A 71,886-nucleotide genomic window follows, 5' to 3' on the forward strand; every position below is an offset into this window, starting at 1 on the left:
GCACCCCTCAATTGTGCATAGGTGCACATGTTGCAGACATACATGCCCTTAGGGCATGTATGTCTGCAACATGGCACTGTTTTAAAAGCAAAAAAAATGCTTTTTAAAGGGTTTTCATTATTTACCACCAACTTGTAGTTGGTGGTAAATAACAAATTCTTAAACCCCTGTAGCACTGATTACAGTGCTACCTACATGTCAAGATACCGAATCGGTAAAATTACAGATTCGGTAAAATTACCGAATCTGTATCTTGACATGCCCCTATATCCCAAACTCCAAATACCGGTCGGTAACGGCCAAAATCGGCTGTTACTGACCGGTATTTGCCTTCCTATATCTGGCCCTATGTCTGTTGTGTCTGGCTTGAGAAAAAGTTGTTACCGAGCCTCAGACAGAATTTAAAAAAAGTTAGTTTGCTAACTTCTTGTTACAGCTCCATGGCCACAGAAGCTGAAGAAGCCCACCTTGGTTAGTCAGTAGCCACAATCACTTGATTACCACTGATTGCAGACGAGAAGCTGAGGAGACCGAGTCCTGATGCTCAAATGTTGCACCTGAGTCTGCCAGACCCAGGAAAATTGGTGGACTGCAGTTTGATCGCCCAAGGAGGACACTAGCCTACACCAAAATGAACCACTGGTTTCGTTGTGACCAGAGACCAGTAGTGTAGTGGCAACTGGACTTTTGCTAGACCCATCAGTACTTCGAGGGACATCGACCCCTGTAGCCTCAGGAAGTTCCCTGTTGACCACACGGCATCCTCAGCATTGTACGTCATCTTCAGCATCATGTATACCTTGCATCAGGAGCACTGGACTGATATCTATGACGATTTGCACGTAGAGACTGGAACTGGACTTGAGACTGCTTTGGTGACAAGTAGTCGTGTTCCCTAAAATTTTTGCCTGCCCCTAGACCTTTTTTCTGACATGGTGTTGCCAACTTAGATGCTTTGGGCACTTTGCCACTGCTGATCAGTGTCAAAGTGCAAGTACTCCCTGTATAAAGTGTAGTGGTAATTGGTTGTCCATGATTTCTATATTTGCCTTACTAGTAAAGTCCCTATTAAAGAGCACTATGTGTGCCAGGGCTAGTAATGCAAATGCTACTAGTGGGCCTGCAGCACTAATTGTGCCACCCACACAAGTAGCCCTAAAGAGAGAACTCAGGCCTGCCACTGCAGTGCCTGCGCGCAGTTTGATAAACTGCCATGTTGTCCTAACAAGTGCACCCACTTGCCATGCATTACCCTTCCCTTTTTATGCACATCAGACACCCCTATGGTAGGCCCAAGGTACCCCCTGGGCAGGGTGCAGTGTATGTGAAAAATAGGACATGTACTGAGGTGTGTACCATGTCCTGACAGTGAAATACTCTCCATTTCGTTTTTCACTGTTGAAAGGCCATCTTGCCCATAGGACAGGATGGGGGAGGCTGTGTATTATTATTAACTCTTTATTGATTGGTTTAGTAAACCATTTACAATTTAAAACATAGCTAAATCGAACAATAAAATGACAGTAATAAATGTAAAAAACTGTGGATTTAAAATTATAAAAAATTCAGTTGAGCATTATGGGATGGTAATGTTCTGCTGGAAGACATCGCTCTGGCTTTCTGATGTTCTGGACCCCGATTTGATTACTGAGTCTGTTCATTCAACCGCCATGCTAAGATGAGGAGGGTTGCGCTGTGGATATGACTTTCAGTTGTTTTGACGCTTTGTAGATACATTTTGTTAGCCAAATGTTTAGCTTGGTGTTGTCAGGATTAAGGGAGGCTGTGTAATATTTTCCAGCCTATCTTCCCATCGGCTTAAGATGGAGAGGTGAAGTTTAGTGTTCCTGAACTAACAATGTAATAACACATCTTTTTGTGCAGATGGTTTTTGCATTATGTGTTTTTTGTGTTCTAAAAATGTTGTGTGTCTCTGCCTGGTTGTGGATTGACTGTCTGGATTTGAAAGTGATAGGATCTGGGGAATGTCTTGGTCCAGGGGAGGAGGTGAGACAGCAACAGGCTGACCTGCATCTGGAGTGTAGGGGGGGAGGAGTAGCCCCTGGAGGTGAAGAGGCCTGGGCTGCTGCCATAAAACAACGGCTCCATCCCCTGCTGAGTGAATAAGGACCCAGAGCCCCACTATCAAAGGAATATGGTGTCACTGGCAGGGAGACACCTAGAACTGGTTTGGACAGGGGTCTGTGCCCCTCTGAACACAGAGACTTCAAGGACATTTAGAGGTTTAACTATGAGAGCTGAAATGCCTGAACGTTAGAATGGATTGATCAAAACTGAAAAGGATTGAAACAACTTCGTGGTCAGGAGGAACCTCTGCCAAGGAAGAAACAGCTGAAGAGACTGAAGGAAAAGACGGACCCTTGATGTGTATTATGGGGCTGGCCTGCAGTTTGCTGATTTAACCAAGGAGAGGCTAAGGGACTTTGCTGTGTGCTGTGTCCCCCTGCTTGAAAGTACTTTGCTGTGTGCTGTGTCCTGAAGTAACTTATCCCCAAGGGCCAGAGGAGAGCTGGCTCCCTGTTGTGAAACTCAAGAACATTAAAGTTTCCAGGGGTATCTGAGCGACGCTGTGTGCATGTGCTTTTTGCAGCCTGAGACCCTGGTAAGAATTGCCCTGTGATTGTAGGCACCTGGAATCCAAGTGAGTCTCAGCGACGCTGTGTGCGTGTGCTTCGTGCAGCCTGAGACCTTCATGAGGATTGCCCTGTGATCGTGTGCACCCGGAACTCAAGTGAGTCTCAGCGACGCTGGGTGCGTGGTCTTTGTGCAGCCTGAGACCTTTGTGAGGATTGCCCTGCGATCTTGCACACCGTGAATCCAAGTGAGTCTCAGCGACGCTGTGTGCATGTGCTTCATGCAGCCTGAGACCTTTGTGAGTATTGTCCTCTGAACGTGTACACCTGGAACCCAAGTGAGTCTCAGCGACCCTGTGTGCGTGTGCTTCGTGCAGCCTGAGACCTTCGTGAGGATTGCTCTGTGAGCGTGTGCACCCGGAACTCAAGTGAGTCTGAGCGACGCTCGGTGGGTGTTCTTCATGCAGCCTGAGACCTTAGTGAGGATTACCCTGCGATCATGCACATCCGGAGCTCAAGTGAGTCTCAGCGACACTGTGTGCGTGTGCCCTGTTGCAGCCTAAGATCTTCGTCATCGCCATCGGCCCAGACAGACATCCCCAGAAAAGCTGTGCCGCCGGCCCGAGCCCGCCGTTGCCAAAGCGTGTTCTCGAACCAACCCCGTCGGGGGGGCCGAGTTCCATTGCCCGGAATCAACGAAGTTGCATCGGAGTCCCAAGTCGCGAGGAGAGGAGAGGAGAGGATAGCGAGGTCGCACCCCCTAGGTAACGTGTGTCGTCGCCTGGGACGAGGTGCGGGCTCGGAGAGAAACGCTCTCTGCCTTTCCCATTCTTCCAGCGCGAGCCTCCGCTCAAGCGCGTACCGCGGCACGTACTTGCCGAGGAGTGGCAGTACCGGGGCCGGAGTGCGGAGCTACACTTTGGTTTACACCATACCGTGTACACCGTGTTGGGGGCATATGTTGGCAGTAGCTCACCATGAGTCAGTACGAGTGGCATAGTGACCATCCAAAGCACAGTGATTGGTGCAGGATTTCATTACGCATTGCATTATTTTTGCATAACAAACTGCCTGATTGTTGTATTACGCATTGCATTATTATTTTTGCATAATGAACTGCCTGATTGTTGTATTACGCATTGCATTATTTTTGCATAACAAACTGCCTGATTGTTGTATTACGCATTGCATTATTATTTTTGCATAATGAACTGCCTGATTGTTGCATTTCGTATTGCATCATTGTTGCATAATGAACTGCCTGCTTGTTGCACTCTTTTTGCATTCTTTTTGCATTACGAACTGCCTGATTGTTGCATTACGCATTGCATTATTTTGACATTACGAACTGCCTGATTGTTGCATAATGGACTGCATTATTTTGACATTACAAAGTGCCTGATTCTTGAATTACGAACAGCATAGTATTGCATTAGGACTGCATTGGATCATCTGGAATTGCTCAATAATACTGCAAGAACCTAGAAGGGCTTGCTGGCCTAATAACCGGGAAGGTGACATATTACAAATAGGCATATGTTGGATTTTTATTGAGTGGTCTCATCGTATATCTTTTTATATAAACATATAATTGTTTTTTATGAAACTCGTGTGGAGTCCATTTGTGGTGTCATCATTGGGTTAATGAGCGCGTGATTGCAAATACTATATACACTTGCCTTGTAGATAAGCCTGGTTGATTGTGCCAAGCTGCCGAGCGGGTGAGCAGGGGCTATCTAAGAAGGTGTCCTGTCTTTCCCTGACTTAGAAGCAAGGGTCCCTATTTGGCCTAAGGTACCTACCTCAGCCAACTAGAGACCCCCAAGTCTAACAGTATTCATTTGTAACATGACTTCTCTGTCTTTGTTTACTTTTATTATTAGTCATGGATGATTAATGCAACTCTAGAACACATTTAAAAGTGATTTGTATTCATATTTGCTTTTTGAAGTATGTAAAAATAAAGGATAAAAGTGCAGGCTTTTGATGATTTCTCTTATTCTTGGTCCGGTTGGGAAATTAAAATACTGGTGGTGAAGGTAGGAGACTGGTCAGGTAATAACCCCATTGACAAGGTAACTGTCATACAAATCCTAACAGACCCCTCTAACCTGCTTCCTGTCATACTTACTCATCTCAAGTAGGCTGGAGTACCGGTTTGAACAATATTTTAAGGTATATTACAAGAAAATAGAAAATCATTTAAATCCGGTGTGGGAAAATGGGTTGTTCATTGACTTGGGTGTAAGCCCTGGTCAAGCAGCAACCACAATGTAAATGTAAATGTAAAGGAATTTATATAGCGCAAATCACCGAGCAGTTTCTAAGCGCTTGCTTAGGGAACCCGTCCTGGTATTCCCCTGTAAGATAACCCCGGCAGGGTATCCGCAAGGTGAAAGCCAGGCATCCCGCTGCGAGGGGCAGTTGTGGAGATTAAGCAAGCTATTGCCCAGAGTCGCAGAGTGTGAACCTGTGAATCGAGTAGGCCCCGGAGCGAGAATTGTCGAGTCCATGGACATTTTTAGGACTCAAGACCCCGCCAAGCCGGGAATTGAACCCTGGTCCCAGGTTGACCTCTGCTTCCAGGTCTGCCTCCTCTAACCAGTGAGCCACACTTCTCCAATCCTTGATAGGGAATGGCACAAGAAAACCCAAAATGAACCTGTGCTCAGCCTCCTGTTAGCTCAGTCAGGCTTAACTTAGAGGCAATTTGTAAATTATTTGTGCGACGCTTCAAACAATAATACAGTGAAAACACCACAGTCCAGTCAGTAGAGCCAGAGTTATGAATTTTAAAATAATTTAGTGAGTATTGCACCAACAATCATAAAGTGCCAATTCTGGATATTTGGTCACGCTGGACCAGGTCAAAGTGACACTTTGAGGTGACCAGTAATGGAGCGCAGGTCAGATATAGTCACCCGGTTAGGCACGCTGAAGTTTACCTTCTCAAGTTTGTGGCAAGAATTTAATTTGCTGTGAACAGGGCTGAGAGGAACAGGGAGAACTTCATGGGAGGCTCTCGGCGAAGAGCTGGCCAGAGTCACAGGCAAGTATTTCTTGAGCTTTATGCTGATTTGCTGTGTGAGCAGCGAGGTATTGGTGCAAACAGGCCCATTCAGTCGTAAAGAGCCCAAAGCTTGATTTCAGAGCCCTTGTGGCCAGGAACTTGCTTTAGATATTTGGGGAGCCTTTTATGTCTTTGAGGCTCAGATCAGGAGGCTAGAAGTCTAGCCCTTGGAGACACTCTGGGGTCCTGGGTTCAAGATGAAGTTTCAGGTCGAGTGCTTCCTCCCCAGGCAAGAGGGCAGCAGGGAGCAGGTCAGGGCAGCAAGGCAGCAGTTCTTTCAGAGCAGCAGTCCAGCAGAGTGGCAGTCCTTTTAGCAGCACTGCAGTCCTTCTTCATGGCAGATTATCCATAGGTCCAGAAGTGTACTGTAGTGGTGGTGTCTGAGGTCCATTATTTATACACAGTTGTGCCATTGAAGTGGGAGAAACTTCTCGAGGTATGTCTTTGAAGTGCATAGATGCCCTACCTTCCTGGCTCCAGACTACCCTCAGGGGGTATTCAGACCTTTGTGTGGAGATACATACTATTAATGTGTAAAGGGTGCTGGGCTCAGCTTCGCCCACCCATCCTGCCAGTAATGGTCCATTCAGTCACACCTAAGCCCCCTATTGTGTGTGGCTGTCTAGGAAGAATACACATAACCCAACTATCACTCACATTCAGTCATGTGACCCAGAGGCAGTCTGCAGGCACCAAATGGCAAAGGCAAGAAAAAGCCAACATTCTAACAATGGAATTTTTTAGAATTACAATGTAAAATCTCACTTCACCATAAGGTAGGAGTTTAAATTGTGATTTCAAAGACACCAAACAGGAACTGGTTCTCTCTTCCCATTTGGAAGTTACACTTATAAAATGTAATAAGGTAACTCCAATATTATCCTATGGGAGAGAAATGCATTGCAGTAGTGAAAAACAAATTTAAGAGTTTTTCTATACTAGAACATGTAAAATGTAAAAGTACATATCCTACTATTTAAATGTATTGCACCATGCCCTGTGGGCTGTGCAGGGCCTTCCCTATGGGTGATTTATATGTATTAAAATGGATGGTTTGAGCCACGCAAAAGGTTTACTTGTTAGGTCAAAATGGAAGTTTAAAACTGCACACACAGGCTCTGGAATAGTAGGCCTAACATATGTTTAAAGTGCTATTTAAGTGGGTGGCACATCCAATGACACAAGCCCACTTGTAGCATTTAATTGGCATGCCCTGGGCACAGGTACTGCCACTTTACTCGGTACTTACAAGTAAATTAAATACGCCACTTGGGTATAAGCCAATGTCACTTTTTTTTCAGAAAAGAGCACTTTAGTACTGGTTAGCCGTGGTAAAGTACACATAGTACTAAGGCGTACAAAAATTAATACAGCAAAAATGGAGGAGCGAGGGCAAAAAGTCTGGGGATGACCCTGCAGAAAGGGCCATGTCCAACACCTGATATATAGCTGCCAAGTCTTTAGATAGCTTATGTGTGACATTTCAAGGGTTTCAGTGTATGTATGAGTGACATTCAACTGCCAAACAAGTGACACTTAAAGTGACACTTACTTATGAGTAAAATCAAGCAATGAAGTGCACAGAGAGACATAAATATCAGAAAGCAGACCATTTTGAGAAATCAGAAGTTCTAAAGTATCCTAGTCCCCTTCCCACACTCACAAACATCGCCACCATTGCACAGATCCGTAAGTGTTTTCTTGCTGAACTCACCTTAGCTACCAGATGTAAGTCCTCCCTGCAGTGCCAAGCTGAGAAAGAGAGCTTCTTTGGCCCGTTTTCTTGAGCAGGAGTGCAAGGGAGCTTGCACGCAGTGCTGCTATAAGTGGCTGAGGCTCGCTGTCTTACAGGTGCTTAGCGTTTATTTTCAATGTAAAACAACTTGCCTCACAGTATATTGCATCTTGTCTTATTCCAGCAGGTAGAAGCAGAGCCTCATGATGGACTTATTGTCCCTATCAGCATTACAATATAATTCAGTCATGCTTCATTTAGACATGTCTTTTTTATGCTGATGAGGCATTCATCTTAGCTGCCATTTATAGTGCCAAATGGTATTATCTCATAATACTGGCAACCAGAATTGAATGTTTTACGCTGCCAAAAGCTGGCACAAATGCCATACATCTACCTTGTTTCCATTGGGTGTCTGTTGTAAAGTTCAGTTACGAGGGACACAAGGAAAGTATCAATATTGAACTTTATTAGGTCACGTGAGTTTATCCTAAAAAAGTTCAATAGTGACACTTTCTTTGTGTCCCTCGTAACTGAACTTTATTATTCTCTTGAGAAACATCACATTCTTGAGAAGATGCATCAGGACTAAGAGCATCTCTATTATTGAGGCTAGTGTCCACATTGGCCCTGACCTAATGTACTGTTTGAGTTGCACAGTTTTGCAAATAAATTGTGAGTCTTAGTTGTTTGTATGCAGGCTCTGTGGTCAGGCAGCACAGTGTGCACTCTCCCAGCAGCACGCAGCTCGTGCAGCTAGTGCCTCCGCTCTCCTCTGTCTTGGCTTGTGCCTCCAGGGGTTTCAGGAGGCATTATGAATGTGTGACTAAAGCATTTTAGTGCAGTGATGCAGACAACAATTTTCCAAGGGGCTAATAAGTTTGGTCTGTGATGTGACCGAGGGCTGCATTGATACCAGCAGGATGGCGGGGGGAGTTGACGATAAGGTGGGGATAGGGAAAGCGAAGCACAATTGCACAATGCGAAACCACAAAACCTGGGATTTATCCTGGATTCCCCATTTCATCAAATTGCTGTGATCCTAGGCAATTGTTTTATTTCACTGTCCCTCCTATTTCTTAATTATCACAAATATTAGGACCTCAAAATAAATGACATAAGTATGTGCACAGTACAAAACCTTTTCCTGTGTTTGATTTAATAAACTATAATGTTGTTCATTTAAAATAGGAACCTAGGTCTCCCAAAGAGTGCACATAACAACTGATTTGACTCTTTAGTTCACCATTGGCATTATTGTCAGGGTGGAGGGAAGAATGAATGTTTATAAATTCATAGTGTGAAAACTATCACTTTTGAAATAATGCTTCTCAATGCACTGATATTATCTGATAAACTAAGGTGAAAAGTTTCTGCATGTTAAATACACTTTTTGGATTTTGAAGAGACTATCATATTTTTACTATTGTGCTGCAAGATGTCTTTAGAAATGTAGATGTACTTAAAGTTGAGCAGTGCAGGACTCCCTAGTTACATCCTTTCTTTAACACAAATTAACATATTTAGCATCTGTTTATTGTTAGTGCTGAGACAAGTAATCAGCAGCCCAGAGCTGCTGTTGACCAGGGGACTGCATGTATAGGTCTGTAGGGCCACGTGCCCTGAGCGGAGGTACTCTGAGTATCAGGTCTAAACCATGCTGTGTGGCACTTGGCAGGGCTGCTGGTATTTTTTCCTCTCATCAAAATATACTTTAAACAGTAAATATTAGAATAAAGCATTTTAAATTGTGTTCTGAAGTGTCTATTATCCCTGGTGTAGAGAGCCATCCGGGCTCTCTCGGACAATGTTGCGACCTACACGCATCCCCACACCCCTGGGGGTGGGCTTGCCCCGAGGGGATAAATAAACGTCCGGAGACCGCTCGAGAACTTCTGGCCACGAGAGTTAATTAAGTGTCTTGTGTGTTCATTTCCTACCGTTGCTGTGGCCTAGTAATTCCCAGGCCCGCCATGTTACATTGGCGACGAGGCCGGTCGCACCACACATGTGCAGGTCTACCTAGCTACCCCTGCTGGGAGCACGAGGTGCCCACCCACCTTGCCGTGCTCCGCCTGCTGCGGTGTGGTGTTGTGTGCGGTGTCTGCGGTGCCCACCCGCAACTCTTCTAGAGGCCCGGCGCCTGCTGCCCCGGTGTTCCCGCCATCCCGCGGCTCTTGCTGCCGCCGCATCTGCATGCTGCACGCCCGCTCTGGCCTGCGCCCGCCACATGTCTACCAGTCCAATGGGAGTGCGTTCAGCTGGCGGCACCTCTGAGGCCTGCAGCCACGGGGTAAGTGCCTGCTGTGTGCGTGTGCACTGGCCGTCCCGCCAGTGCCCCGAAGATCTGCCTGCGAGTGCAGCTCGGAGCTGCCTGGGGACCGCACCTGCTTCCACCCTCTCCGGCAAGTGCGTGCCACATCTGGGCCCGCAGGCCATGGCTGTTCCCACGCCGCACCTCACAGTGAGGCCCCGCAGCTGGGGCTTTCCCTGACATTGCATGAGCCGGCGTTTGCGCGTGTGGTGCCTGGAGAAACAAAAAAAAAGAGGGGAAATACGAAATACATTGGCAGAAAACAGAGAAAACAGCAAAGAAGGCACATTACACAAGGGAGGACACTGAGGCCTGCTCTGGAGAGCCAATAACACGCAGCGTCAGGGGAACCACACTGCTGCCACATCCTAACAGAAGAAAAGGCATGCAGGGATAAGGACACACACACACCACCCTACATCTGCCAGACGTCTCTCTCTCTCTCTCTCTCTCTCTCCCCATAAGCCGCGCAAAGAGGGACAACAGCCTACCCGGAGCGTGCAGAGAGCCACCAGTCAGCCTGTGACACAAGGCCATGTGAGAAACACGCGCCACTGAGCTGACTGCTAGACGCCAGCCATGCCCTTCCGCCTCAGCATCATCATCCAGTCGTTGCTGCCAACCCGCCCCCACCGGCGCACACCCACACCACGGTTCCACCCCTACCCCCTTCAGTGAGGACTCAAACCCCGCCACTGCCGCGCCCAGATGGAAGGCATGGGTAGGACGACTCAACCACTACTTCAAGGGGACAAGGGAAACGGATGGCACAGGGAAACGTTCACTCCTCATCTACTACGGGGGCGTGGAGATCTATGATCTGTTCGAGACGCTCCCCAACTCCGGAAACAAAGGTGACTATGAGGGGGCGGTCACCGCGCTCAATAGACACTTTGACCCACAGCTCAACCACGATTTTGAGCTGTGGTTCCCGGCGATGGACTCCATGGTAGAGGAGATGGTAAGGCAGTGCTATGCCTGCACGATCACTGGAGGGGACCCAGCACCGGCACTGGTGATCACGGAGGAGCTGAGCAAGACTCCTTGGACGCATCTCAGCGTGGATTTTGGGAGCTTCCCAGATGGACGTCACATGCTGGTCATGGTTGACTCATTCTTGAAATTTCCCATCGTTGAAGTGGTGGCGTCAACAACTTTCCCACACGTGAAGAGAGTCCCGGACAGAGCCTTCGCAATGATGGGACTGCCGGAAGTCTGACAACTGACCCCCTTTCCAGGGGTTTGAGTTCCAGGAGTATCTTGAGAATCTAGCGGTGCGTCACAGGAAGATCACCACGCTATGTCCCCAAGCAAACAGGGAAGTAGAATGACTGATGAGGACAATCAACCGTGCGTTGCGCATCGCAGTGGAGAATCGAGAAGACCCTTAAACGGCTCCCGACCAGTTCCTTGGTGCGTACTGACAGACCCCTCATAGCACCACCAAGTGTGCTCCGGCTCATCTCCTGCTCAAGCGAGCCCCACAAGACAGTATCCCGTCAGACCCAACGTGGGTGCTCGTGGAGCGGAGTGATGCAGCCGTCCAGGCGAGGAGGAAGACAATGAATAGCCCAAGAACCTCAGTTAAGAGTGGGAGACCGGGTAGTGATCAAAGACCGGCCCCCTGGGTGGAAGTTTCGGACGCCCTACAAGCCAGAAGCATGGGTTGTTGTAATTGTCCAAGGGACCATGGACACTGCTAAAAAAGGGACAACAATCCCTCACGTGGAATGTGTACAACTTCAAGAAGACAACTGAGGCGGAGGTGGACCAAGAAACATCTGACTACACGGACTCCCTTTCGAACTTCTCTCCTCCTGCCTCGCCTGGCATGAGGAACACCCCGCCGGAGACACTCAGGCGAGGCAGTCAATGCTGTGCTGATAATGCCCGGTCGACGTGCCCGAACACCGCCAGTGAGGCGGCTGGGAGTGTCTCGTCCAGTGCTTCGACAACGCGTAGCTCCCAGGACCAGAAGTATGGTCTACGGCCGAATCCTGCGCCGAGTCAACAACTGAAGGACTTCGTATATACGTCTCCATAACCGGGACAACCTGATAATCCAGAACCAAAAGAAAGGAGGGATCTAGAGAGCAATCCGGGCTCTCTTGGACAATGTTGCGACCTACATGCATCCCCACACCCCTGGGGGCAGGCTCGCCCTGAGGGGATAAATAAACGGCCAGAGAGCGCTTGAGGTCTTCCGGTCACGCGAGTTAATGAAGTGTCTTGTGTATTCATTTCCTAGTGTTGCTGAAGCCTAGTAATTCCCAGGCCCCACCGCGCTACACCTAGTTAATAATTAACCTTTTGTGTGCTGGTGACGGAACCACTCCGTCACCAGCCACGGACGCGCTGTACTAATGACGGAGTGGTTCCGTCACGGCCCGGCCGCCACGGGCATCACTTCCGCGCCTGCGCTGGGCGTTCTATTGAGCGGGCGGGCCGTGACGGGACCACTCCGTCACAAGCACAGCGCGCCCGTGGCTCGTGACGGAGTGGTTCCCTCACGAGCATGGCGGAGCCGCGCGCCCCCCCCTCCCACCCAGCGCTGTGGTGGATTTACTGCCGCGGTCAAGGGGTTAAAGTAATCAAAGACACTCAGAAGGGCCCTATTGCAAGCAAATACAGACGATGTTCTTAAAAGTAAAGGCCAGAGCGGCCGAGCTTGAAACTGGGGAACCAGATGCGAGACTTGGCGGGAAGCTGGAGCATCCTGTAACTCTGGGCAAATCACTTCATCTCCCCGTGCCGAAAAAATGAATATGTCCTTCTATAATGCAACTGGTGTTCATGTAAAGCTCTCTGATACCTTGGGGGCAAGTTCGCGCTACACAAAACTGCAATTAAAAATAGTACGTCCTGATCTTTCCAGAATCCTAGAACTTGAGCACAAACGGCCGGTATTTTTCAATGGAAAAGAGTCTACTTTCCGAACATAGAAGCATACTTAAAGTTCCGATTAAAATAATCACCACCGCCACGCCACCAAAAGAAACGGGTCAAGTCAATCCAATGCCAGAGCATCTGTATATTGATATTTATTCCAACATTGCACGTCTCCTGCTGTTATTCAAACTCTTGTATTTTCCGCTTTTCTACGTTGTTACAGTGCGTGCGTGTTTTGGTATGATTTCTACAACTGCTGGCGCTTCTTTTTCAATTGGTACCTGTCAAAAACTCCTGAGTCATGCTGATGTTAGGCTTTTCGCCAATCCGATCCATCCCTACCTCCAGGCAACGAACTCGAACCCTCCCTTGTAACCGCTCGCAGTCTTCGGTTTACCTTTGCATAATTCAGACGCGGGCTCTGCTGTCAGGTGCGTTACTATTTGATTACCTGGGACATTTACTTTTATATATGACAGGTACAACTTACCTCCTCTAGGGCTATACTTTATGCGCCATGTGCATTATGCCTTTCTCACCTTTATGGTTGTCTTCCTTTCAGTGATTTGTGTGCCCAGTCTGTTCAATGCATTATGCTTTCGCCGCCTCCTTTCATTGCATCAAGCTCTCCATTTGTCTTTGAGGCATTGCTTATTGCCCTCCTCAGAGCTTAGTGTCTTGACTTCTTCAGTGTAGCTTTCCTGTATGCAATTTCCACTGAACTGTCTTCCACTGCCTTTTTAGCACACTGTGCCGGTTGTTTAAATCAGGACTCTGTCGCACCCTCGGTTTCTTTAAAAGCGCTGCCTTCTTATTCCTCCTAGCATTGTATCTATCCTTCTGCCTTTCCATTATCTTGTGGGCGTCGACCTCCAGAGGGCCGTTGGAGTTCTCAGCAGAAGTCTCCCCTGCAACTTTGGTCCAAAAAGGTGTTTAAACACTATATTGGCACGCTTTTCAAGGTGCTCCTTATTCGTGCCCCCCTCACTTTCCTGCTCTCCTTTCACATTTTCCATGCATAGACAATTAAAGTAGGGTAAAGGACCTACGGGGAGGGAGGCAGATGTGCTTTCCCCCATGGCGCTGTCTGAGCAACAAAAAAAAATCATACTCTGCCAGCCGCTTTACGTCCTAGGGCCAGGGCATCGTGTGCAAGCCCCTGCACATTGTCCACGGAAGTCAGGGTCACGATTGGCAGTGCTGGCGCATTTCCGGGTGCATATTGTTAACATTCCTGTATTTGCGAATGTCTAATTGTGACGTTTGCATTCGTCCTTTGCGAAACTTTTAGCGATGTCCCTCAAGCAAAAAATGGTTCGTTTCTGAGATCGCCTTCCGTGTTTTTTTTTTCTTCAATTCAGGCACACGTAAGTTTATCTTTTTACAAAAAAACATTAGGAATTGAAGGCAATTGTATGCAACGGGAAAGAAGACTACTAACGATTGTATTATCCATGCTTTACTATGTTTATTTTACTTTCTTCCATTTGAAATACGGCCCAGCCAGTGGTCGAAGTGGGGAATAAAAAGAAGGGGAACTGTGGGTGGAGAATCAGAGGGCCAGAATAACAACCGAAGATTGGATCATTGGGCGGAGTCAGGTGTGTGGCTAGAAATCGCAAACGTACTACTTTTTTGTACGTTAAGCATTTCGCTGACCAGTTACAGCTTATAACGTTATTTAATTCAAACAATGGATATCATGTTTATTTGAGGTTTAATTCAGGAAAAAACAAATACTCTTGGGGAATACAGGTTTATGTAAAGCGTGCGAAATATAAGCAGGAACAATGGCATGGGTGCAAATTCAGGATGGTGAGTGTAAAAATTCAGGACAAGGGGTCAAAATTCAGGACAGGAGGTCAAAATTCAGGACAGGAGGTCAAAATTCGGGGCAACCTCAGTGGATGTCATGCAATAGTATATAAATAAATAGGCACGGAACATAAGTATAAGTCACTTCTCCTACCCGTCACGTTCCTTCCCTGTCATTTCCCCTGCCCCGTCACCGCTCCTGCCCGTTCACCACTCCTACCCATTCACCACTCCTGCTCATGCCTAATCACTTTTCCCGCCTCGTCACTTTTCCCGCCCCCTCACTATTCCTGTTCCATCACTTCTCCTGGTCCTGTCCATTCACCGCTCCTGCCTAGTTACCTCTCCTGCCCCGATCACTGCTCATGCCCGGTCACCTCTCCTGCCTCGTCACCTCTCCATCCCTGTTGCCTCTTCTTCCCTGTCACTTCTACCAGCCCGGTCACCACTCCTGCCCGGTCACTTCTCCTGCTCCATCACCTCTCCTGCCTGTCACCTTTCCTGCCTCGTCACCTCTCCATCCCTGTCGCCTCTTCTTCCCTGTCACTTCTACCTGCCCCGTCACTTCTCCTGCCCATTACTTCTCCTGCCCATCACCTCTCCTGCCCATCACCTCCCCTGACCCGTCACCTCTCCTCCTACCCATCACCTCTCCATCCCTGTTGCCTCTCCTGCCCTGTCACTTCTCCTGCTCATTACTTCTCCTGCCCGGTCACCTCTCCCACCCTGTCACCTCTCCTCTTCTGTCCCTTCATTGCTCCTGCCTAGTTGACTCTGTGTATAACATAAACAAATTTCACATGGTGGCAAGTTCCCCACAGTACTCTGTCTGGGGAAAGCTCCCCTGTAATCACTAACTCAGCATGATATGCTAAAGGCAGGCGGCGGTGCATTGTCATTCAAAAGGGGATAACCAGCCGCAATCGGAATGACAATGGGCCTGCCCTCAGTCCGTGAGAGCTCAGGAGGAGCTGCTGCCGCCTCTGGAGTTCAACAGAGAAGTGCGAGCTGCCCCTGACTTTAAGCTGAAAGAAAAAGTTACCGGTTTTTAATTTGGACTATTCTTGCCGTCCCAGGATGCTTTTTTGAACGCAAGAAGTAGGGGAACGGACTGAAATCATTTTTAAAAGTAGGGGCACGCCGTGCCCTTCCGATCCCACCCACTTCTACCACTGGGCCCAGCAAGTGCTAGAATCCAAAATGAAATGAAGGTCTTGATGACGTATTTATAGGCAATGAGGTTTGGGGGTGGTAATATTGCAACTTCTGATTAACATAATATTGTCACAGTGGGTTGATCCTTCCCATACATGTAGATCTTTACTGAATGGCAAATTTCCAATATGATAGAGAAAGATAATACAAAGTTGTTCAAAAGTAGAATTGGAAATCTATTTAAAGCGAGCACCCGAAGGGTTGTTTTTATGCTGGGTCTCCTCTATCCTTTTGAATATTAAAAAAGACGTTTCACTCCCAAATAAAAAATTGTAATTGTTTTTCTCTATTTCTTTCCTCTCGCATATTCAGTATACCTACTTTCTGTCCTTTCTCTCCTGTCTTGTCCCCCATTCATATCCCTGCTTTACTCCATCTATTCTAGTGTGTTTCCTCCGCGTGGCTCTTAGTAACCCTGTTCCAACTATGTAGAACAAAGGAATGATGGCCACGGTGCAGGACTTGGATGGGTGTGCCTGTAGGATGTGCCCAGAGTGGCTTAATATGTAGAATAATAGCAGGAGTGGATTATTCAGCCTTAAAGTAGGTAAGTGCATTGAAGAACGTACAGTCTCCAGTCGCCTACATCCCACAACATAAACAAGCATTGGTAAATGCATTAGGTTTCACCTATGTGATTATTAATAAGCTGTTCTTTGTTGTGAGTTGCAGCTTGCTGAGTAGTTGTACAATATAAGTTACAGAAAGTTTGTTAAAGTGTTATGACTTGTTTATGTACAAAAAGGCAATATATTGGGTTGTTACTAGTAGCATAGTGTGGGTAAGTAATAGCAAAATGTTGAAAAATGAAAGAGGGAAATAATAGAATTAATTGATGTAACAGCAATGTTATTTGTTTAGAGTAGTTCTGACAACTTTTGGACCTGTTGCCACTGCACCTGCTGCACCATTCAAATAATGCCCCTATTGCCTGTAAGGTAAAACTGCACTTGTGACTGCCTGTTAAGTAATTAAATATAGCATTATTTGGTGTTTAGAGGAGTTCTGACAAATTTTAGCCCCGGTGCCACTGCACCTGCAGCACCATTGAAATCATGGCCCTAGTTTCAGCTAGATAACTGCACTTGTGACTCCTTGTTTAGTAGTAAACTTGAGCAATATTCTGTTTTTAGTGCGGTCCCTAGAGCTTTTGGCCCCGGTGTCACTGCACCTGCTGCACCATTCAAATCAAGCTCTTTTAACTGAAAAGATAACTGCAATTGTGTATGCCTACATAGTAATATTAGGTGTTTAGAGGAGTTCTGTTTAGTCGTAAAATATAGCAATAGTAGTTATTTATTGGGGTGCTACTGAACCTGCTGTAGAATTCAAATAATGACCCTATTACCTTCCAGATAGATGCACGTGTGACTGTCTTGTTTAGTAGTAACATTTAGCAATAATCTGGATTTAGTGGAGTCCCTAGAGCTTTTGGCCCCAGTGCCACTGCACCTGCTGCGTGTTCAAATAAAGTCCCTTTTAACTGAAAGGTAACAGAAATTGGCACTGGTTGTATAGTAGTCCAATATAGCAATATTACGTGTTTAGAGGAGTTCTGACAACTTGTGGGCCGAGTGCTACTGCAGCATTCAAACCATGACCCTGTTGTCTGCAAGGTAACTACACTTGTGACTGCCTGTTTAGTTTTACATTTTAGCAGTAATCTGGTTCAGTAGAATCCCTAGAACCTTTGGCTCTGTTGCCACTGCATCTGCTGCACCATTCAAATCAAGTCCCTTTTAACTACAAGGTAACTACACTTGTGGCTGTCTGTTTAGTAGTAAACTATAGCATAGCTCTTGTATATTAAATTTATTTTTAATTTGCAATGTTTTTAAATCTTGTAGTAATTTGAGGATATGCCACAAATATTTTAAGGCTGAAGCATCTGCTTTACACAGCTAAGTAAAAAAGCGTTTGCAATGCAATAGGTCTCGCAATTACGCAAGTTTGATCTTTTGACATTGCAAATAACAATGCCTTTTTATTTTGTTTTTATTTTTAAAACGTAAATAAAAGGCATTATCACTTACAATGCCAATAGCTTAAACCCGCGCAAATTATCTGAGCAAGGAACTCCCTTTGTAGCATGTGTAGGCCACCTTATCTTCCTGCAATGGGGAAAAGACATGGATAGCACTTCAGCACAACCTAATATGGTCTTTTTTCGCCATACTCCATTCCAGTAGCCAGGATTTTATGGCTGCTTTTCACAAGTTCTCACGACTGATCATGCATTTGTTATCTTTACTATTGGCAGTAAAAGGAACAGACAACTAGCATACACCAATTATTGAAGATAAATTGTTTATATCAGAGATCAGTTTAACTACACAGTAATTAAGGTACAAGTTCAATAGGGCAAAAGTCTCTTTATTCAAGAATCCTTTATATCGCTTCATGTATCTAATGGGAACAATAGTTACACAGCCTGCCCAGGAGTCTAAAATGGGAATTTGTTATGTTGCTTGCTGCAAAGCGCTTCAATAACTTGTCACGAGTAGCAAGCACTATATAAATATAATTTACAAGAACAAATAAAACTGCTTCAACTAAATCGGCTGTATTCTTTATATGAGAACTAGTGGTAGAAAAAATACAGAACCAACAGAGCTGATCCTATTCTTGTTATGTGGCGTTCATGAAAACCACCTCTTCTGCCTGTAATATCTATCTTTGGGGGCCTAAAGTGCTATTTTTATTTTTTTAAATATAGTGCTGAACTAGACCCGAAGAATCACTGCGCTTTACATAAGCATCAGTTGGGCTACAGACGGGCACATTAATTGTGTTAGGTACTGGGAGATGAAGTGATTTGCCCAGACTTACCCAGTTTCCCAACTCCGACGTCGACCGCTCAGGCCATTAGGCCACACTATATTGTGAAGGCAGCAGCTTAGAAGAGGCCAAGAGAGTGCCAAGTGTTTTCTGTTTGGTGCACTGCCAAACCAATCAAAGAATGGCAATGTGTAGTTTATGCAAAGGGCCATTACACAAGTGCGTGCAATTTACATAAAGGAAAGAAGACAGACACTGTATGTATGCTGTGAATGAAAGGCACACGGTCCTGATATGTTCATTTCTGGTGTTTAAAGCACGCGTTGCAGAGACAGGCAATGACAAGACGTGTACTTACCCTCATGGGACAACAGGGACAATGCTGTGGGTGTACATGCTTTATTTCAGTGATGCTCAGCTTTGCGCCACAGAGGTGTGTGCACGCACACAGCCACACAAACACACGATCAGAACAAGCGCTCGCCATGACGGACAGTTTCCTCTCTTTCTGCCGTCCCACTTGGACGGGCTCCGCCGGACTTCCTGCTGACGTAAAAAGTTTATTATCTTCTTTATGGGACCGTCTGTTTGGACCCATAAAGAAGATAGCAAACCTTTTATGCCAGCTGTAAGTCAGGGGAGCCCGTCCAAGTGGGACGGCTGTAAAAAAGGAAACTGTTCGTCATGAACACCTCTTTCCCAATGGCTGGCCACCATTTAGCATCAACTGTGACGCCAGCCAATGAGAAAGAGGGGCAGGGCTTAAAGCCCATATCTGAAACCCCCCTAATCATTAACTCTTGCGAGCTCGACTGCGCATGTGCGCAGCAGACGCCAGCTCGACCTAAAAAAAAAAGGAAGCATTCCAGCATACTGTTAAAAGCTGTCTTCCTTTACCTTGGGAAGAGATCTTATCTTGACCATGAATGGGGGTTAAACAATGTGAATAGCTTTAGTAGAAGTATCGTAAATGCCTGCAGCCAGGGGAAGTTAACAAAAAAAAAATGTTCCACACAAAAGCAAATATACACAGTAATGCAGGTATGGGAACAGATAAGAACCCCCTTTTAATGTACATCAAATACAAAAGATTTCACAAGCACAGCGCAAGCGCTGTGCCGGTGAAACCTAAAAAGTGCCTCCATCTAGAACTTTGCCAGCATAGGAATTGGGTCTTAGAAATCTTCCCAAAGACTACTTACAAAATTACCTTTGTGTCAACTCTTTGTTGCTGGAATCCATTCTGTGTGATTCATAGGCAGTCTCACTGGAGAAACTTAGTTGAGGACGATTTATCAGACGAGGTAAAACCCATATCTAGAACTCTCCAGACAACGGTACTGGGTAATGCCTATAATTTGGGGATCTTCCCATTGTTTCGCTTTGGCTCAGTGGCTTCCTTACAGGCACTGTATGTGGAAGCAGGACTAGGATATCACCTTACCCATTGGATTCCCATGAGCCAGAGAACTTTGAGTTTTTCACGCCGTTACCTGTTCAGATTTTCCACTTTAGCAGGTCTTGTCTGGTGTCTCCGTCCCACCTATAGTGCACATTTTCTCCCACTGTTAGTTCATTGTTCGTACTCACCTTTGGTCGCATGCATTATTCTTTTACAACTGTATTTTCTTTCTTTCCCATTAGTGCCTTGTTGCCCAATCATGGCTAGCACCAAAGTAACAGTAGTGACCGGAGGAAATAAAGGCATCGGACTGGCAATTGTGCGGGCTCTCTGCAAGCAGTTCAAAGGAGACGTGTACCTGACTGCCCGAGATCCCAAACTGGGGGAAGCATCTGTGAAAAAGCTGCAAGAGGAGGAGGGTTTGACGTCTCATTTCCACCAGCTTGACATCACAAACGTGCAAAGTATCAGAACACTGAGGGACTTCATGAAGAAAAAGTATGGTGGAATAGATGTTCTGATCAATAACGCAGGAATTGCTTTCAAAGGTAAATTGCAGTTGGTTGCTTGCATTGAATTTTGGATGTGCCAGGTAGGATAATCCTAAATTGCAGAAGATAGTTGAAACCTTCTGCATGTTTGTGTTATATGAATGACACTTTGAACTCCGTATTAGAATGGTGATCTGCTTTGGACCCAGAGCATGAGGTAGCGAGGTAGAAAAGGGAAAAACAAGGAGGCAGAGAGAGATTGGAAAACAGGGACAAAAGTAGAAAGAAACCACGGATGATGAAGAACCCTCAAGTGTGAGATAAATAGAGTGGTAGAAGAAAGAGGTATTGAGTGAAATCATAACTAAGCAGGGTTGCTATTCGATTCCCTTTGCATTCCACACATCTAGCAGAGTCTCTGCATTTATGCTTTTTAAAAAAATGTAAAGTACCAGGTATACTTGATGCTCATTTTGGGTCTAATAATAATAATAATAAAGGGGTTTATAAAGCGCATGGTGACGCCATCCCGGCCTGTCCCCGCGCTGTGGAGAGAGGTCAGGGCCGAGTGAAAGAGATTATAAAGAAAACAGGTGAGTTTTCAGACGTTTTCTAAAATTAGTCTCTGTATCCGCTAGTCTGATGCTCATGGGGAGAGAGTTCCATTCCTTGGCAGCCACTACACGAAAGGAGCGTCCACCCATTCTGGCTTTCTTGATGCGGGGAACTTTAAGCAGTCCTGTTCCTCTGGAGCGAAGAATTCTGTTAGGCTCATAGGGGATAGCCAGATCGGTCATATACGGGGGAGCTTTGTGCGAGACGATCCTGTAGCACATAAGAAGTGCTTTAAATAGGACTCTCTTTTTTATGGGTAGCCAGTGCAGAGTGGCTAGGGCTGGTTTAGAGGCTGCTCTTTTTGGGAGTCTAAGGACTAGGCGTGCTGCCGTGTTTTGGAGTACTTGGAGTCTCCTGATGTTTTTTTGCGTAGTTCCGAGGAGAAGCACATTGCCATAGTCTATTCGCGAGGTCACTAGGGCTTGGGTCATAGTGCGTCTGGCTTCAAGAGGAAGGAGGTCTAAGGTGCGGTTAAGGGTCTTCATAACCCCGAAGCATTTCCCTACCACTTTGTGCACATGGCTGTCATAGGAGAGTCTGGGATCCACCCAGATCCCCAGGTTCTTAGCTGCTTTACAGGGAGTGGGTACCGGCCCCAGACATGATGGCCACCACTCCTTGGTCCAGCTCGTCTCCTTGCCTCCAATTACCAAAACCTCCGTTTTTGATCCATTTAGCTTCAGGCAGTGTTGGGTCATCCAACCTGCAAGAGCCTGCATACAAGTTTTAAAGTTGTCCGCAGCTATGGAGGGGGCTTGGGATAGGGAGATGAGCAGTTGGGTATCGTCGGCATATGAAACTAATTCAATGCCGAACGATTGAACCACTTCTGCCAGAGGGGCCATATAAAGGTTGAACAGGGTGGGGCTCAGGGCAGAGCCCTGAGGTACCCCCTGTTCTAAGGCTATGCTGTCAGAGAGGTACATGCCTCTTTGAACCTGAAAGCATCGGTTGGTAAGAAATGCTTTCAACCATCCCAGTGCCTCCTTGGTGACCCCGGCTTTGTTCAGACACTGCAGCAAGATGGAATGTGCTACAGTGTCGAACGCGGCACTAAGGTCAAGCATAATCAGTGCCATGGTCTGGCCCTCGTCAGCGCCTGCCCGTAAGGTTTCGGTCGCTCTCAGAAGGGCGGTTTCAGTGGAGTATCCCGACCTAAACCCTGATTGTGAACTGTGAAAGGCATTATTGGACTCTAGATGAGCCATGAGTTGACTATTTGCAATTTTTTCGGCCACCTTCGCCAGATAGGGCAGCATCGAGATGGGCCGCAAGTTTTCTAAGATGTCCTGACTTACGTTCGGTTTCTTCTTTATCGGAAGTACAATAGCTTTTTTCCACTCCGCGGGGAGGGTGGCCGTGGCAAAGGAAAGTTGGAGAATGTGTCTGAAATAAGGTTCTAGGACTTTAAGACTAGCTGCTAATATCCTAGGGGGGGCAGGATCCAGAGGGGAGCCTGGTTTGATGCCTTTACAGATGCTTGTTAATATTATAGGTGAAGGTACTGAGAAGCAACTTAGGCATGTCTCCGCATGAGTGATCTCTACGTTCTCTACAGAGTCAGAGCCTGAGGGCAGATTATTAGAGAAGTTGGCGTAGATGTTCGTGATTTTACCGGCAAAGTATTTAGCAATATCGTTGCACGTTTCTACAGAATCTTTCTGGGACATGTTATCATTAGTTACCACAGAGATTTCTTTAAAAATTTTAAAAAGCTCTTTGGAAGAGTTCTCAGCATCTCCAATGCGATTCTTATAGTGAAGTGCTTTAGCGGCACAAATTAGTTTGTTGTAATTCATTTGCTCTTTTTTATAATGGTTTTTAGCTGTCGGGCAAAAGTTGGTCCAGTTCCAGTTTTTTGCAGGCAGATTTGGCAGTCTGAAGCTCCGATGTAAACCACGGGGAGGGTTTTCTCATCTTGTTATTTACCGAATTACGGACAGGAGCAGTACTGTCTAAGGCAGTTAGAACACAGTTCTGTAGGCATGAATAGACAGTCTCGCAATCCGACCCTCCTGGAGGTCCTACTGACTCAAGTTTGTCGATGAAAGTTTCTAAGCAAAAGTTTTTCCATTTTCGACACCGGTAGATCTGCGTGCTATCTTTCCTAATTTCAGACTCAGACACCCATATCTGTAAGGGAATTACAAAATGGTCAGACCAGGGGACTGGTATTGGAGGAAGCACTTCCACTCCACTCCAATTACCAAATACAGGGTCGAGCAGGTGACCTGGTCTATGAGTAGGGTCCTTGTTTTTAAGTTCTAACTGCAGGGCAAGTAATTCAGATTTTATGAAAGAAGCATCATTGTCAAGGAGATCATCGAAATGAATGTTCATGTCTCCAAGCACTAAAAGTCTGGATTTCCTTAGAGCGAGGTGTGCTGCAGCCTCTACTAGGCTAGCTGTAAAATCAAGCAGTCTGCCTGGAGGTCTGTATACAAGAATACCTGATAGGGAGTGTTGAGGCCCAAGTAAGATAGTGAAGGAAGCAGCTTCACAGTGGTCAATTGTCAGGGGAAACATGGAGCATTCCAGCGGAGCTTTAATAGCGATGGCTATCCCTCCGCCCCTACCGTCCTTCCTGTCAAGTCTGGAGAGGGAGTAGCCAGGAGGCAGCGCCTCTATAATGTCAGGGTCTGACTGTTCACCTAGCCAGGTCTCAGTTAGTAGCAGGATATCGAGTGCTTCATCCTCGAGTAAGTGGTAAATTTGGATGCAGTGTTGGATGCAGGTGATCCTTCAGCTTTAGTTTACCCGCTTTGTTGCCCAATAGTTTTTAGCCCAGATGTGGAGATGTTCTGTTGCTCACAATAAATTGAGACACTGTTAACATGAACTTATGTCAGTTATGGTAGGAAGGGGCTTTGCATTGTGTTACCGCATGATAGATACAGTAGTAAGGGGTTTCCGATGGATACATCTGTCTGTGCATTACTCACTTTTTGAATTACCCCTTGCGTAGAAATCTGCAAAACTCTTTTCATAGCTCTCCCATGTCGACGAGGAAGTCACTATTGCACGTCTCCGCTTGTGACTCTGCGTGATGTCATCGGAGCCATAAGAAGACCTCTACGGCGTGCTGACGTCAGTTTCCTTTTTTTTGTGCCGTCGATGCGTAACAGTTTTTCTAGGTGTCTCCATTTCTTTGTAGTCTACTTTGTTGCAGTTGTCCTTAAACTGTTTCTTCGTATTGGCTCCTCAGAAGAAGCCTGGTTTTTTAAACCCTGTAGGGAATGTCGGGCCATATGCCGGTTACAGACCCCCGACGAAGACTGCTTTTGGTGTTTGTCATACCACGACATCGAAGAATGTTCTTGTGCTGTTGAATGAATCCGAAGGCCCTTAAGGAAAGTGAAGTAGTTTATGGCCCGGGTGAAGAAGAGAGGTCAGAAGAGAACCAAGTCGAAGTCGCCGACTCCGGACACTTCGAAATTGTCCCAAAAAACACAAGAAGAAGAGGTGAGATGGGTCCAATCATCGCTCTTCGAAGCAGAGGTCATCGATGTCCGGGTCCCCGGTCTGGCGTCATCATAGGAAGGATGACCTCTCCCCTTCCCTTCACTGCAGGTGTCTCCTGTGCACTCTCCAACACGAGGGACTCTCCGCACTTGGGGGAGCCTCCTGCACCTCCTGATGCTCCAGTCCTGGATCCAGCGTCTTCGGCGCTGCACCCAGAGCCCGTTCTGCTACCTCGATCTATCTCCGGTCAGACTGTTCTGGATCCCTACCCACCTTTCCCGACTCCAGGTGTGTATCCGTCGTATTATCTTAATGCAGTGTATGGCATGTTTGCCAGGGTGGTTAACCCATCCGGTGCTCTGGTTGACTCCGTGGGTTCTCTTTCTTATAATTTGGGCGTTTTCTAACATTGTTCCCTGGCACCATTCTTGCCCTTCATGCCAATGACTCAGTCTTGGCTTCTCCCGACGCTGAGGTTCTCGACAACGATTCCATCTCAGGAGGGGCGGATGTACTTCTCACCGGCACAGTCAGGCTCCGTTCCAGCGCTGCCTCGACTTCGGTCAGTGCTGCTGCCTGCTTCTGAAGGCCCTTCATCGACACCGGCTCCGAGGTCTCTGGCGCTGTGTCTGGTGGAATTCCAGGAACAACAGAAGCGTGCTGAGGAGGGGGAGATACTACACCCAATGGATGATTTCGCACAGCTGCAAGAAGCCAGTGGGCTTGACACCAGAGTGGGAACTCTCCTCCCTAAAAGCTCTTCCCTTTCAGTATGTGGCATCATACCATTTGGTCATAAGAAAGGCTGATGACTTTTTGGACACACAGTTGCCTACAGCAGAGGTCAAATCTAATATTTTAACAGCGGCGCTGCACTCTCCTTTTGCGGTGGAGCCTTTGCTTCATTTCAATGATGCTCTGACAGATCCGATTTTGGAAGTTTGGCAGAAGCCAATGTCTGCCCCTGCTGTGTCAAGAACAGTGGCAAGGCGTTATAAGGTGTCGTCTGGGGATCCAGCTTTTTTATCATCACACCCTTCACCTGAGAGCCTTGTGGTTCAAGCGTCTTGTTCCTCAAAACAATCTGCTGGCTCTTTCCCTTCCACTTTGGGGGATAGGGAATCGAAGAAGTTGGAACAATCAGCAAAAAAGGTATTTTCGTCTGCCAGCATGTCCCTGAAATCAACTAATGCCACATGCTTGCTGGGGTGTGATATCCATGCATTGATGTATTCTGCCAAGGAGGTAATACCTAAGTTGCCAGAGGATGTCCAGGGGCACTTCGCTGAGGTGCTGTCGGACATGCTAGCTACAGCCCCTCTGGTGATCCAGTCCGGCTTTGATACAGCTGACTCAGTTGCCAGGGTAATGGACTCTCCAGTGGCAAAACCCAAAGATTTGACGTAACAGATTTAAAAAATGTGTATAAAATGGGACACCCAACCTCCAACAGGTCCAACATGCCCCAAGATGGGGTACTAGAGCTGCTTCCCTGCGGAGTCAGTGTTGGGGACAGGGGGAGGAGGAGGAGACCTGTTGACGAGCAGCCTCTCGCAGACTACCTCTTTCCTTCCCTCTGTATGAAATTCTTGATACAGCTGACTCAGTTGCCAGGGTAATGGGCTCTCCAGTGGCAACTATGAGCCTTTCCTGGTTGAGAGGGTCCAGATTACCTCCGGACGTCCATGCCATGCTGTTGGACCTTCCCTTTGATGAATCTGAACTTTTTGGGACCAAGGCTGATTCAGCATTACTTCGATTTTAAGATCGCAGAGCTACTGCTAGATCCTTATGTTTGTAATCTCAGCCTAGGGGTTTGGTATCCAGAAATTTTGGGGCTTTGGGAAGGCGGCTCCTTTTTTAGGCCAGCAGCAGCAGCAGCAGCAGCAGCAACAACAACAGAGCCCTCTGTATAAGTCATACAGAGGGAAGGGAGGAGGTCGTCTGCGAGAGGCTGCTCGTCAACAGGTCTCCTCCTCCTCCTCCTCCTGTCCCCACCACTGACTCTGCAGGGAAGCAGCTCTAGATCCCCCCCATCTTGGGGCATGTTGGTCCTGTTGGAGGTTGGGTGTCCCATTTTCTACAAAATTGAAAATCTGTTACGTCAGATCTTTGGGTTTTGAATCTTGTAGAAAATGGGTACACCCTTTTCTTCTGGGAGTTTCCCCTTCCTTACCCTCCTTGCCAGGGTTGGTGTTCATCTGTTGCATCTGCAACAAGGGGTGTTGTCCCTGTTACAGAAAGGTGCAATAGAGATTGTTCCGGAGCAGGAGAGGGGTTAGGGATGCTACTCCCGGTATTTCCTGATCCCAAAAAGGTCGGTCGTTTGCGGCCGATCCTGGACCTTAGGGTCTTGAATCTTTACCTCATACAGGAGAAGTTCAAGATGTTGACCGCAGCTCAGATTCTTCTGGCGCTGCAGCAGGAAGAAGTTTTCCCCTATCTAGACGACAGCTGCTCAAAGCAAGTTCGCCAGAGATAGTGCTTCATCATCTGCCAGTAACAACTTGACTGTTGGTCAGTTTGGTTTTTCGATAAATGTACCCAAATCTCACCTAATGCCCTCTCAGTGCAACCTGTTCATAACGGCGGTACTGGATACTACTCTGAGTCGTGTTTTCCCGCCTCCTCAGAGGGTTCTAGACATCCAAGCTATGGTTCCAATGTTTCAAAATAGAGCGGCTATTCCAATCCTGGAGGTTTTGCGCCTGCGCGGTCTGTTCGCATCCTGCATACCGTTGGTCAACCATGCACGCAGGCACATGAGGGCACTCCAGTGGTGCCTCTGCAGGCAGTGGTTCCATAACAACTGGGATCTCGGGAAGGTGGTCAGAATCTCCAGAGACACTGCAGCTGATCTGTTATGGGAGTGTTTCAGGCATCCTGACTCAAGGGAAGCAGTTTCAACCTCCTTCACCGGTGGCCACAGTGATAACGGATGCCTCCACCTTGGAGAGGGGTGCTCATCTGGGGGATCTGGAGATCAAGGGTCTTTCGTCTCCAGAGGAAAGATTGCTTCATATTAATCTTCTTGAATTGTGAGCGAAACATGTGGCTCTTAAGGCCTTTCTTTCCTCCCTTCCTGGTCAGTCGGTTCTGGTCCTGACAGACAACACTACCTCAGTGTGGTACATCAACAAACTGGGAGGAGTAGGGTTGTATCGTCTCTGCAGAGAGGCCGTGCGACTTTGGCCCTTGGTTCTGGATTGCCAGATTTGAATAATTGCTAATCATCTGGCATGGGTGCTGAATGTGCGTCTGGACAGTCTAAGTTGGCAATACTCTGCTGATCACGAGTGGTGTCTTCAGCCGGAGGTGGTTCAGTGCATTTTCAGAATTTGAGAGTTTCCTCAGGTGTACCTTTTTTTTGCGACTTATGAGAACACGAACTGCCCGTTCTGCAGTCTCCAGAATCCGATGCGGGGAGCGCAGGGGAATGCGTTTCAGTTAGATTGGGGCTCACAGCTTCTTTACGCGTTCCCTCCCATACACTTGATTTCACGGGTTCTGAGGAAGATTCACTAAGACCGGGCCCAAGGCATATTGATCGCCTCGGATTGGCCAAGAAGGGTGTGGTACACAGACCTTTTTCACCTCTCATTGCACCCTCCACCTCCTTCTCAGAGCAGACCTCCTCTTGCAATCGCAGGGGCAGGTTCTACTCGCCCACTTCCAGAGCTTGCACCTTCATGCCTGGAGGTTGAACAGGTCAACCTGAGTTCTTTCTCTCTCCCACTGGATATGATGGATGTTTTATTATTGGCCAGGAGACACTCCACCAAATCTGTCTATTCCTGTAGATGGACCAGATTTGTTAAGAAGTATGGAGAGAGGTCAATTGATCCTTTGAAGGCCTATATGTCTGATGTTCCTAGTTTTTCTCTTTCCTTGGCCCAGCAAGGTTGTGCTGTGGCGACGTTTAAGGGCTATTTATCACCCTTTCTTTGTTTGCCAGACCAGCCATCGTTGTTTAAGTCCCCCATAGTTATGAGGTTCAATAGGTGTCTCACTAATAGATTTCCTCCCACTCCTTTCATTATGTCTCAGTGGGACTTAAATTTGGTTCTCACTTTCCTGATGGGGTCTCCCTTTGAGCCTCTACATAGTTGTTCGTTGAGGCTTCTTACATTCAAAACTGTTTTTTCTGATTGCTTTTACTTCTGCCAGCATCATAAGTGAGCTTCAGTCTCTTAGTTCTAAGTCTCCTTTTACCACCATCTATGCAGATAAGATGTTTCTCAGGAACAGAGCTTCTTTCCTTCCTATGGTGGTTACACCTTTTCATCTAGGACAGTGTATCACCGTACCCACTTTCTATCCTTCCCCCTCACCCTTCCAAAGGTGAGGAGAGACTTCACAGCCAGGACCCTAGGAGGGTGGTCAGCTTCTAACTGGACAGAACCAAGGACTTACAACTGGATGACCAGCTCTTCATTGGTTGTGTGGGAAGAATGAAGGACAAAGCTGTCCACAAGCGAACGCTTTCCAGGTGGATCATCTTGTGTATCAAGATCTGCTATGCCTTGGCCAAGAAGGAGCCACCTGAAGGTGTTAGAGCTCATTCTATTAAAGCGAAGTCTTCTTAGGCTTTGGCCTGAGGTGTCCCTGTTGTAGACATCCGTAAGACCGCAACTTTGGCTTCTTTCCATACTTTTGTGAAGCATTATTGCTTGCATTCAGAAGCAAGGAGGGGTGGCCATTTTGCACATTCTGTGCTGCAGGATTTTTTGATAGAGGTAGGTGGACACCCTCCACCGGGAGCGGACTGCTTTGGAATTCAATTCAAAAGGTGAGGAATCCACAGGCAGATGTATCCATCAGAAGAACAAGTTACTTATCTTTGGTAAAGCTTTTGCTGGTGGATACAGTATCAGCCTGTGGATTTCTCACTGATCCACCCGCCTCCCCGTAGGCAAAGGTTGTATGAAAGATTTATTTTTCAATGCGCTGGAACAAGCATTAGCCAGGACGAGCAGCAGCTTGAAACTACAGCACTGCTGTTCATATGATACTAGAGGCATAGTTGTGAAGCAGATTATGAGGGTCTGCAAGCATTACAGGGTTCAGGAGAAGAGGGCTGAGACTTTCTGTTCAATGTACTAACTGGTGTTTGGTGACACTAGGGTTGGTGGGCACAGTCATCCTGTGAGTAGTCACTGTGCAAGGATTCACACTACTGGCTGCATTGTTGCATACCAAGAGCCTCACTCTCCATGAGTCCCTTGCTCACTGCACCATCAGGATTCAAGCAAGCCGGGCCGACGACGGCTGAAATGCCAGAAACCAGTCCCCGGAAGCTTGTCTCCTTTCTGGTGAAGAATTGGCTTGGTAGTTTGGTCTGCCCTGTTCCCATGATGCACTGGGCCAGGGACAGACTAATTTGCATATAGCCAGGTTCTGAGCTGGGATGGTTCAGTGAGCTAAATAACGGTGATGGATCAAGCCCTGATCTTTGGACTGGGTAAGAGTGGTCTGCTTAATTTAGACACTCTGTTCATCACCACCCCCTTTTCTGAATCGTTTATGGCCACTATAGGTGTGGCAGGGTATACTCAGACATGAGTCCCTTGCTCACTGCACCATCAGGATTCAAGCAAGCCGGGCCGACGACGGCTGAAATGCCAGAAACCGGTCCCCGGAAGCTTGTCTCCTTTCTGGTGAAGAATTGGCTTGGTAGTTTGGTCTGCCCTGTTCCCATGATGCACTGGGCCAGGGACAGACTAATTTGCATATAGCCAGGTTCTGAGCTGGGATGGTGCAGTGAGCTAAATAACGGTGATGGATCAAGCCCTGATCTTTGGACTGGGTAAGAGTGGTCTGCTTAATTCAGACACTCTGTTCATCACCACCCCCTTTTCTGAATCACTCTCCTAGTAGCATCAATGGTAGTAGCAGTCACACCATACCAGAAGCAATTTCACCCCCACAGACTAGTAGCCACACACTGAGAGGACTCACAGCTCAGAGTATCAGTCCAACACTACTGTAACCACTCAAAAACCCATCACAATGTAGCGGTCTTCACCCTCTGCATACTCACACCCTTCACAGACTATCAGTCATGCTCACACACAACCTAAAGCACTTTCACACCTCTTAATCAATAGCGGCAAAGAAAATAGTTCTGGTTGATAATTGAAAGAGGCTCTTCATTAAGTGTGTGTGTGTGTGTGTGTGTGTGTGGTAGAGTAGATGGGTGGGGTCATATCTATACAAACCTAATCCGACTCCGATTTATGATGGAAAACTACTATTTGTGAAGTCTTGCCCAGTGTACTGAACATGCAGGAGTGCCATAATAATGGCAGATTGTAATCTGTATAAACTACAAAAAATGGGGCCAGGTACGGCAAGAACGAAGATAAAATTGGTGAAATATTTCGGTAATCTGTTGGTCTTCTGTGAATTCCTCCCCTGTCAAGCTAATCAGAGATGTAACATCAGACCTCTGTCTCTAGATTCTCAGTCTGTTAGCTAGCAGTTTCCCCACTCTGTTACCTCCGTTGTAAACGCATGTCTCAATCGCAGCGCCACGTACGCCACCCTGTCGAATCCATGGCAGACTACTGAGATCTAGCTGACTCTAGCTAGCTACCGCCAGATCCATGGAGCGCCGGTTCCTTGGTGTATACGTTCCAGCTCCTGAACCTGTCTTGAGTGATACTCTTGTAGTGTAGTTCCTATATTCCCAATAGGCTCTGCGCATTGGAATAACTTAAACGATAGTTTAGACGTAGGACTGAGGTCGACTAGATCTCTACTGAATATGCGTTAGACTTAATTAGTTATGCCAGCTAGCTCAGAGGTCACTAGAAACGTTCTCGAATGAACAGGAAGGAGTTAACTTTCCTGATTAGACAAGAAGGGATTACTTTCTGACAACCGCATAAACATGACCACTTTGCTCCCTCCAGAATAAGGAGTATATCTCCAGAGTCGTGTGAAAACAATAGATAGCTATTTCACTCAGTCAATCGTGCATGCTTAGTTTCACCAGAGTGCAGAGAAATATAGAGACTGGCGTTTTCAATAAAAGTTATTTATTGAGCAGTCTTCTTTCTCATGCAAGAGAAATGAATTGCCACAATTGCAATACTTATCATAAAGTAAAGTGCGTACAGTAAAAGGAGTATTATGAAATAATATTTTCTGAGCCATATGATACTTAAAACGGATAAAATATATACAATTACGTACATGATAAAAGTTGACTAAACATACTCAACTGGTGCTTCTAAAATACGCCTACCCCGGTGTACCTAACCTAAGCCTAGTACGTGGGAAGGAGTAAGTGAGCTGCAGTTTAAGTTAAGTGAGTTTTGCCAAGAATCTGAATCAAGAATTATCTAAGGATCTAATCAGCTGGAGCTAGATTTCACGGCAGGAGAAAAGACAGCGTCTCTCTCAGTGCGTCAAATGGGAGGGTCGGCTTCCTTCGGCACTCGCATCAGCTGGGCTTTGGGTAAGTAGATAGCTGCACTGCTCCAAACCACCGTGTGTTTGCTTAAGGCAAATGCTGGTATATTTATACCTGGAAGGTGCCGTGTTTGACGTAAGGTTGGACAAAGGACGTCACTAAGAACTGTCAGTTCTTTCAGGAGTTCTAGGACAAAGCAAAACGGAAGCAGGGAGAATTCCCGGGCTGCTGGAGGTTTGGTTTGTTTAAAGAACGCGTTGTACTTTCTAGGAGTCTAGGGAAGTAGCCTTGCCGTATTTGGACTGCATTGGCTATGACTAAATATGTATATGATTCTTATACCTTTATAAGGATATGATTTGTTATAACCACATAAGGGCATAAATCGGGAATATTTAATTAGGGTCCTAGATACGTTCACAACACTCTTGTGCCTACGTGTCTTATTTTCGGACACGGCTATCGCTATAAATTCTCCCCTGACCACCGCCTTCAAAGTGGCCCATAGAATGGCAATAGGGGTCGCAGGAGTATCGTTTCTGTACAGAAAATCCCTCCATGCTTGCAAGACCTGTTGAATCACCACTGGGTGGTGCAGCAGTGTATCTCTAAGGTGCAAGGATCTAGATGGGGGGGCTAGAAAAGGGGAGAGAAATCTCGCTACCGTCATCGCAGAGTGATTCGACAGCGTGCAGGAGAGTATGTCAGCTTGTTGAATATGGGTTACCATGGTTAGAGTGCCTAGGAAGTAATTGATTCTTGCATATGTTTTGTGAGAATGAGAGTAAAACGTGTATTCCCTGTCTGGGGTGTAGGTTTCTCCATATGTCTGTCAGTCCTACCTCTTCCACTAACTTCGTCCCCTCCTTCGCGAGTGCCCCAGTTGGGCTGATCTGTCCATAGTGTTGTTGAAAGCCAGGTTTAAGTCTCCCCCTAACAGTAACCTTCAGTCAGTTGACTGAGTAAACTCGGACACAGCCTTCTCTAGGAATCGTTCTTGTCCTTCGTTTGGGGATTAGATCGAACCTATTGTTAAGGGGTGGGGGCCCACTGAAAAGAAATGGGCCAATAACCTGCCTCTGATCTCTGACTGGTTGAGGCAAACCTTGCCGGGAAAGGTGGTATATTCTAAAATGGCAAACCCAGCGGACTTAGAGGACTGAAAAGAAAATAGCTGATGTGGGAACGTCCTAGAGCGGATTCTGTGCGTGGCTCCAGGGAGGAGATGAGTCTCCTGGAGGAGACAGATATGGGCGCCCGAGTGCTCTAGATAAGAAGATGGCGCGTCTCTTAACTGGGTGTTGAGCCCTTTCACGTTTATGGTGATGATTTTAGGATGAAGTGCCATTAGGGGGTTCGTAAGAGGTTATAAGTGAGTGCACTGTTTGAAGGAGTGAGTCACCTGAGAAATAGAGACCCGTGTTTGGGCAGCCTAGGGGAGGAATTTGAGTGGCTAGACACATGAATCTTATTCCAGGGGAACTCCAAGGTGTGGAAGGGCCATACAAACCCAAATGAGGTTACCAAACAAAAAGCATAACAGAGATAAACAGATGTCCTGGGTGGTTAGACCCATGAGAGGGGGGTGAAAGTGGTCCTCAATCCCTGTCTGCTCCAGCCCACCGCCCTTACAGACTGCAGAAAGACAAGAACTGGGGAGGTTAAGTGTTGTTTATGGTAGATTGCTGGCTGGAGCGGCTCGGCCCCCAATACCCCAGCCCACTAGCGTCCTCGTCGAGGGAGTCCAGTACTGCATGTCTCTCTTTAGTGATTGTCTCTGGATCAGGGCAGAGGTGGGCCACCGCCTGTCTTGCCGTCTGTGGGCTCCTGGATCTCTGCCTCTTTTGGCGGGAAAATGGGAGTCTTTTGGAGCATCAGTTGGGATATTCAATAGTTGGTGGGCCTCTCTCAAGGAGTGAACCTGGTGTATCTTCCCATTCAAGCAGAAGATTAATCTAAAAGGGTGAACAAAGTAAAACCAAAGGTAATGATGGACGGAGTGTTGAACATTGCAAGCAGGCTGGGTCAAAGCGCCTTTTTACATGACTTTTAGCCACGCTGAACAGCAGCCGTGCTACTATTCTGCATGCCTAAAAAACATTGACAACTCCTAAAGCTCTCGAAATGCTGAGACTTTTTGGCGTTGCCAATGCTTGTTTTCTTGTACTGTCAACCATGCTGCAAGCAGCCGCATTGCTGTACAACATGGCAAAAAAAATGTGGCCAAAGAAATAGATCTCACATAGGCGAGCAAGACCTATTGGGTTTGCCAATGCGTTGGAAAAAAAATCGCCCTGGCTAAGGCAACATATGCAGCTATGCTTCTGTTCAAAATGGTATATGTGGGTCGTTAATATAAGCCCTTAAAGTGCTTTGAGGAAATACGGTGAGCTGTAGAGCTCAACTTGCATTGCTTAGAATGTTGTTCCAATCTAAAAACATGTACCCCTTTCCAAAATATAACAATTTTGTGCCTATTTATAATGCTCCAAGAATGCTCTATAATCTGCGTAAAACATGCAGAAAAACAGAAGTAAGAATGCTGATTTTATACCCAAGAAATATCTGCAAATTGAAAATAAAAACAAGCAATGGTATCAGACCGTTTTGCCCAATTACTTTGCAAATTTTAAGTACCACATGAGCTACTAATTCATTAATGCATAATTTAATAAAATGTATCTGAAACATGGAAATGTTATAAAAGACAATCAGTGGAAATCCATAAAGTGTACTATGTAAAGGAAATTAAAACGCATTTTGAGACTCATCCTTAAAGTAACAAAACTGCACCCTGCATGGGTGTAGAATTGCAATTTTCAGGAATTCAAGAGAATTAACGGAAGCGTGCCTGGAAAACCGGTCCAGTTCCAGATTTTTAGGCGTCCTCCTAATAAACTTCTCTGAATTCGATTTTTGCTGGTTCAAACATGCAAGCATACACGAATCTGCTACGCAGGTGCAAATTCACTTGCTTACGTTTGTATTTCTTTTTTCACAATGGGAAAATATTCTCTCCTTGGAGAAACTTCATTCTCTATGCCCCACCTTCTTGGGAAGTAACTACCCAACCTAGAAAAAGTTTTCCTCCTACGCTTGCCTGGACTAAATTGCTGTTCTTTTTCACTGTGGGAAGTGGGTTGGGGAGATGGTGAGCAATCTTAAACATACAAATGTGTGAGTGTGGACACACTCACCGGGCTTTCCAGCCCTGAAGCAATCACTTTTGACCTGCTTTAACTATTCAAGATCCTGTGAGTAGTTTCGCAGAAAAGAAAATCCTCTTATGATTGCAAAACCAACTTTAGCATGTGCAAGCCAAACTTCCATGTGTAGATGAGCCTTTCTATTTGAATCCCACAACACCTAGCTGTAAAATATAAATGCTCAGTCATTGCTTTCGCTCTTGGTAATGCTCAAAGTTGTCGTAAATAAAGGAACTGTAGCTCAGTACGATGAGGTGATCTTTTCTGGGCAATCTCCTTGATGCTCAGTTGGCACCCCAGGCACAGGACCAAAGGTTCTTCTGAGATGAGAATACAAGCCTAAACCGAGCCGACCCCTAACCCTAACCTCTGCATATGCAGCACTTGTAAACATTCAAATATTTGACTGAAATAATGCACTGGTGTCTTCAGAGTCTGCCATTATCAGAAGGGGGGCGAAATGTAAATTTTGATGTAGGCTAAACCCTGACAATATGATCCCTGGCATAATTACTGAGGCTACTATCGCAGAAATGATATGAGATTGATACCATTATTTGTCGCCAAACAGGACAATTGTTCTTTTTTTTTTTTTCTATTTTTTTTCTTCAGAAAAAGTACATTTCTGAAGGCTTTTGTCCCTTGGTCACGACCTTCCCTTTCTAAGTACAAAAAATTGATGGGCAGCCACCGTCTGTCTGTTTTGGCAGTCATTCAGCAAACTTTTAAACTTTTTTTTGTTTTTCTGAAACAAACTCCAAAGTAGGAGTTTGTTTCTGAAAACCAAAACCCGAATGGCCCTGGGCACTCCCAGAGTGTGTGAGGGTAATTAATATTATTATTATTATTATTATTATTTTTTTCTGTCCCTCACCGCCAAGTTTGAGCTGGTTGTGACAGACCGAAAAAAGTGACCTTACAATAGGGCAGTTGTTTCCTCGGATGGCACCAACTACATCTGAGGATGCTTTCTGTCAACTGAACCAACAGGAGAGGGGCTTCGTCGTCGGAAAGCTTAATGTTCACCCATCTCTAAATGTTGCAGGTGGAACGAAGGTGTTAGCTGGGTACTCTGTTGCATTTGACATTCCGCCAAAGTCTAAATCGGGCCCAATATTACTCCTGTTATACAACTTACATACCCAAAGGCATTTGGGAAATACCAGGTTGACCAAATCGGTCACCTCCTAATTGTTAATTTTCTCATTCATTCTGCCCTACTTGCTGGCATGATAATTGGCAGCAATTTTATATACAGTGATTACACACTGCAATAATGTTGCTTGAAAGACGTTGCTGATGGCCTTTCCTTACCCTAAGTTCAGGGGTCCACTTCTCGCCTTACTATTCCCAGCCCAGGATTCCAGATAGTCTGCACCCTACACATGAAATACATCTTTTTACTACTGATTTGGTAAAGATGCAAGAAATTTCAATATTGAAAACTCAATACTTAAAAATAATGTTAATGTATGAAATTAGCGCATGTTGGAGAGCTGTAGTTACAATCAGTTAATATTTACTTTATTAATGGGAACATTTTATGAATGTCAGTGCACTCCTTGTTTTGAATAAATAATCCATATGTTATCAAGACTGCGTATGCAGACGGGTATCACTTCCTGATCGTAGGTGTAAATGAAAATTTAAAATTGGTCGTACGGGGCATCGTCTCCTCACTGTACTACTGTCGTCCCCAGAAGGACTCCTCTACAATTTTCCAATTCTTGTTAATCAAATTATATTTATCGTTCAGGTTTCTCTTGAGGTCATCAACGTCTAAGACACTGAGCCAGCGACATACACGATTCTCTGCCAGTTGTGATAAAAGTACCCCTGATGAAGGGCCATAAATGGTCCGAAATGCATCAGTATTGAGTTATCAACATGTGATGTCACCATATTTGGCGATACCAAAAGTAATACAGAATTTGCAAAAACATATTGGGGGATTCGCAAATTTCTCCAAAGGATAAACTAATTTTGTCAATGTGAATGATGACTTCAGTAGAAGCTTTAACAATAAATGCAAGTTAATTAACAAGATTTCCAGTTGTGGTGGAGTCCGTTCTGGGGACAACAGTAGTGCAGTGATGACATTCTGACTCCTACGAGGAACAGTGCATTTTTGACATTTTTATCAATGGAATTCAGTTGGTGTACAAGTTTATTCTTTAATATTTCACTAGAGTTAAAATGTCATCACACATTGTATTAAATAGTATTGCTAAAACAGCTATAGATTAGAAGAAAAAAATATTATAGTCAAGTTTAAGATTAACTTAAAAGCTTTCAAATCCAATTAGAAGTGAAGCAGTATTCAAGCTCACAATTTTAAGCTCAATCATAAAATAAAACAATTTCTTTAGCATTATCCTTAAGCCTGGGTTCTCAAACCAGCAGTGATTTAATTTGGGAGTGTTGAGCAATCTCCTCTTCAGTGCATTATCTGTTCAATGGGTATAAGATGAAATGGCAAACTCCATCTAAAGGAGGAATCTTATGAGTTAATTACCTCCTAAGTGAGCCACGTAGTCCACACTCTGCTCGGCGCAAAGGGTATTTCTTGCATTGAGATGAAGCAGAATGAAGTACCACCCTGCTGTGCAGAACAGATGCAGCAGACACAGAGGCAGTGGAGCAGAGAATGCTTTTGCAGAACAATCTGTGATCAAGAATTACAACAGTTAGTGTTTGTGCATGTGCCTTAAGTCTCAAGGAACTTAAATTGTTTATTGTTGATTGTGTAGATGTTGTGGCTGAAACACAGTGAACAGAAACTCTTTGTCTGTTCCCAATAGCAAATGATGTAAATTATTAACTCTGTATAGATATGTCTTTATTTAGAACTCCAACTAATTCTTTCCTCTTCTCAACCGTTCAAAAGCTGCTGATACTACACCATTTCATGTTCAAGCGGAAGTTACTTTGAAAACCAACTTTTTTGCTACCAGGGATATGTGCACGGAGTTGTTACCGATCATAAAGCCGCACGGTAAGCGTCAACCTGCTAATACTGTGCGTATAAATGGATGTGTATATGCTGTTCCTTTCACTCATGTTTTGAACAGACGTGGGTCAGCAGACCCTGTCAACGCTGACTTACCCTGTTTTTTATTTTTAGTGACTCTTCAGAGGTTTTATCCTTGACCATGTTCTCAATTGTATAGGGCTGTGGGCAGCTAGTATCGACAGCTTGCAGACCCTGCAAATGGAAACATTTCAGATGTGTCAGAGTCGCTTGCGTGGATGATTCGGGTGTGTGCTTTCCTGCCTTCTTGTCCCTTTGCCAATGAAGAGTCTGCTGTGCTTGAAGCGTTCTACCAACAACGCTTGTGGAGCTCGGGTACACAAAGGGAACGTCTGTCTCTGGGATTCTTAAATGACATTTATTGTACGATGCTGAAAGCATTTACCCACTCATAATGCATTACACACATTGGATCAAATTTTTACTTGTTATCCTGCTATTCAGATTGATATGATTCTGCCACTGACTTGGACAGACCATGGGGCTATCTTCTTCTAACACTGTTCCTTTGTCTACTGCTAATTCTAATTTGGATGCAGTTAATTACAACAATTGGATTAGAGAAGCAATAGTCCAATTAGCCCCTCTAAGAACAGTGTCCCAACGTAGAGCTAAACCTACTGCCCCTTGGTATAATGCGGAGCTGAAAGACTTGTAATAAAAATGCAGGTGCGCTGAATGTGAATGGAGGTTGCATTATACTACAGAAGGCAAACTTTGCTATGATAAGTCTCTTACAGATTATAAAGAAGCTATCTGTTGAGCTAAAACAGAGTTTTATACTGGAGGTACCTGGTGGGCTAGTTGGCTCACAGGGGACCTCAGGATTGAAGAGGAATTAATTCCCCAACCTAAAACGCGTCACAGGGCATGTTTGCACACATGTCACCTCAGGCCCCGCCCCCTTTTTCCACTATTGAGCAAAATATTCCTCTAAAATCAGCCGAACTACGAATTCCGATTTACTCGCCTGTTATCAAGAGAGACGTCAGTGCTGCATCTTTGAGCCCAGTACGAACCCTGAAAAGTAAATCGAAGTGTACTTACCAGTAACTTTCATTTCCTTCCATAGGAATCTATTGTGTGGTTTTCACCAGAAAAGTTTCTGTCTATTTTTGAAACTTACAAATATTCCTCTAAAATCGGCCGAACTACGAATTCCGATTTACTCACCTGTTATCAGGAGAGACCTCAGTGCTGCATCTTTCAGCCCACTACTAATCCTGAAAAGTAATTCTAACAATACTTAAAGTAATTTGAATTTCCTTCCATAGGATATCATTGCCTGCAATATAAAATATATATAAATTAAAAATATATATATATATTACAATTTCAATATTTTTTAAAACTTAATTTTTAATTTATATTAAAAATATGAAATTTAAAAAATAAAATATCTAAAAATAAATACTTTAAAACAATGTAGTAAATCAGTATAAAGAAAATATAACCAATAATACATTTAAAAATTATCATTGACAAAACCTTTGGAAATTCACTGAAAAAACCATAGGTTTCAGCCACATTATAGTTAGGAACTGGCATTTAAAAAACCTTGGAAATTCACAGAAAAAACATAGGTTTCAGCCACATTATAGTTGGGAATTAGCATTTAAAAAAACCTTAGAAATTCACTGAAAAAAACGTAGGGTTCACACATGTTATAGTTAGCTGGACATTTCAATCATACAAAACGATTGAAATTCCCCCGTTATAGTTAGTTCAGCTAACTATAAGTTGCGCGCCCGCAATTCACTGCTGATGACGTCACATATTACATCACTCATGACATGATCAGTGACATCGCTCATGTCATCACTGATGTCATCACTGATGACATCTCAAATGACATCACTGATGACATCATCCTTGTGAAAGAGTGGCAGACCTCCTCTCACCCTAATATAACCTTTGATACACACATTCAAAAATAGAAACTAAAATTTTCAAAAAAATGGAGATACCAATACCAGTTACATCAACCTATTAGGTAATTCCAACATCTACATACACATCCACTAATTCACCAACAGTTCTATATAGTCACTCATACATGTACTCACTCATCATATGTACTCATACACCTATATGTCCTGTTACACACCAATACTCATCCATAGAGCTACTCACACACATACTCGCACATGCAAATAAACTATCAAACATCCATTTACTTGCATATATAGCTATACACGCACCACTACACTTCTACAGAAACGTACACACTTCTACAGAAACGTACACATACTCTCTTAAATAATCACTTATAGAAACACATACTTATTTATACAGGAACTCTTCCAATCTCACACTCTCACATATACTCACTTATACATCAATACTCACATATACTAGTTTAAAACATATGTAGTTACTCATAAAGATGCTATTGAGACAGTCATTCACTCACTAACACACCCATACCCACACTCATCCGCCCATACAGTCCTGCACACATGCTGTCTTCAAAACACATACAAACAGTGAGTCAGTCATTCGTGCATCTGTGCACTAAGTAATACCCCCCACCAAACCATACACTCATTCTGATACTCAAAAAACCAACTAATAACCGATATAGACACTCCTGTAGCTACTCACCAGCCCATGCAGCCACTTATACACAAAGTGAGTCACTGATACAGATATTTACATATTTAAAAATTACTCGCTAATACATGTATTCACTAAGATACATTTCATAAGTCAGTTATACAATCAATTTTACAAAAAAAAACATCCATTTAGACACTTATTTACCCATTTATTCTTCTATCGACCTTTAGATATACATATATAAAAAACTATTTATTTGTCAGAAAGACGCACATTCACTGGATGATGTCACTGACCAGGTCATGAGTGATGTAATGTGACGTCATCAGCAGTGCATTGCAGGCGCGCGAGTTATAGTTAGCTGAACTAACTATAACAGGGGAATTTCAGTGGTTTTGTATGAGTGAAATTTCCAGCTAACTATAACTGGTGTGAAACCTATGGTTTTTTTCATTGAATTTAATAGGTTTTTTAAATGCTAATTCCGAACTATAACGTGGCTGAAACCTATGGTTTTTTTCAGTGGATATATATATATTACCTACTGGCGGTCGCCAGTAGGTAGTTATAGTTAGGACCTAGTTTCCATAGGAAATCTGCAACATTCTATTGGGAATAACTTTGGCACCGGTTGATAAATCTCCGCGAATTTCTCAAAGAAGATGGGACGCTCCGCTCCTTCCCTGAAAGTCTCGAAGATTCGTCAAGCGGGGGCCGAGAAAAAAGGGGGGTCCCAAAACGTGTTTTCCCCATGTTAATTTCAATAGGACCTTTAGACACGGCTATAGCCCGAACCGCTGAACGGAATTACACCACATTTGGGGAAATGGTAGGGTCTGGTACGCAGATCACGCTTTTGTTTAAATGGTGTGAATCCCTCCAGTAGTTGCTGAGAGAATTAAAGTTGAAATCCATTATATATCTATAAGCGCGCACCTTTCCGTGCACGAGCTTCATGCTGATTGGCTGCCACTGTCTGTCAACACTCCAAAACAGAAAATGATGGCAGCCATCTTGTGCCTCAGTAGACTGAGGCACAAGAAAGCTGAAAAAAAAAAGTGTAGAACTCAAAAAGGGGGCAGGGTAGAAGCACCCTGACCCCACAGGGACCCCTAAGGTGTCAGGGATGTCATTTGAGATGTCATTAGTGATGTCCTCAGTGATGTCATGAGTGATGTCACTGACCATGTCATGAGTGATGTAATATGTGACATCATCATCAGCAGTGCATTGCGGGCGCGCGAGTTATAGTTAGCTGAACTAACTATAACAGGGGAATTTCAAAGGTTTTGTATGAGTAAAATGACCAGCTAACTATATAACTGGTGTGAAACCTATGGTTTTTTCAGTGAATATATATATATATATATATAATATTTAAAAAAATTGAGAACACAAATATATATATATATTTGTGTGAAAAAAAAATATATACATATATAGTCCTATTTCTATGTGTGCCCGTCCGGGTTTTTCAATCCAATAATCTGGTCACCCTGACCCTGGCATTATAGAGAGCAGGAGGCAGGCATGGTGGGGTTGTGCAGCTCGGCAGGCTCCTAGCAAATTGTGGTGAGAATAGAGCAGATATTGGGAAGCTGAGGGTCAACATGGCAGGCAACCAATAAGGCATTTTGGTGAGCAAGTGAGGTGCAGAATAGGAATTGTGGAATGCACATGAGGGGCGTTGGAAGAAGCACAGAGTCGACATAACGGGGACCCATTTGCTGTTAAGAAAATACATTTAATCACAATTCAATTTTGTTTTTTTTATTTAGCTTGGCATAACATAATTTCATATCCATTTAAATTCTTCAACTCCATACTTTTTGTAAACCACTAAAATTGAATATACTAGTTTATTTAGGAACTTGTTTTAGTAAATGTGTTTCCTGCAATTATTTAACTTCTATCATTTTTAAAAAAAAATTTCTTCTTCATACAGGAAGAGTTGTAAATGTTTCCAGCATGGTTAGTCAGCATGCTTTGGCCAAATGCAGTCCGGATCTCCAAGAGAAGTTTCGCAGTGAGACCATCACAGAAGACGAGCTGGTAGCACTCATGGAAAAGTTTGTTGAAGACACCAAGAATGAAAATCACACCCAGGAGGGCTGGCCCAACACAGCGTATGGGGTGTCAAAAATTGGAGTAACTGTTCTGTCTATGATTCAAGCTAGGAAGCTGACTAAAGAAAGGGGAGCAGATGGAATACTTCTTAATGCCTGCTGTCCTGGGTGGGTTAAGACAGACATGGCAGGTGACAAGGCCCCAAAAACTCCAGACCAGGGAGCTGAAACGCCGGTTTATCTAGCACTCTTACCCAATGATGCTGAGGGGCCACATGGTCAATTTGTTAGTGAAAAAAAAGTGGGAAAGTGGTGAAACTACCTTTGGTATTCACTGAATACATTTCCTTAGTACCCATTATTATAACTATGACAAGGAGACCACAAAAAGCTATGTGTGCCCTTTAAACACCATTTGTAGCTAGTCCCATACGGTGACCCCATAATCCAAAATTCTTCTTTGTTTCATATTGTGAAGCAATATATAATCTGCATTGTACATTTGTGTCTCATTGTCATTTCCCTTAAACCCCAGTTCCTGACCACAAGTGCATATACCGTTTTGTGGATGTTATGATAGTATGCAGATGTGTGCCTGTCGCTCATCAGGCTGCAAATAAAATGTGAATTTCTTCTAGCTATTTCTATGATCTCAAATGTTATGCCTTGTCTGCATAATACCTTACAAGATCAATAGATGCATTGATTGGCTTTGTTTCCTAAATGTGCTAGTTTGTGACAGGATGCAAATCCATTTTTTTATAGTGTACGCAAACATCACACCGTTTTTTGTACTGTCAATGGTCTGTAGACCAAGGAATAAAACAGAAATTGGCGACTACCTTGAGTCTGATTTACATTTTGTCCATACTTTATAACATAGATTAAAGGGCTTTTAACTTCACTCTCTCGACATGTCTGAACAAAATTAACTACCATTTGACGAGGACATGGTCATGAAAATCTTAACTGCCCCCTTAATCCTAGGTGACATAAATGTGACACAATATTTGGCCCATGCAGGTGATTGGGAAACACAGACATGGCATAGAAAGAATCAAATAACAAGCATTGGCATAGCCAGTAGGTCTCGCCTTTGGGACCTTATGTGTTTAGCCATGCAACTGTTGGTGTTGCACCAAGGATATTGTGCTGCATAATGAAATACTTATAAGGTCCCAAAGGCCAGACCTATTGGCTATGCCAATGCTTGTTCAATGTTATTAACCCACTCTAGAACATTCCTTATATTTTATGAGTCAAACACCTTTCAAGGCAGTGGAAAACTAAGGGGCTAATGTAGAGTTACCAGTTCAAGTTATAAGGATATGTTTCATTGTTTTGTAACTCACATCACTAAAATTATTCTGCTATAAGAAACCCATGTTGGTGATACATTAACTATAGCCCTTTTCTGCTGGACTCTGATGCCTGTTCCGTACCCTGTTTTAAATCATCCATTGAAAATGACTTATTTGGTTAGTTTTGTATTGTTTTACATGGATTGTCAAACAAGGTGGGGGGCGTGGCTTGGACGGCGATGGCCGCCTGAGAGCTCGGCTCCGAGACTGAGCCCACATTTATCCTGAATTCCGAGGGTTTTGGGGCGCCCCGATCCCCACAAATCGGAGATTGAGTTGAGGCCGACTTGGTAAGGCACCTGAGTGACCCCAAAAATCGACGGTTCTGGTCGAACAGCGAAGTTGCGGAGGGAGCGGAGTTCAAGATGGCGCCCGGGCCTTCTCGATAGACTTGCCGAGACCCTCGACCCGGAAGAGCCTGCCAACTTCACGTGTGCCTTCTCCACACCTCATCTCTCGGAGAAACGACTATCCCTCCGACGACATGGGAGTGTCCGGACACCATAGACATCCCTGGAGGGTTCGTAGTCGGTTTTTCGCCGCCGGATGGTCCCCGGCGGCCGGAGGTCTTGGACAGGAGAGCGGAGCCACCCGAGACGATCAGCCGTACTCCGCTGATATCCTGTAATTATTTGACCCCAAGGAACTTAATAGGCGTCACTACACCGTGACCCTGTGGAAGACCCGGCTGTATTGGTGGCCACAATTTGCTTGGACCGGCGGGCCCACGGCGATTGGCGGTGGTCGCCCCCACTTCCCCCCCTGGTGGCCTCCGGGGACTCGGCGGTGGTTCATCCCGAGAGATCGGCGCAGTGGCAGAAATCTGCGCCACTGCATCGAGGACATTTGGAGGCCCACTCCACCGCGGCCGCTCACCAGGCGAGCAACACCCGACGCCCATATTTGGTGGGTAGCCCGCCGAGCTTCCCACTGTGGAGCGTGTCCGACATGGGGAAGCCAAGAGGACCACTGAAATGAAGTATAATGGTAGTCATGAGGTAGATCCAAGTAGAGATTTATTAAGTAGTTACAGGATCAAGGATGTTGGTTACAGGATCAATTCAAGATGGTACAAAGATAATCCAAGCTAGTACATGGCCCCACCAGGAGCTGATCTTCATAGCTCACCCACTCAATCCAACTGTCACTCCTCCAGTCCACTAGGCATACCAACATTCCACGCTGACATCATGCACTCCAAGGTTCCATATACACAGACACATGCACACTAGCTAAGCTGCTGTAAATGTAGTTACAACATATCCTCTTTCCTTAAGGAGACAAAGAGAACAAATAGATAAATAGTTACAACGAATTATAAAGAAAAGAACAGAAAGCCAAAGATAAAGAGAGGCAGAAAAAGTACATCCTAGAACCAGGATGTAGGTGGAAGCTAATAGGATGCTACCAAAAAGACGTAGCGAGACACACCACCCCTTCCCTAGGGAACATCATAAAAATAAAGAGAAAGTTAGAAAGTAATAAGAAAAAAACGTGTGCAGATCTAAACTAAACACACCATTAAACAGGTACAGGTGAGTATAAAGTAATGTAGACACAAAGTTTACATAGGTAGGGTGAAAACAGCGAAAAGGATGTGCGCACAACCAACACTGCAGACTAGTTCAAGAGTATAGAGACCAGCTCTTAAATACAAGCACCCTACGACAAAAAAAACATATAAACCATATAAACTTAGAGCGTCAGCAATACCAAGATGGTCTAAAGAGAAAGCAACTCACACAAAATTTGTACCACGTAACATACAATTGAAGTGTGAATAACCAAAAAATAAATGTTGCATAAATAATTATAAACATAGTCTTACCGAAATGCTGTATAAATCACAATAAAAATAATTCTAAATATAGTATAGCAGACTTACTGAATTGCTGCAAGAATCACATACATATTACAGTCTTACTGAAATGCTGTAAAAATCATTATAAATATTAGTCTTACTGAAATGCTGCAAGTATCACTATAAATATTAATAAATATTACAGACTTACTGGAATGCTGTATAGCAGTCTTACTGAATTGCTGCATGAATCACATAAATATTACAGTCTTACTGAAATGCTGTAAGAATCACAATAAATATTACAGACTTACTGAAACGCTGTATAAATAGTATAGTATGGCAGTCTTACTGAATTGAAGCACGAATTACAGACTTAATGACTGTTGTATAAATAACTATAAATATAGTGTAACAGTCTTACTAAAAATAGCTGTAAGTCATTATCAACATAACAGCCTTACTAAAATTGCTGCTAATATCATTATAATAGAACATACTTAACGAAAAAGCTGGATGACTTGACGCAAACATTGAATCTTAATTAAATAGCGGTGTAAATCATTAGCATTAAAACGCTATAATTGTAAAACATGTACAATCCGCTAAGTAAACTGCTTATATCTTCATAAATAAATAAGTCTTCCTGAAAACGCTGCAAAGCTTAACCCAAATGGTAAAATAGCATTTAAATTGTTGCAAGTCATTAAAATAAATCAACTTTACTTAAAATCTTGTAAAAATTATCATAAGCAATACAGCTTTTAAATAAGTACAGTGTTTTAAAACAGTAGAAGCTCCAGGAAACCTTAGGACAGTCAATGAAGAACTAGAAAATAAATACCAAAATAATCCATTAGATGGCAGCATAACCTTGTTTGGTGCATCAAAACTGTTCACGTTTTTCAAATGACTCGTTTTCCAGTGAAGAGATGAACTATTCTTTTCCTAAACACTGCTCCGTGAAAACTGCTCATGAAGGTCCCAAGAGTGTAGAAATGCCGCGAATGCAGACATTCTCTTTTTCCACAGCTCCAGACAGGCAGTGCCCACGTGTGACAAAGAGTTAAGCTCTGACCTCTGATCCAGACATTATCCACAGCACAAAGATGACGTGCTAACAGGACCAGAAAGAATCACTAACTGTCTCCCGATGACGCATGCAGCACAATCGCCAACTCCCTTAGAGCGCTCTACTGCGTCATCATAATCTCTTGGAGCCTGCACGGTGAAGAGCTTCTAGAGCAACGGACTTCTCTCCAGGATTAACATGCGCCAGAGACAGCACGGGACCAAGACACAACAGGCAGGTGCTCGAGCCCACTTAGAGGGTAACGACTTTTACAGTTAGTTTCACCATAAAATAAAGGATAATTAAAAGTAAAACTCGTGTTCATTCCGGACTGAAATGTTGCCCAAATCCACATGTAAATGTTGCAAAAACACTGTAATCCACCATAAATCTCATATGAGCAAAGAATATCTTCGTGTGTTTATGATGAGAGAAATATGGCAGTTGATCCTCACGCTGTTGGACAATGTACAACACAGCTGGCAATGTAAGAGGAGGTCAAATGCTCGTCTTTGTAAATAACAGTCTTAAATCACTGTAAAACGTAGCTCAAACATGAAAAACGGATCAAATGCTTGTTTTTTAAGGTTGTCAGGCTCTGTAAATCAGTATTAAATCACTGTAAATTCATGCAGTTAAACAATCGAGCAAGCCACGTCACATTTGAACTTTTAAAATTGGCAGTTTGACATGGTGACAAAACGAAGATTCAACAAGCCTTGGATAAATTCACTCATAGGTAAAGTTGTTAATTCGAATTATTCCAGATGGCTGTGTCAATAGCTCAGTATGCTCAGTCAGCTTCAGTGTATTTGAGAAAAAGGCAACCACATCAGACTTTACTTGAATGGAGACTGTAATTGACTGAATATACACAGACCATCTTCTCTTACGCTTTTTGAAAGAAGGACGTTTCAGTGTAACAGCTTATCTCTCTTTATGCTTGTTGCCTTTAAGGAACTACTCTTGAATCAGTATTAAATCTTTATATATTTTTTAAAGTTAATGAATGAATGTAAGGAGTGAAAAACGCTTAGGCAGGCTGTCCTGATGGTAGCGGACACTGGTGGGGCAAGATGGGCGTTCTTCTCCTATTTTTAATTTAATTTTCTTTAAGAGGTTTACTTATGAAGTTCCTTATGTAGATCCTTATTCAGTATATAAATAGTCTCATACCTCAGGTAGCCAGCAAGCAGGGTTTCTTCGCCAGATCGTCGCCAATGAAATTAAGTATAATGGTAGTCATGAGGTAGATCCAAGTAGAGATTTATTAAGTAGTTACAGGATCAAGGATGTTGGTTACAGGATCAATTCAAGATGGTACAAAGATAATCCAAGCTAGTACATGGCCCCACCAGGAGCTGATCTTCATAGCTCACCCACTCAATCCAACTGTCACTCCTCCAGTCCACTAGGCATACCAACATTCCACGCTGACATCATGCACTCCAAGGTTCCATAGACACAGACACATGCACACTAGCTAAGCTGCTGTAAATGTAGTTACAACAACCACCCCGGCCGCCTCGGACACGGAGGCGCCGGATAAGGACGATCGACAGGATCCGGAGAATTCTGGAGGCCCTCCTCTACAGCAACAGTTCGATAGGATCCTCGAGGCGATCGCAGATACGCGATCGGCCCTACAACGGGACATCGCCCAGGTTGCAACGAGTCTGGGCCTCCTTAGGGCGGACCATGGTAAGCTCTCGGACAGAGTTAAAGAGGTGGAGAGTTCGGTGAAGGTCCTGGAGCCGGCCCAAAAGAATCTGGCTGCTGCGATGAAGGATGCCCTAACCCGGATCAGTGACTTGGAAAGACGGGCGGAAGACGCTGAAGGGCGTAACAGGAGGAACAATATTCGCGTAGTAGGCCTACCGGAAAAAATCGAGAATGGAGATATGGTGGCCTATTTGGAATCTTGGCTCCGAACTGTGGTAGCGCCGGAGGGTCTGTCCTCCTTCTATACCCTGGAGCGTGCACACAGGGTGCCAGCTAGACCACCTCAACAAGGCCGCTCCCCGCCCTCGGTGGTGGCGCGTTTATTGCATTTCCATGACAGGGATCTGCTCCTCAATGCCGCCAGACACAATGGCCCGTACCAGGTGGAGAACAGCCAAGTGAACATTTTCCCGGACTATACCTATGAAACTCAACGTAAGCGGACCTCCTTCTTAGCGGTCAAACGAGAGTTGCGGAGCGAGGGTATACAATACTCTCTCCTCTTTCCAGCGAAGCTCCGCGTCATCCTTGATGATACGACCCAATTTTTTGAAACCCCGGAGGACGTTTGTGCTTGGCTTGAACTGTACAGGGCTGGCAAAGATGGCTTCGGATCCTCCTCCCAGACGACGTCAGAGCCCGGACAACAACGGCGATCCAAAAGACTTCGGAGCCGCCGCGGTAAACCGGGCAAGCCCTCGACGGTGGAGACTTTGGCCGAGCGACGGGGAGTGTTGGAGATGGTGTCCAACTTGTCTGGCGCCCAAGGCGGCCCCATCGTCGAAGAATCGGAACCTGGCGGAGAGGGGGTCCACTCGGACACTGAGGACTCAGAAACCGACAGTGTTAATTTACGAGTGGTTACACCGGACTCGGCTGAGGGCATGCTGGATGGGCAGGGATGAACTCGGGTGAGCTGATTCCATTTGGGTGGGGGAATGTCGCGGGAGGTGTGGAGGTGCTAGGAATTGTTGCTGGACCGTGAATCACCGATGGGGTTGGGGGCCTTGCTCTGCCTGATACTTGTGATTTGGTGCTCGGTCTAGTCTCGGTAGCCCGAGACTCGGTGGCCTGTTGCTGGCGCCCGGCCCGCACTCGGCCCTTAAGGCATACCTACGGTGGCTACCGTAGGATTAGTTTGGGGAAGGGAGTTTACTGAGGGTGCAGTTTGGATGGGAACTGGATGGTGCTATTTGGGTCCTATTCTGGGGTGGGTGGGGGTCTGTTTCAATTGGAAGTTTTGTTGTTGCTGGGGGGGGTGGCCGCCATTGGTGTTGAATTGAATACTGAACGTATTTTGACTGAGCGTTGTTGGGGGAACCTGGACGCGACAATATGGGACAATGGCTGAGATCACTAATATAAAATGCGTTACTTGGAATGTGCGGGGCCTTCACACTATGTCCAGACGGCACAAAATTCACGCTTATCTAGTGCGTAGAGGGGTGCAAATAGCGTTGCTGCAGGAGACACACCTTACTAAGGCGGAAGGGGCGGCGCTACAGCGTAGATGGAGAGGGCAGGTTTACTACACCACATATTCAGCTTATGCGAGAGGGGTGTTGATCTGGGTGAGGGCCGGGACACCCTTGCAGGTTTCCAAATCGGTGGTGGATCCCGAGGGTCGCTACGTGGCCATTTCTGGCACATTAGGGGGTAGGGCACTCAATATTTGTTACATTTATACGCCCAACGTGGACCAGCTCGCCTTCCTGTCCGGGCTGTCGGGCTCCTTGGCCCATTTCCTATTGGGGACCCTCCTGCTGGGAGGGGACTTTAATTCGGGGGTGGATGTCGACATCGATCGCTCACACCCCCCCCCCCCCCCTTCGGACTCCCCGGTCCGACGAATAGCTAAAGGCAGGAAGGAATGGCAGGCTCAATGGGGGCTGACGGACATTTGGCGAGCACAGCACCCCTATACTAGAGATTATTCGTACTTTTCTGGTATGCACGAGCTACATGTGAGACTGGATGGGTTTCTGGGGTCGGCGGAATTGGTGTCCGCGACCGTGCAGTCGGAATATTTGGCTAGGACCATCTCGGACCACAACCCCCTATTAGCGGATTTCAGTTGCTTTCCTGGAGTCCCCAGCGTACCCACTTGGAAACTGCGCCCCGAGATCTTAGAAGATATAGTCTTCAAGGCGGACCTGGAGGATAAAATAACTGATTATTTTGCGACCAATGGGGGTACTGCTGGGTCAAGGGCCTCGGAGTGGGACGCTTTCAAGGTGGTGATCAGGGGCTACTGTATATCCAAGAAAGTGGGAATGCGTCGTGTCATACTTGATGACCTGGCCAACGCGGACCGGAAGCTCCGCGAGATGGAGCTTCGCCGCCCCGGCCACCCAGAACTTCAAGAACGTACTGCTGCAGCGAGAGAGGCAGTGGCGGCGGAGGTCGAACCATTGCGTTGTTTCGATTATAAGGCCTATGTTACCAGATCGCTCACCGAAGGAGACCAGTCGGGCGCGCTCTTAGCCTGGTTGGCCAATCCCACGCGCCGTACTTCCCCGACGGTGTCCATGCGCACCGCGGAGGGACTTGAGGTGCATACCAAACCAGAGATACTCGATTGCTACTTGCGCTACTATGAACGGCTGTACCATAGTAGGCTGACCCGTGATCCTACCCTGATCGACGATTATTTACAATCCTTAGAGATTCCCGCACTGGAACCTGACATAGCGAAGGCCCTGGGCACCGATATTAAAATTGGGGAAATCCGTAGCGCCATAAAAGGGATGGCGAGAAACAAGACCCCGGGCCTCGATGGGCTCCCGGTCGAATTTTATTCCACCTACGTAGATTTATTGGCACCCGACTAATAATAGTCTACAAGGAAGCGAAACGTTTGGGGCGCCTCCCCGGCTCGATGTGCGAAGCCTTGGTGGTCCCCCTCCTCAAACCTGGTAGGGAGTCCGCTGACCCGGCGTCCTATCGACCGTTATCAATGCTAACGGTAGATTATAAGATCCTGAGCAGCATATTGGCATTGAGGCTGCTGGGGCACATGCGCTCCTTGGTGCATGAGGACCAGGCAGGGTTTATCCCTAAACGCAATACCACCATGAATATTCGTCGCTTATTCCGTTTGCTGGAGGAACCACATACGGAGGTCCTTTGCCCCTTAGTCCTATCGGTTGATTTGGAAAAGGCCTTCGATAGCCTAGAATGGGAATATTTGCGTAGAGTATTGTTGCGGTTCGGTCTGGGAGAGGGATTTGTCAGATGGACCATGGTGCTTTATGCCTCGGCGTCGGCCAGGGTGAGGGCGGGCCCGCTGGTCTCTCAACAATACCCAGTGGAGCGAGGCACAAGACAGGGTTGCTCGTTATCCCCCCTGCTCTTCGCGCTCGCGGTGGAACCGCTAGCATTATCGGTCCGGACCGGAGCATATTTCGGCGGTTTGCGGACCTTGACTGGATAGCAATACATCTCCCTGTATGCCGATGACCTGCTGCTCTTTCTCGAGGATTCGGGCACCGCTCTGGAGGGGGCCGAGGAGGCTCTCACGACCTTCGGGGAGATCTCAGGCCTCAAGGTGAATTGGGCCAAGACTTGCCTATTTCCGGTTTGGAAGGGAGAGCCTAGACCCGACACCACTAAAGAGATCAGATGGGAACCTAGTTGCCTCAGGTACCTGGGGGTGTATGTATACCACGACACCGCCGATCTTCTGGACGGCAATATAGCCCGCTGTATTCGTGCACTGCGAGGCAGCATGGATTTCTGGGCTACCCTGCCGCTTTCGGTAGCTGGGCGAATAGCACTGTTGAAAATGGTGGCATTACCCCGGCTAATATATTATTTTAGGGCGCTCCCGATTTGGTTTCCGCCGGCCACCTTCCGGCTTCTGAGATCCATGGTGGTGGGGTTCCTCTGGGGGTTGGGCCGCCGGAGGGTGGCACTCAAACCCTGATGAGACCGAAATCGGAGGGTGGCCTAGCGGTGCCGGATTTTGAAAAATACTATTTAGCGGCCCAACTGCAAACCTTCACCCAGGAAGTAGCGAGAGAGTTCCGAGGCCCGGAGGAAGGGAGGGGCAGGGGAATGCCCAGACACGTTATTTCCTAAGTTGCATTGCGCCAGCGCTTAGCTCTGCAAGACCTTACGCTAGAGGAACGGACTATACGGCTGTGCTGGAATCGCGCCCACGCCCGGGGGGGAGCTGAAACTCCCATATGCTCCGGAGATCCCATTGGGGATGTTAACAGCCTTGCCACACGGTGGTGACTGGTCGCGCTTAAGGCATTGGGAAGATGCAGGGTTGCAGTTAGTGGGAGATCTTTATGAAGATGGAGTGTTGTTGCCCTTCCAGGAGATTCTGGACCGATTTGACGTTCCCCGAGGCGACTTCCTATTTCATACAGCTATAATCGGGGCAATTCAGATGCACTGGAAGAGGGGTATGGAAGAGCCACCAACGTCATCGGTGTGCCAATATGTTATGTCCGCGGGGACGGTCAAGGCAGTCACGTGTTTATATAATAGACTAATTACTGAGGGTCTGCCCCCGCTTGCCGTACTGCGGAACCGCTGGGAAATCGACATAGGGAAAGATATACCGGAAACGACGTGGGCGCAGTTGATGCGTCGAGCCTGGAAAGGCACACGCCACGCCTGGTTCCAATTGGTTCATTTTTATGTACTTCATAGGGCCTACCTGACTCCGGCGAAAATCCAACAATACTTCGCCACGGACACGGCGGCCTGTCCCAGATGCCGAACACCTGCGGCGGACCTCATGCACATGCTGTGGTCCTGTCCAGCGCTGTCCTCCTACTGGCTCCTGATAGAGGACACCCTCAATGGGGTCACTGGGAGGGCCTTGACTTTCGACGAGGCGGTGGGGATCCTACACTGGTTCCCTCATACCCCTAAAAACAAAATCTCTAGTAAATTCATCGACCTAGGGCTTATCCTCGCAAAAAGGGAGATAACCAGGCATTGGAAGACAAGAGCTGGTCCAACGGGAGCTAAATGGCACAACAAACTCCTGAAGTGGGCCACGGGGGAGAGCACCCTGAGATATCAGTTGGCGGGGCGACAGCAGAACGAGAGGGAGCTAGAAGCTGCATTGGAATGGGAGACGTTAGTGCAGGCCCTGCGAGATTATACCGCTTCCAGCGATTCCGAGAGTGATGACGCAGCACAACCTGAGTCCCATTAGGTCCCTATAACACTGGTCTCTACGCAATTCATTATGCTTTCTTCCCACTAGCTCTTTTTACACATACACCAAGCTGATGGCGGGGCTGGGTGGGGGGAGGGGTTAGGTTGAGTGGGTGTTGGGGGTGTTTTTTCTTCTAGGATGATTTAGAAAAGCAGATGAAGATTGCCCGTTTATCCAGATCAACCTCAGCAGTATGCCGGATCCCCATATGCGACTGTATAGTAGACGCCGCCCGACCCTCGGGTTGTGGGCTGAATGGCTGTGTATACAAGTTGTTTCTACACGGGGGATCGGTTGTTTTTATTTTCACTACAACTATTTCACTGATCTGTCATGTAACTTTGGCTAATACCTGCAATAAAAATATATTTAAAAAAAAAAACAACAAAAAAATAAATGGATTGTCAAACAAGGACCGAAGCCCTCCAAAGTCATACGTGGAGTGTCATTAAGAAAAACTGACACTTTATTGACAGCAAATATTAATTACAAATACGGTACCTGCTTTTCAAACTGTGTAACAAATAGTTATCATAATTCATTATGCTATGGATTGACATCTCCCAAAAGAAAGCCTACAAATTTATAAAAATAAGAGACGTCAAAATGTACATCAAACACACAAAAAACTTTCAGTGCAAACATCATACAAAACATAACCATAGCACAAAAGGTAAACCCATAATGGTGTTTAGTAGGGTTTTTTAATTAAGGCTGTCAGAATAATTTCATTGAACCATGACTTTGGATCGTCTTTCCCATATGACTGCATTACTTATTTCAAAGTACATCAAAGCTGGGTCACAGACATGTCAAGGCAGGGGCCACACAAAGCTTTCAGTTGGAAATGCTGACCAGTCCGTGAACTTCGCAGATCAGCACTTTGGTTTCTAGCATGGTCGGGCCGAGTACATTAAATGTGATGTACAGCAAGGTATAACGATGTATGGGGTTTACATTAGCAGGGGCGGCTCTAGGCTCATGGTGGCCCTGGGCAGGGAGCGTGGTTAGGGGGCCCCAGAAGAGGGGATGCGGCCAGGCTGGAGCGCGGAGGCCAGTGAAGAGGGGGGATTTAGGGTGTTTGGAAGTGGTCCAAATCCCTGTCAGGGGCCGCCACCCAAATATGTATCCATCCTCAGAGGATTATTATATTAAGGATATATATTGGCCTGGTGGCCCCTGGGGTTTGACGGCCCTGTGCAGGTATACAGCTTGCACATGCCTAAGGCCGCCCCTGACATCAGCACAGTGAAGGTCACTCGAAGGCTCATATCGGAATAACAGGTAGCTGATTAGGGGATGGCGGCAGAGCAAAGGTCACATATTGGACTGACACATGATATAGGAGGGAATGGACTGTTTCGGTATACGTAGGCCAAATTACATTTCGCCACTTGTACAGGCCGCGCCTTATTGAGCACTGACAACTCTGACAGTCCTTGCTTATGGCCACCAGACATCATAGCTGTCCCCATGTACATTCACAACAACACTCACTCTGTGTGCTCTCATATTGCTAAACAATAATTTACAGTATACATTAAACATAATTCTGATATACATCTGCCAGTGGATTCCTCACCTTGTGAATATCCCCTGCGTAGCAGCCAATCGGAAACTTTTGTAGCTCTCCACGCCGGCGAGGTCATGGATGACGTCACAGAGGGTACGACTCCACTCGCGACCCCGCGTACGTCACTGGATCCATAATAGGGCCTCGTCGGCGTGATGACGTCAGTTCCCTTTTTTCCGCGCCGTCTACGCCAACGGTTTTTTGGGACTCTCCGTAGTTACATTGTTATTACTCCTGTTCTCATCTGTTCTTCTTGTTTCGTTTCTAAGATGTCGGGAAGAAAGTCCGGTTTCAAGCCCTGCAGGGAGTGCGGGAAGCAAATGTCCATCACTGACCCACATCAGGACTGAGTATGGTGCTTGTCTTCCGATCACGACGTCAAAGAATGTGCGTGCTGCAGGAAGATGAACCCGAAGGCATTGAAGGAAAGGGAGGCAAAGTTGTTTATGGCCAAGATGAAGAAGAAGGAAAAGAAGGCGGGTAAAAGAAAATCGAGATCGAGGTCTCGTTCCGAATCCAGGTCGGGTTTGAAGTCGGCTTCCGGGCATTCGAAGTCAAAAAGACATAAGAAGAAGAAGCACTCTTCGAGGCACCACTCTGATAAAGAACAGGCGCCAAAGTCATCTCCTCGGCGTCGCAGAGATGACGTCGATCCTTTGCATTCGGATTCGGCTTCACCGGTGAAGGTAGTGACTTCCAAAGTCGAGGTCTCTCGATCTCGGACGCCGGCTCCCTCTGATTCGATTCACTCTCCGGATCTTGGTGAGGTTGAGCCAGAGCATGAAGATCAGGAGCAGCCTGGGGAGGTTCCTTTAACGGCGCTGGCTGGCCTGACTCCAGGAACACCGGCTTCGGAGGCGGCGCCGGGTAATTATCCTCCATTCCCGGCTCCAGGTCAGGACCATCACATTACCTTAACGCAATGTAGGGCATCTTTGCGAGGGCTATGTACCCCTCTGGTGCACCTGCGGGTTCCATGGGTCCTTTTGCCTTTAATATGGGTGTTCCCCAGGCATATGTCCAGGCTCCGTTTATGCCCTTTATGCCAGCGACGCCGTCCTGAAACTTTCCGGCGCTGTATCGGGAATCTCCGGCGCCGTCTGGTCGTCCTCGTTTGGAGTCTGTGGCGCCGTTGGATCCGCGTTCGACGCCGGTCCCGAGGCCGACAGAGTCGGTCCGGGAGCCATCGACTCCAGCCCCCAGGATCCGTTCTAGGAGGGAGGCCCAGAGGGCTGTAGAGGAGGAACGCTATCGGCAGGAGATGGAGGAAGGTGAACTTCCTGAATCTAAGGACTATTTTGCGGAGTTAAAGGACGCAAGTGGCTTTGATGTCTCTCCTGAGTGGGATTTTTCTTCTGGTCCGGATGCTCCCTCTAAGGATGCAGCTCCCTATCATACGGTGGTGAGAAAGGCTGCGGAGTTATTGGACTGATCCAGCGGGTCTAAAGAAATTCAGTCTCATATGCACAAAATCTACACCACAATACTCACCATTATTTATTTAATTAATACTAGGCCCATTCTTGACTGAGACATGAATTATGACCTACTGAACCTTAAGACCTAATTAATCAAACATAGTAAACACTTTAATTAAGTCACAAAAATAGGCAATGGATTTAACTAATGGTAACTCAAGGAAATAAACAAGATCAGCTTGTCATTTCAAAATCTATTTTATTAATTTAATTTTTAAGCAAATGCATTTTTCGAGATCTCTTTTATTAGCAATTTTTATTTTGGCAAATTAATTCATTATTGCCACGTAAGTTCGAACCAAAATCAACATGAGTTAATGCTCAAACATTTAAATTATTCATTTCTCCATAGCCTATTTCCCCTAACTTAGCTAAAGGAAAACCATGTAAAGAAAAAGTAAAGTCTCTAAGTCTTACGTGAAAGGGAAATCTGGCAGCGTCTCTGGAGCAAAGGAAAGAACGAGCGGTGCTCTTAGTAAAAGGGGCAATTCTTTTAGTATTTTCCTATCTAAAACTAACTAAAAGAATACAAATATTCGAGCAGGGCAAAATTCTATTGGTCAATGGATGTCTCCTAATGCGGTCATCCGACTCTCGCATAGCCAGAGTCACGTTCTTCCAAGAGCGGTATTGTCCATTATTTAATGTCACTAGCAGCTTCCGAGGAAAGTTACATTTGACAAATACCACAATCATTTCCTTCGTCCGCTCAAGCTTTTTCCGCTGCCGAACGACAAGTGCGGCCTTGACCATGAAGCAATCTGAACCAAATGTCCTAAGCTTCCACACAGCCTTTTATTGCAAGCCTTTCTCCAAGAATTAATGTCGAAAAACATTTGCACATTCCAGCGTAGCTGTGCAAGGCCCACTTTGGTAAAGCTTTTCGGACATCCATTTTAGAAGTAGGCCACAAGCCTTTTAGCGTGAGCGTGAGTCTAGTATGCAAGGAAACACAAGACAATAATTAATTCGAGAAATGACAATTATTCTGTTACCACCCCCTTTGCTAAAATTAACCCATTAGCTATGTTACCTATTTTTGCATACGAACAAATAAGCAAACATAGACACATGAGACGACAAAACATAAACAGAAGCACATTCAAAAGAATGCACATGCTAGTATTTTAAGAACAGCCGCAGTTAATAAATAACAAAACAAAAGACAAAGTAAATATATTATTCAAAGCAAAATGACAAACATGACAAGAGCACAAATGATTAAACCCGCGTGTTGGTGATGGAGTATTCTATTCTAGGTTGAATCCGTAAACGTGCAAATCATGCAACACACCTTAGTAAAAATAAAAAAAAATCATGAGAGTTTCATTTGTCACAAACTATTCAAAAATAATTCTGAAAGTCCGCTCCATTAGGACATTAATCTTCCTTCCACGGAGTTAAGTCCAATCTTCTGACTGAAGTGTTGCATTCTCCCTCATCTGTGTCTGAACCTCTGTTACTATTTAATGAGGCAATTCTGGAGCCAGTGTTGGAGGTTTGGAAGAAGCCTTTGTCTGCACCTGCGGTCTCCAGGACTGGCACGGAGATATAAGTTGGCACCTGAGGATCCAGAGTTTTTATCGGCACACCCTTCGCCCGAGAGCCTTGTAGTTCAGGCGGCTTGCTCAAAGAAGTATTTAGGGGCTTTTCCTCAGTTTCTGGCTGAAAGGGAGTCAAAGCGCATTGACCAGTCTGCCAAAAAGGTATTCTCATCTGCAAGTATGGCACTAAAATCTACAAATGCGACTTGTTTGATGGGAAGGTATATCCATGCCTTGATGTATTCTTCTAAACAGTGGCTACCAAAACTGTCTGATGAAGATGGGAAGAACTTTCAGGAGGTTTTAGATGATACCCAGGGTGCTGCACGTCAGGTCATCCAGAGTGGCCTAGATACGGCTGACTCGGTGGCAAGGATTATGGGCTCTGCAGTAGCTACGTGAAGGGTGGCTTGGTTGAAGCCTTCAGATTTTTCTTCTGATGTGCAGGCTACTCTGTTGGACTTGCCATTCGATGGAACAGGACTTTTCGGTAAGAAGGCGGATGCCGCTCTTGAGAGATTCAAAGATTGCAAGGCCACAGCAAGATCCCTTGGCTTGCAGACTCAATCTAGAGGATCCTTTAGAAGGTATAGAGGATTTGTGAAGTCGTCCTTTCGTTCGCAAGGGCAGCCTCGTCAGCAGCAGCAGCAGCAACAAAATACGCTGTATAAGTCCTATAGGGGATGAAGCAGAGGTCGTCAACGAGGTCGTCATCCCTCCTCCTCCTCTTCTTCTACCTCACCCCCTATCACCGCAGCAAAGCAGCCCTAGATTCCCCATTCTCAATCATATTGGTCCTGTGGGGGGTCGGCGTACCCATTTTCTGCGGGATTGGGAATCGTTCACTACAGACCAATGGGTTCTCAATCTTGTGGCAAATGGGTATGCTCTTCCCTTTCGGGAATTTCCTCCGAATTACCATCCTTGCCAAGGGGCTTGCTCAGAAGAACATCTCCGTCTCTTACAGGAGGAAGTTCTGACCTTGTTAAAGAAAGGTGCAATAGAGGTGGTTCCGGAGCAGGAAAGGGGTCAGGGATGCTACTCCGGTATTTCCTGATTCCCAAGAAGGATGGCAGGTTGCGTCCAATCCTGGATCTCAGGATGTTGAACCTTTTATCTGAAACAAGAGAAGTTCAAGATGCTCACCCTTGCGCAGGTTCTTCAAGCGCTGTTGGAAGAAGACTGGATGGTGTCGCTCGACTTGAAGGACGCGTATTTTCATATTCCAATCCTGGAGTCGCACAGGAAGTATCTCCGCTTCACGGTGGGTTCGTAGCACTACCAGTTTGTGGTCCTTCCGTTTGGAATTACTACTGCGCCTCGAGTCTTTACCAAGGTGATGGCAGTGGTGGCAGAACTTCTCAGAAGGTCGGGGATTCCGGTTTTCCCCTATCTGGGCGACTGGCTGATCAAAGCAGAGTCTCCAGAGAAGGTGCTACATCATCTGCAAGAGACAACTCAGTTGTTGTACAGGTTGGGTTTTTTGATAAATGTACCCAAGTCTAACCTGGTGCCCTCCCAGCGCAACCTGTTCATAGGTGCGGTACTGGACACAACTGTTTGTCGTGCATTCACTCCTCCTCAAAGGATTCACGACATACAGGAAATGATTCCTTTATTTTACAATGGAGCGGTTGTTCCAGTCCTGAAGGTCCTTCGCTTGCTCGGTCTGTTTGCTTCCTGTATTCTTCTGGTCAACCATGCACGCTGGCACATGAGGGCACTCCAGTGGTGCCTCCAAAAGCAGTGGTATCAGCACAACGGGTATCTCGGCGTATTTGAGGATCTCCAAAGAAACTGAAGGGGATCTGTCTAACGGAGAGCCCTTTCATCTGTCTCCATCGGTTGCCACAGTGAGAATGGATGCATCCACTCTAGGGTGGGGTGCTCATCTGGGGGATCTGGAGATCAAGGGTCTTTGGTCTGCAGAGGAAAGTTTGCTTCACATCAACCTTCTGGAATTAAGGGCGATTCGTTTGGTACTCAAGGCCTTCTTCCCTTCCCTTCGCGGTCAGTCGGTTCAGGTCCTGACTGACAACACAACCGCAATGTGGTATATCAACAAGCAAGGAGGAGTGGGATCGCATCTTCTCTGCAGAGAAGCTCTGCGTCTCTGGTCCTGGGTTCAGGACCACCAGATTTGTCTGATGGCAAATCATCTGGCTGGAGTTCTGAACGTTCGTGCAGACAGTCTGTCGGCAGTTCTCAGCCGACCACGAGTGGAGGCTTCATCCAGAGGTGGTTCGTCACGTCTTCTGGTCGTGGGGAACTCCTCGGGTGGACCTGTTCGCCACTCACGAGAACCCTCACTGTCTGTCATTCTGCAGCCTCCAGTATCCGATGCATGGACCCTTGGGGGACACGCTTCAATTTAATTGGAGCTTGCAACTCCTTTACGCTCTTCCTCCCATACCCTTGATTCCTCGGTTTCTGAGGAAGATTCGCCAAGGCCGGGCCCAAGTTATATTGGTCGCCCCGGATTGGCCAAGAAGGGTGTGGTACACAGATCTTCTCCGCCTCTCCTCGTGCCCTCCGCTCCGTCTCCCTCTCAGGGCAGATCTCCTCTCTCAGATGGAGGGGCAGGTTCTACACCCCCACCTCCAGTCCTTACACCTTTATGCCTGGAGATTTAATGGGGCAACCTGAATTATTTTTCTCTCCCGCCTGATGTGGTGGACGTAATTCTTTCGGCCAGGCAGTGCTTATTTTGAGCCGGAGCTTTCCGGTGCTTAGCACCGGCACTTATTTATTAGCACCGAGTCTTGACCTGCGTGTGACTGCATAACGTGTATCACACAATAAAATGTGTTCACATTCTCACTTTGTGGCCGAGACTTCGTGAAGAGCTGTGCCAGAAATAAATCCATTCCCTGTAGTCAGTGCTGCCGTGGGCAGGTCACTGAATTGGCAGGATTTGGTCATTTGGGGCTGCGTGAGGTAGCGTGTGTAACCTTTTTAAATTGTCACCGCCGCTCGCCTTATGATGTGTTCACACGCATAACACACAGGAAGTTCAGCGATTTTATTTGAAGCTGCGTGTCTGAGTAATTAACCAACAGTTGATTTTCTTGAGCGTGGTGGTTTGCATGGAGGTTACTGTTACAGGATACTAGATTAGAGCTGAGATAGTTACGTGCTTGTTAGACTCCTATTCACAACTCTGAAGCAGTGACTTGTATTTTGTTTCTTTGCCCTCTGATTAACACCTTGTGCGCTGAAAGATCGCCTACTTCCCTCAATCCCATCCTTGTTTTTGGCACCACCGTGCATAGGCGCTCGAGTTTAGAGAATGGCAGGCACTTGCCACTTCAGTGAACGTAGGCAGACTGTGGAGTGATGCAGAATTTTAACTCACATTAATACAACATAGTCCCCAGTGCTATAAAAAAAAAAAAAATTAAACGCACGTTTTTTCTGGAACAAAACAGCATTCGTTTTGCAGATTTTATTAAAAATATGGACCCATGAGTAATAATTTAACTTTGTTTTTGAAGCACGGACATGCTGTTTTGTTAACATTGTGCTTTCGAGTAAAAAGGTGGCAGGCTTAAATTCGCCGGATGCAGAAATATTTCAGGCCTCTTGACCTCGCCTTGGGGTCAATGTCAACCTGGTTAGTTTCAACTGTAGCTGGGGCTGTTGAATAATACTGGCGGCTTGCAGTGAGACCAGTGTCCTGGCGCAGTGGTGAGTGGCATGACAGGGTCCAGATGGATATCAGCCTATGTGCATAAAACTGCCTTAGAATTCACCTTAAATGGGCTGAGGTGAAGAGAGGAAACTGAAAGCATCCAGGTTCGCATTCCCAGGTGAATGCATGTGAAGCCAGCTCTTAAGTGCAAACTCCACAGGGAAGTCACTGTCACAGTGAGGCCACAGTTTAACTACTGGCCTGAGGCAAAGTAATGGGGCCCCTCTGCAGAATGTGGCGAGGGGCCACCGAGATTCGAGTCTCTCAGTGAGATTCGTCGGATTGGAACAGAAGAACATAATTCGGCCTGGGCACTCACAAAAAAACGTCCCACATTTCAAGATCATCCGTTTCATTAATCACACCAGAGAGTTAGTCTGATTAGAATCTGGCAGGCTATTTTTTGTTATTCGTTTTGTGGTTTTATATAGCATGAACTCTGCCCATTGGCACTGGGGCAGTGTGCATAAGCACCAGTAACATTACACAAGATCCACTTTACTTTTTTTTTTAGGTGAGACAATCTTAATTTAAGGGAGATTACATGATTTGCCCAGAATCACAGGAAGTTGAACTGACGCCGGACTTGCACATCGTTCTGTCAGCAGCTCTGACTATGAGAGACTTCCAATTTGTTTTCCCCCCGGGAAAGGTGGTCTCACAGCGAGGTTTCTGCAAGAGCTCCCTATTCCCACCCCCATCTCTCCCAAACAAAGCCCAAAAGAGGTGACAACACCCAGCTTAAAACAAGAGCCTCATGCCTAAGGTGTTCACTGACGGAGAACTCAGTTCTGCTGCAAGAATGTGCACCATGCAGCAGATCACATCAATGTGCATAGCTCTGAGATGTACTACTTTTGTCACAAAAGATCCTTTTGTTTCTGTACAGCTCACTTGTTACAATAATAATCTAGCTCAGTGAGCTATAAACTGCCATCAAAGAGCTGCATGCAAACTACATGATACAGGTTACAAAGTTATGTTTTTTCAGTCTTTCATTATCGTAATGCTGCTAAAAAGGGTTTGTTTGGGCAGGAGTGAATTCTTATTAGCAAATGTAACCCTAACCACTGTGTTACATTTTGAATCCCAAGTTTGTGATTCTCCAGCGCAAGCACTCTTAAAAAATGCCTATACCGGGTAGTGCCCTTGGTCTTATGTTACATTTTCTATACACTGACTTACACATATATTATTCATTGTCTTTATGTGTGTTTGATGTAAAGTGCTCCCACACCATAATCTGGTATGAGAAGCACTACAAAACAAATGAAATACATGAGAAAGGGGCTATGGGGAGATGAGGGGCGGGGGACATCCTATCAAAACATGACCTGAGGAAGGCTCCTATGCTGAAATTCAGATCACATAATACATCTGGCTTTCAGCAGTGCCAGTTGAGGATGTGGGTGGAGCCAATAGAGTGAGTGGGTGGAGCCGGGGAAAGTGGGTGTTGGCCTCCGACAAACATTTGAGCACCTGGACTTCATATTTTACAAATTAAGCACTGCGGCCAGGCGTCTTTCCACTAAGTTGATCTATTCTTATAGGTGGTCCAAATTTGCTTCCTGGTGTGGAGTGAAGTCTATTGACCCCTTGAGGGCTCGTTTGTCCGACATACTTCAATTTGCTCTTTCTTTGGCCCAGCAGGGTTTTGCTGTGGCGACTGTAAAAGGCTATTCATCGGCCTTGTCGGCATTCCTTTGTTTGCCGGACCAGCCGTCTTTATTTAAGTCACCTATTGTGTTACGTTTTTTATAAAAGGTCTTACCAACAAATTCCCTCCAAATCCTTTTATTGTGCCTCAATGGGATGTGAATCTTGTGTTAACTTATTTGATAGGTTCTCCCTTTGAACACTTACACAATTGTCCCATGAGACTTTTGTCTTTTAAGACTGTTTTTCTTGTAGCAATTACCTCGGCAAGGAGGGTAAGTGAGCTTCAAGCTCTTAGTTCGAAACCCCCATTCCTGACCATTCATGCTGAGAGAATGGTACTCAGGACCAGGACTGCTTTTCTGCCTAAGGTGGTAACGCCCTTCCGTCTGGGGCAGTCCATTACCCTTCCTACCTTCTATCCTCCCCCTCACCCTTCCAAGGAGGAGGAGCGGCTTCACCGCCTAGACCCTAAGCGGGCGGTGAGTTTCTAGCCCGATAGGACTTAAGACTATTGTGTGGACGACCAGCTTTTTATTGGATTTGCTGTCTGTAAAAAAGGAACAGCGGTGCACAAGAGCACGCTGTCGAAGTGGATTATCCTGTGTATAAAGATCTGCTACGCCCTGGCTGGTAAGGAACCTCCGGAGGGTATAAGGGCTCATTCTACTAGAGCAAAGTCTTCAACATCTGCTTTGACTAGAGGTGTGCCTGTAGAGGATATTTGTAGAGCCGCGACTTGGGCCTCCCTCCACACCTTTGTGAAGAATTACTGCTTGGATACCGAGGTGAGGAGGGACGGCCACTTTGCGCGCTTTGTCCTCCAGGATTTCTTGGTATAGCAGAGTGGACACCCTCCTCCGGGAGATGGGACTGCTGTGAGACTCTATTCACAAGGCGAGGAATCCACTGGCAGATGTATATATCAGAAGAACGAGTTACTTACCTTCTGTAACGCTTTTTCTGGTAGATACAGTATCTGTCTGTGGATTCCTCACTGACCCACCCGCCTCCCTGTTGTCCACTCTTCTATACCTGCTAAGTGTATATTTGAATTTTTTTTAATGGATGTATTTATATGTTCTTGCATATTGCATTAATTTCACACTGTGTGTGCTGTTTATAATGCTGTGTACTATGTATACTATTACTGTTTATGTTGGTCCGTCCGTGTGCCTCGGGGCACGGAAAAAAGGGCGGAACTGACATCATCACGCCGACGAGGCCCTATTATGGATCCAGTGACGTCAGCCGGGTCACGAGCGGAGTCGTACCCTCTGTGACGTCGTCCGTGACCTCGCCGGCGTGGAGAGCTACAAAAGGTTCCGATTGGCTGCTGCGCAGGGGATATTCACTAGGTGAGGAATCCACAGGCAGATACTGTATCTACCAGAAAAGGCGTTACCAAAGGTAACTAACTTGTTCATTAGGACTAGTCGGTGGCCAGAGAGGTTCCTCCGTCCATACTTCACTCTGGCTGTCCATGTAGCAGAGTGTCTACTGCCCACATGGCCAACTGCAACACAGCACTCTGAAGTGGCAGGAAGGCGAAATGCCAGCACACTGCAATACTCTCTAATAAATAAATCAAGTGTAATACGGCAGAGATACATTAGACACCAAGTCTATTCCACAGGTCAGCACTTTCAGCTCAGTTTTCCACAATAACCTTTAACCTGCCTCTCTGGACCAACCCTCAAACTGCACGTGCCTGCGCTAGTTGCACGAGACCAAGGCCTACCACACTATGCATTTCGCAGCGTGGACGTTTAAGAAACTTCATTCATGATGCAACTGAACACATTTCATACTAGATATTCCCTTCCGCAAACATTAAAAAAACAAAAAAAAACATGCTATTTAAATTCGTTATAATGGCAGTCTGTGGGTCTGCGTTCTGTGACCTGGCACTGTACAGGCACACATGAACAACCAAAAACTACCTCAGTAGAGGGCATGCATGGAAGTAAACCAAACTGTCAAAAAACGCCTTCCAACCATTTTCGTTGCCTCTTAAAGGAACCAACCTTCAGAAGACCCCGAAGGAGAGGGTTCTTCCTAGAGCGACCACACAGCCCCCTCTACCCCTAAAGTCTATTTGTTTTGTTTAAATTGGGCCCACCAGGAGCTCTATCGCCTCCAGCCCCAGCTTTTCCTCCCTGCTTCTTGCTGGGTCCATATGTGCGTGGGTGATTTCTTTCCAGAGAATGAGGGTGGGGTACCATTCGCTGGGCCCCAGGCACTGACAGATCCTTCGAGATGACACAGGAGGACTGCATCTATTGGACTGTTCTCCGGAATCATAGATGTGTTGTTATTTTAGGTGGGGTATTAAACAATAATAACGTACATCAACATACTACCTAGTTAATATACTGTCTTCCGGTGGTTCAATAACAGCACTGCGAAAAGGCAGTTCTATTATTGATCTCCTAAGTGGTGACACGCAGGGTACACTGATCTCCGCAGTAGGCACACAACCTACCACGCTATTTCACCCGTTACAAAACAAGTCGCTATCTCACGTTTCGGCATTTTCTCGTGCGCCTGAGGAAAGGCCAGGAGTGGCATTAGGTGTGCGGCAGTCCCAAGAGTGGCCACATGAAAAATTTGAATTTAAGCAGCAAAAAAAATGATGCGCCCCACAGCTGCAGAATAAAACTGGAGGTGGGATATGGCGTCGGGTGCGCCAAGGACGCCCCAGGTTTTCTTTCACGTCGTATCAGGCTCTGCTGTTGGTGGCTGCAGATCACACATCAGAAAAGCGGGGTAATGATGGATGGGGCGGGCTTTGCATGCTGCGTTCACATAGACATATGCTGCCTGGGTGCTGTTTGCTCTCCGCTGCAGGAATCCATCCAGAGGCAGCAAATTCTTTCCTCTCTTCGCATCCGCGCACCAGCTCCTACCCCCCTCCCTCTCATCACTGTGGGAAACTAGCCTCACGCAGGAGAGGGGGCCTGTGAGATTCCCTTGCGGGAGCGTGCGACCATATGGTGCCACACGCTCCCGCAAGGAAATCGCCAGACGTGCACACGTTGCGTGGTTGGTTGTGGGTGTGGTTGGGTGTGATTGTGTGTGTGGTTGTGTGTGTGTGGTTGGGTGTGGGTGAGTTTGTGTGTGTGTGGTTGTATGTGTGGTTGTGTGCTTGTGGGTGTGGTTGTGGTTGTATGTGTGGTTGTGGTTGAGTGTGGTTGTGTGTGCGGTTGTTACTGTGTGTTTGGTTGTGTGTGGTTGTGGATGTGTGGGTGCTTGTGGTTGTATTTGTGGTTGTGTGTGTGTGTGGTGTGATTGTGGTTTTGTGTGTGTGTGTTGTTGTGTGGTCGTCTCTTCGCATCCGCGCACCAGCTCCTACCCCCCTCCCTCTCACCACTGTGGGAAACGAGCTTCGCGCGGCAGCAGGGGAGGGGGCCTGCGAGATTCCCTTGCGGGAGCGTGCGACAATATGGCGCCATACGGTCCCGCAAGGAAATCGCCAGACGTGCACGAGTTGCGTGGTTGGTTGTGTGTGGGTGTGGTGTGTGTGGTGTGTGTGTTTGTGGGTGTGGTTGTGTGGGTGGTTGGGTGTGGCTGTGTGTGTGGGTGTGTTTGTGTGGTTGTGCGTGGTTGTGGTTGTGAGTGTGGTTGTGTGTGTGGTTGGGTGGTTTTGTGTGGGTGGTTGTTTGTGTGTTTGTGGTTGTGTGGGTGCTTGTGGTTGTGTGTGTGGTTGTGTGTGTGGTTGTGTGTGGTTGTGTGGGTGGTTGTGTGTAGTTGGGTGGTTGTGTGTGTAGTTGGGTGTGGTTGTGTGTGTAGTTGGGTGTGGTTGTGTGTGTAGTTGGGTGTGGTTGTGTGTGTGGTTGTGTGTGTGGTTGTGTATGGTTGTGTGTGGTTTGGTGTGATTGTGGTGTGGTGTGATTGTGTGGTTGTGGTGTGATTGTGTGGTTGTGTGTGTGTGGTTGTGGTGTGTGTGTGGTTGTGTTGTGTGGTTGTGTGGGTGTTAATGTGTGTGTGTGTATATGGTTGTGGGGTGATTGTGTGTGTGGTTGTGGTGTGTGTGTGGTTGTGGTGTGTGTGTGGTTGTGGTGTGTGTGGAATTGTGTGGCTGTGTGTGGTTGTGTGTGTGTTTATGTGAGTGTGGTTGTGTGTGTGGTTGTGAGTGGTTGTTTGTGTGTAGTTGTGTTGTGTGGTTGTGTGTGTGTTTATGTGTGTGAGTGTATGTGTGTGTGGTTGTGTGTGTGTGTGGTTGTGTGTGTTTGTGGGTATGGTTAGGTGTGGTTGTGTGTGTTTGTGTGTGGTTGTATGTGTGGTTGTGGTTGTGTGTGATGGTATGTGTGGTTGTGGTGTGTGTGTGGTTGTGTTGTGTGTGTGGTTGTGTGTGTTTGTGGGTATGGTTAGGTGTGGTTGTGTGTGTTTGTGTGTGGTTGTATGTGTGGTTGTGGTTGTGTGTGATGGTATGTGTGGTTGTGGTGTGTGTGTGGTTGTGTTGTGTGTGTGTGTGGTTGTGGGGTGATTGTGTGTGTGGTTGTGCTGTGTGTGTGGTTGTGGTGTGTGTGTGGTTGTGGTGTGTGTGTGTGGTTGTGTTGTGTGTGTGTGGGGTTGTGTGGCTGTGTGTGGTTGTGTTGTGTGGTTGTGTGTGTGTTTATGTGTGCGGTTGTGTGTGTGGTTGTGAGTGGTTGTGTGTGTGTGGTTGTGTTGTGCGGTTGTGTGTGTGTTTATGTGTGTGTGGTTGTGTGTGCGTGTGGTTGTGAGTGGTTGTGTGTGTGTGGTTGTGAGTGGTTGTGGGTGTGGTTGTGTGGTTTGGTGTGGGTTGTGTGAGTTTGTGTGTGGGGTTGTGTGTGTGAGGGTTTGTGTGTGGATATGTGTATGGTTGTGTGTTTGTGGGTGTGGTTTTGTGTGTGTGTGTGTGGTTGTGAGTTTGTGTGTGGTTGTATGTGTGGTTGTGTGTGGGGTTGTGTGGCTGTGTGTGGTTGTGTTGTGTGGTTGTGTGTGTGTTTATGTGTGTGTGGTTGTGTGTGGTTGTGTTGTGTGGTGTGTGTGTTTGTGTGTGTGTGTATGTGTGTGTGCGTGTGGTTGTGAGTGGTTGTGTGTGTTGTTGTGAGTAGGTGTGGTTGTGTGGTTTGGTGTGGTTGTGTGGTTTGGTGTGGTTGTGTGGTTTGGTGTGGGTTGTGTGTGAGTTTGTGTGTGGGGTTGTGTGTGAGAGTGTGTGTGTGGATATGTGTGTGGTTGTGTGTTTGTGGGTGTGGTTTTGTGTGTGTGGGTGTGGTTTTGTGTGTGTGTGGTTGTGTGAGTGTTTGTGTGTGGTTGTATGTGTGGTTGTGTGTGATAGTATGTGTGGTTGTGTGTGATAGTATGTGTGTGTGGTTGTGTGTGTTTATGTGTGTGTTTGTGGTTTTGTGTGTGTGGTTGTGTGTTTTTGTGTGGTTGTGTGTGTGGGGTTGTGTGTGCGTGGTTGTGTGTGTATGAATTTGTGTGGTTGTGTGTGTGGTTGTGTGTGTGTGGGGTTGTGTGTTTTGTGTTGTTGTGTGTGGTTGTGTGTGGGGTAGTGTGTGTGTGTGTGGTTGTGGTTGTGTGTGGGTGGTTGTGTGTGTGGTTGTGTTTGTGGGTGTGTGGATGCTTGTGGTTGTGTATGTGTGGTTGGTTGTGGTTTTGTGTGTGGTTGGTTGTGGTTTTGTGTGTGGTTGTGTGAGTGCGTGTGGTTGTGTATGTGGTGTGTTATGTGTGTGTGGTTGTGTGTGTGTGGTTTGTGGTTATGCGTATGGTTGTGTGTAGTTGGGTGGTTGTGTGTGTAGTTGGGTGGTTGTGTGTGTAGTTGGGTGTGGTTGTGGGTATGGTTGTGTGTGGTGGTGTGTGTGTGTTTGTGTGGGTGTGGTTTGTTGTGGTTGTGTGGTTGTGTTTGTGGTTTGGTGTGATTGTGTGTGTGGTTTGGTGTGATTGTGTGTGTGGTGTGATTGTGTGTGTGGTTGTGGTGTGTGTGTGTGGTTGCGTTGTGTGGTTGTGTGTGTGGTTGTGGTGTGATTGTGTGTGTGGTTGTGGTTGTGTGTGGGGTTGTGTGGCTGTGTTTGTTTGTGTGTGGTTGTGTTGTGTGGTTGTGTGTGTTTTTATATGTGTGTGTATGTGTGTGTGGTTGTGCGTGGTTGTGGGTGTTTGTGGGTGTGGTTGTGGCTATGTGTGTGGTTGTGTGGTTTGGTGTGGGTTGTGTGTGAGTTTGTGTGTGGATATGTGTGTGGGTGTGTGTTTGTGGGTGTGGTTTTGTGTGTGGTTGTGTGTGTGGTTGTATGTGTGGTTGTGGTTGTGTGTGATAGTATGTGTGGTTGTGGTGGTGGTGTGTGTGTGTGTGTGTGTGTGTGTGTGTGTGTGTGTGTGGGGTTGTGTGTGTTTATGTGTGTGTGGATGTGTGTGGTTGTGGTTTTGTGTGTGTGGTTGTGTGTGTGTGGTTGTGTGTTTTTGTGTGTTTTGTGTGGTTGTGTGTGTGGGGTTGTATGGCTGTGTGTGTGGTTGTGTGTGTGTGTGGTTGTGTGTGTGTGGATGTGTGTAGTTGTGTGTGTGGTTGTGTGTGTGGTTGTGTGTGTGTGGGGTTGTGTGTTTTTGTGTGGTTGTGTGTGGAGTAGTGTGTGTGTGTGTGTGGTTGTGTGGTTGTGTGTGCGTGTGTGTGATTGTGATTGTGGTTGTGTGTGGGTGGTTTTGTGTGTGGTTGTGTTTGTGGGTGTGTGGATGCTTGTGGTTGTGTATGTGTGGTTGGTTGTGGTTTTGTGTGTGGTTGATTGTGGTTTTGTGTGTGGTTGTGTGGGTGCGAGTGGTTGTGTGTGTGGTGTGTTATGTGTGTGTGTGTGTGTGGTTGGGTGTGTGTGGTTTGTGGTTACACGTGTGGTTGTGTGGGTGGTTGTGTGTAGTTGGGTGGTTGTGTGTGTGGTTGGGTGTGGTTGTGTGTGGTTGTGTGTGGTGGTGTGTGTGGTTGGTTGTGGTGGTGTGTGTGTGGTTGGTTGTGGTTGTGTGGTTGTGGTTGTGTGGGTGTGGTTGGTTGTGGTTGTGTGGTTGTGTTTGTGGTGTGGTGTGATTGTGTGTGTGGTTTGGTGTGATTGTGTGTGTGGTTGTGGTGTGATTGTGTGTGTGGTTGTGGTGTGTGTGTGTGGTTGCGGTGTGTGTGTGGTTGTGTTCTGTGGTTGTGTGTGTGTTTATGTGTGTGGTTGGGGTGTGGTTGTGTGTGTATGTTTATGTGTGTGGTTGTGGTGTGATTGTGTGTGTGGATGTGGTGTGGGGTTGTGTGGCTGTGTTTGTTTGTGTGTGGTTGTGTTGTGTGGTTGTGTGTGTGTTTACGTGTGTTTGTGGATGTGGTTAGGTGTGGCTGTGTGTGTGGTTTGGTGTGGCTTGTGTGTGAGTTTGTGTGTGGGGTTGTGTGTGGGTGTGGTTGTGTGTTTGTGGTTTTTGTGTGGTTGTGTGTGTGTGTGGTTGTGTGGGTGTGTGTTTGTGTGTGGTTGTATGTGTGATTGTGTGTGTGGTGTGTGTGTGTGTGGTTGTGTGTGTTTGTGTGTGTGTGGTTGTGTGTGTGTATGGTTGTGTGTGAGTGGTTGTGTGTATGGTTGTGTGTGTTTGTGTGTGTGTGTTTATGTGTGTGTGTGGTTTTGTGTGTGTTTGGTTTTGTGTGTGTGGTTGTGTGTGTGTTTGTATGTGTGGTTGTGTGTGTGGGGTTGTGTTTTTGTGTGGTTGTGTGTGGGGTGTGTGGGGTAGTGTGTGTGGTTGTGTGTGTGTGTGGTTGTGGTGTGTGTGTGGTTGTGGTGTGGTTGTGTGTGTGTGGATGTGTGTAGTTGTGGTTGTGTGTGTGGTTGTGTGTGTGTGGGGTTGTGTGTTTTTGTGTGGTTGTGTGTGGAGTAGTGTGTGTGTGTGTGTGTGGTTGTGTGGTTGTGGTTGTGTGTGTGTGTGTGTGTGATTGTGGTTGTGTGTGGGTGGTTGTGTGTGTGGTTGTGTTTGTGGGTGTGTGGATGCTTGTGGTTGTGTATGTGTGGTTGGTTGTGGTTTTGTGTGTGGTTGATTGTGGTTTTGTGTGTGGTTGTGTGGGTGCGAGTGGTTGTGTGTGTGGTGTGTTATGTGTGTGTGTGGTTGGGTGTGTGTGGTTTGTGGTTATGCGTGTGGTTGTGTGGGTGGTTGTGTGTAGTTGGGTGGTTGGGTGTGTGGTT

At 46.2% G+C, this 71,886-nt stretch overlaps 1 protein-coding gene across 2 annotated transcripts; it reads left to right on the forward strand.

The window, feature by feature from the left end:
* Positions 1 to 12,885: 12,885 nt before the first annotated feature.
* On the forward strand, positions 12,886 to 43,500 carry LOC147698791 (carbonyl reductase [NADPH] 1-like). 2 transcript variants are annotated; one of them, XM_086935387.1, is made up of 4 exons: positions 12,886 to 13,033; positions 20,055 to 20,360; positions 37,891 to 37,998; positions 42,539 to 43,500. In XM_086935387.1, exons 1-4 carry the CDS (start codon positions 12,904 to 12,906, stop codon positions 42,973 to 42,975), a joined length of 981 nt encoding a protein of 326 aa, XP_086791513.1. In that variant the 5' UTR covers positions 12,886 to 12,903; the 3' UTR covers positions 42,976 to 43,500. The 2 variants fall into 2 exon arrangements, with proteins under 2 accessions (XP_086791513.1, XP_086791515.1); XM_086935389.1 differs by lacking the exon at positions 12,886 to 13,033 and adding an exon at positions 14,134 to 14,203.
* The last annotated feature ends 28,386 nt before the right edge of the window (positions 43,501 to 71,886 follow it).

Source organism: Lissotriton vulgaris, chromosome 8 (genome assembly GCF_964263255.1).
Source record: "Lissotriton vulgaris chromosome 8, aLisVul1.2, whole genome shotgun sequence".
NCBI lineage: Eukaryota > Metazoa > Chordata > Amphibia > Caudata > Salamandridae > Lissotriton > Lissotriton vulgaris.

What these genes read in the sequence shown, in the direction of transcription:
- LOC147698791 (XM_086935387.1), top strand. Translation starts at nt 12,904, where the DNA reads ATGCTGATGTTAGGCTTTTCGCCAATCCGATCCATCCCTACCTCCAGG. An exon ending in CGCAGGAATTGCTTTCAAAG is followed by an intron (nt 20,361 to 37,890) that starts GTAAATTGCAGT and finishes ACCGTTCAAAAG; the next exon opens with CTGCTGATACTACACCATTT. An exon ending in ACCGATCATAAAGCCGCACG is followed by an intron (nt 37,999 to 42,538) that starts GTAAGCGTCAAC and finishes TTCTTCATACAG; the next exon opens with GAAGAGTTGTAAATGTTTCC.